Source organism: Scomber japonicus, chromosome 24 (genome assembly GCF_027409825.1).
Source record: "Scomber japonicus isolate fScoJap1 chromosome 24, fScoJap1.pri, whole genome shotgun sequence".
NCBI classification, from domain to species: domain Eukaryota; kingdom Metazoa; phylum Chordata; class Actinopteri; order Scombriformes; family Scombridae; genus Scomber; species Scomber japonicus.
In genome coordinates this window covers 4,209,709-4,281,797 of record NC_070601.1, presented here as the reverse complement: position 1 = coordinate 4,281,797, position 72,089 = coordinate 4,209,709, and the positions used below count along the sequence as shown (strand labels likewise).

At 41.1% G+C, this 72,089-nt stretch overlaps 1 protein-coding gene and 1 pseudogene across 1 annotated transcript; both read right to left on the bottom strand.

Annotated features, from left to right (window-relative positions):
- Positions 1 to 27,940: 27,940 nt before the first annotated feature.
- LOC128354435 (major facilitator superfamily domain-containing protein 6-A-like) lies at positions 27,941 to 45,626 on the bottom strand. Its single transcript, XM_053314675.1, has 7 exons — positions 45,397 to 45,626; positions 42,462 to 44,040; positions 36,897 to 36,994; positions 33,529 to 33,690; positions 32,837 to 32,935; positions 31,670 to 31,941; positions 27,941 to 28,183 (listed from the first exon to the last, which is right to left on the bottom strand). The coding sequence occupies exons 2-7, from the start codon at positions 44,036 to 44,038 to the stop codon at positions 28,025 to 28,027; spliced, it is 2,367 nt and encodes a 788-aa protein (XP_053170650.1). The 5' UTR covers positions 44,039 to 44,040; positions 45,397 to 45,626; the 3' UTR covers positions 27,941 to 28,024.
- Positions 44,331 to 51,349, bottom strand: LOC128353999 (insulin-like growth factor-binding protein complex acid labile subunit; annotated as a pseudogene).
- Positions 51,350 to 72,089: the final 20,740 nt, after the last annotated feature.

Sequence of the window (72,089 nt, the reverse complement as noted above, 5' to 3'; positions counted from 1 at the left end):
GAACAAGATCCAATCAGGTTTTTAGTCTTTAGTTCATTTGATTTAAAAAAAAAAAAAAGTTTCCAGAAGCAAAAAAACTCTTTCAATTTATTCCTTTAACCTTCCTGTCGTCCTCCTGGGTCAAATTGACCCTGTCTGTTTTGACTGTTCCTCCCTTCCTCCCTTCCTTCCTTCCTTCCTTCCTTCCTCCTTTCCATCCTCCTTTCCTTCCTTTCATTCCTTCTTCCTCCTTTTGTCCTCCTTTCCTTCCTTCTTCCTCCCTTCCTTCCTTCATTCCTCCCTCCCTTCCTCCTTTCTTCCTCCTTTCCTTCCTTTCCTTCCTTCTTCCTTCATTCCTCCCTCCCTTCCTTCTTTCTTCCTCCTTTCCTTCCTTCCTTCTTCCTCCCTTCCTTCTTCTCTCCTTCCTCCTTTCCTTCCCTCCTTCCTTCTTCCTCCTTTCCTTCCTTCTTCCTCCTTTCCTTCCTTCCTTCTGTCTGTACTGCTTCCATCCATCCTTCCCTCCTTCTTTCCTCCTTCCCTTCCCTTCCTTCTTTCCTTCCGTCCTTCCTTCCTTCTTCCTCCTCATCCTTCCCTCCTTCTTCCTTCCTTCCTTCCTTGACTCGAGGACAACAAGAGAGTTAAATAAAAACCACAGAGGAAGAAAAAGAGAAAAAAATAGTTACAAGCTTTTCACACGACAGTAGCAATCTGCTTTCATGTCGTCCTGTCAATCATTCCCAAAGAGTAGGCGTCACTTTTCTCTCTTTTTTTTCTCTCTCTCTCTTTTTTTTTTGAGTCCTCCCCTCCCACTGAAACCTCCAAACAGTGGATGTATCTCATTTGGCAAGGAGCCTCTTCATATTTCACTTTTTTCACGAGACGCCTGTTCGTTTAATTTCTGCAGCAGCTTCTCTCTCTCTCTCTCTTATTTTCCCTGCAACTTTTTTTCCCCTTTTCCTTTCCTTTCTCTCTCTCTCTCCCCCCTCCTCCCCTCCTCCCCCCTCACCCCCCCCCCTCCTGGAGTAGAAACACATTTCAATGACACGCCCACGCTTGAGCCTGTCAGCCCCTCGCCCTGTCAGAGCGCCCACGCTGCTGCTCTGCTCCCCTCTGTCTCCTCCCCACCAACCCACATCCTCAACACTTTGCAGCTCCCTCTCTCTTTTTTCTCTCTCTTCTTTTTGGGAGGAAAGAAAAAAATAAAAATAAAATAGAGAAAGAGAGAGAGAGAGAGAGAGAGAGAGAGAGAGAGAGAGAGAGATAGAGAGAGAGGGGAGGAAACAACAGAGCAGCATGATTCAGTCTCCAGGCGGTGGTAGTGCTTGTCATGGAGTGTCCCTTTTCATTTGGAGGGAATATGGGTTACAGGATGACTGTGGTGCCAAAAGCAGGAGTTAAAATTTAAGAAAAGAGAAAAAAAGAAAAAAAAGAAAGAATAAAACTCTCTCTCTCTTTTTTTGTTGTGAGTTTTGTTGTTGCCTCCACCCAGCAGCATTGTGTTGCCGGGTTGTTTTAGGTGGCAGACACACATTAGACGGGCGTGACAAAAAAAAAAAAAAAAATGTTGTGAAATAATAAGCAGCTGAGCAGGTTTTTCTTTTTCTTTCTTTTCTTTCCTTTTCTTCTTTCCCATAAAAGCAAGAACAACATATTTGCTGAAATTACGACAGAGCAGAGCAGCAACAGCAGCAGCGAGGAGTTTTGTGAGTGTGTGAGTGAATATGCAAGGGGCTGAACTGAAGCCTGTGTGTGTGTGTGTGTGTGTGTGTGTTTGTGTGTGTGTGTGTGTGTGTGTGTGTGTGTGTGTGTGTGTGTGTGTGTGTTTGCACAGCCTCCCTGGTTAGCAGCAGAGTCTTACTTTGTGTCTGTTGAGAAAGTGTGGGATGGTATGAGCGGCTTATGTCTGACTGAACACGTGTGTGCCTGCGTGGGAGGGGAGTGTGTATAGGGGCGATGTGTGTGTGTGTGTGTGTGTGTGTGTGTGTGTGTGTGTGTGTGTGTGTGTGTGTGTGTGTCTTTGAGCACACATTACACTGGTGTGGGCGTTTTGGGCAAGGATGTGTGTGGGCGTAGTGTGCGTAGGCGGAGGTTATGTGACATACAGATAGAGACTGCAGTGTTCCCGCAGTGTGTTTATGTGTGTGAAACTTTACTGCAGAGTGTGTGTGTGTGTGTGTGTGTGTGTGTGTGTGTGTGTGGACGGACTGACTGAACAGAAACAGCTATAGGGGCCCTGCTGCTGCTGCTGCCTGCAAAGCTGCCAGCGTGGAAATCTGCTGCTGCCTCGCACTCACATCTACTGTACCACTACTTTAAAGTTACACACCTCCATGTGAAAGAAACAAAGAAAGAAAGGAAGAAAGAAAGAAAGAAAGAAAGAAAGAAAGAAAGGAGCAGAAACAGATTCTTACACACATTAATGCTATAAGTGACAGCGCCTCCTAGTGGCTGCTGCTATCAAGTAGCGCTGTTAAAGAGAGACTAGCATTATTTTTAGGATGCTAAAAAGTACGAGGATGTCCCATTAGTCATTTTATGCCAATTTCTATTCAAATTTAGTGCACATTTTGGTAATTTGCAGGTTTCATACCCCAGGATTTCCCACTCGTAGGTTTGTCACAATAACTTCTCTTGTTGGTCGATATATCGTCGGAGAAATAATCACGATAAACGATATTATTGTCATTCTAAGACCATTTTATGCCGTATATTCTTCATAATTAAGGTTTCCATTCAAATTTAGCACACATTTTCATAATTTGCAGGTAATTCATTCTCCAGGATTTCCCATTAGTAGGTCTGTCACTATAACTACTGTTATTGGATGATATATCGTCCAAGAAATAATTGCGATAAACAATATTATTGTTATTTTAAGACAATTTTAAGCCGTATATTCCTCATAAGCAAGGTTTCCACTCATATTTCGCACATATAATTTACGGTAATTTATGTCCCATGATGTCCCACTACTAGGTTTGTCATGATAGCTACTTTTATCGGACGATATATTCTCTGCAAAATAATCACGATAAATGATATTATTGCCATTGTAAGACCTTTTTATGCCGTATATTCCTCATAATCAAAGTTTAGAGGCACATTTTGGTAATTTGCAGGTACTTTATGTCCCACTACGAAGCCTGTCATGATAACTACTTTTATTACATGATATATCGTCCAAGAAAAAATCGCGATAAATTATATTATTGTCATTTTAAGACCATTTTATGCCGTATATTCCTCATAAGCAAGGTTTCCATTCATATTTTGCACATATTTTGGTAATTTATGTCCCAGGATGTTCCACTACGAAGCCTGTCACTATAACTACTTTTGGACGATATATTGCTGCTAGAAATAATCGCGATAAAGGATATTATTGTCATTTTAAGACCATTTTTTGCCACATAATCAACGTTTCTACTCAAATTTAGAGCACATTTTCATAATTTGCAGGTAATTTATGTCCAAGGATGTTCCATTATTAGGTCTATCATGATAACTTCTCTTGTTGGATGATATATCGTCCTAGAAACAATCGCGATAAATGATATTATTGTCATTTTAAGACCTTTTTATGCCACATATTCCTCATAAGCAAGGTTTCCACTTATATTTAGAGAACATTTTGGTAATTTTTATGTAATTTATACCTCAGGATGTCCCACTACTAAGCCTGTCATGATAACTACTCTTGTTGGATGATATATTGTCCAATAAATAATCATGATAAATGATATTATTGTCATTTTAAGACCATTTCACGCCACATAATCCTCATAATCAAGGTTTCTATTCAAATTTAGAACGCATTTTGGTAATTTATGTTCCATTAGTAGGTCTGTCATGATAACTACTTTTATTGGACGATATATTCTCTGCAAAATAATCGCGATAAACAACATTATTGTCATTTTAAGACCATTTTATGCCACAATTACAGTTAACATAATAATATTGGTTCATATAACTCACTTTCCTATTTTTGCACGCAGAGCTGGAAAACATGATTCCATATTTATATGGACTTGGTGGCATTTTATACAATTTCGGTATCGGTATCGGTATCACTTTAAAAGGAACTTGGTTTTTTTAAATGGTATCGTAACTTTTACCTGATAGTGGGAGTGAAGAGTTTTAGGAGAATTTAGGAGCCAACAAATAAAGGGATTTTACACATTAATACATTTTCTAATTCAAAGCAGCAAAACTCACCTGTCATGTCATGTGTGTATTGGTGTAAGACACTACATCCAGTTTTGCAGCAGCATTGCTTTGTTGGCTTTTCTGACCCATAATGCATTGCTTCGACGGCAGCAATGCACGACTGAAAATAAAAAGAGGAAGCATGAGTCAACGACGCATCCGACTTTTACACTTCCTATTTCCGACCACGAGTCAGCATTAAATCCTTGAAAAAAACCTCAAACGTCCTTGATTCTTAACCACGTTACCATGACGACAAAGGTCCCCCTATATGAATGAACCCGATGACTTGTCACAATCATCCATTTTTCCCACGTAATCATAGTTTCCGTTCATGTTTAACGTACATTTTGGTCATTTAAAAATTAATTTGACATGAAGGATGATTAGAAAACACCTTTAAAGAAAGAGTTACGTTAACATCTCAGAAACCACCAAACCTTCTATAAACTGTCCTAAGAACAGGAGGAAGGAAGGAAGGAAGGGAGGAAAGAAGGAAGGGAGGGAGGAGAGGAGGAAGGGAAGAAGGGATGAAGGGAGGAAGGAAGGAAGGAAAAGAGTAAGGAGGGAGGGAGGAAGGAAGGAAGGAAGGAAGGAAGGAAGGGAGGAGGGAGGGAGGAAATGAGGAATGAAGGAAGGAAATGAGTAAGGAGGGAGAGAGGAAGGGAGGAAGGAAGGAAGGAAGGAAAGGAGTAAGTAGGGAAGGAGGAAAAGATGAAGGAAGGGTGGAAAGGAGGAAGGTAGGAACGAAGGAAGGTAGGAAGGAAGGAATTAAGGAAGGAAAGGAGTAAGGAGGGATGGAGGTAGGAAAAGAGGAAGGAAGGAAGGAAGGAGGGAGAGAGGAAGGAAGGAAAGGAGGAAGGAGGAAGGGAGGAAAGAAGGAAGGAAGGAAGGAAAAGAGTAAGGAGAGAGGTAGGAAAGGAGGAAGGAAGGAAAGGAGTAAGGAGGGAGGTAGGAAAGGAGTAAGGAGGAAGGAAGGGAGGAAGGAAGGAAGTAAGGAAGGAAAGGAGTAAGGAGGGAGAGAGGAAGGGAGGAAGGAGGGAAGGAAGGAAGGAAGGGAGGAAAGGAGTAAGGAGGGAGCGAGGGAGCGAGGGAGCGAGGGAGGGAGGAAGGTAGGAAGGAAGGAAGGAAGGAAGGAAGGAAAGGAGTAAAGAGGGAGGAAGGGAGGAAGGAAGGAGGGAGGGAGGAAATGAGGAAGGAAGGAAGGAAGGAAGGAAAGGAGTATGGAGGGAGGGAGGGAAATGAGGAAAGACGTATGGAAGGAGGGGAAGAATGAAGGCAAAAATTAAAGAAAGAGGGAGGAAGGAAGGAAGGAAGGAAGGAAGGAAGGAAAAGAGTAAGGAGGGAGGGAGGTAGGAAGGAACGAAGGAACGAAGGGAGGAAAGGAAGCAAGGAAGGATGGAAGGAAATGATTATTGCTGTGACTGGAAAACATGAATGGGAATTTGACATTTCTGTTTGTTTCACGTCTCAATCAGAGCTTCACAGATCTGAGGCTATTTTTAAACTTTTTATATTCAGAGGAAGTTAAACTCAGACATTCAGTTCACGTCATGACTTACTCACTAAAACTGTTCTTAGAGCAATTTGTCACATTTGGCTTTTTATTGATTCATCAGGTTTTCTCTCTGGGTCAGGTTTGATTTTTCATTTTCAGTGTTTTTTGGAGGATTTGACTGAAGATTTCATGACAGGTGATCTTTCCTCCCTTCCTTCCTTCCTCCCTCCTGTCCTTCCTTTCCTTCCTTCCTTCCTCTTTCCTTCCTTCCGCCCTCCTTTCCTTCCTTCTTTCCTTCTTCATCCTTCCTACCCCCTTTCCTTCCTTCTTCCTTCCTTCGTCCCTCCCTCCTTTCCTTCCTTCTTCCTTCCTTCCCTCTTTCCTTCCTCCCTCCTTTCCTTCCTTTCTTCCTTCCTTCCTTCTTTCCTCCCTGTCTTCTTTGCTTTAATCCCCTTCCTTCCTCCCTCCTTTTATTCCTCCCTTCCTCTCTCCTTTCCTTCCTCCTTCCTTCCTCCCTCCTTTCATTTCTTCCTCCCTCCCTCCCTCCTTTCATTCCTCCTCCCTCCCTCCCTTCCTTCCTACCTCCTTTCCTTCCTTCCTCCCTCCTTTCCTTCCTTCCTCCCCCCTTTCCTCCCCCTTCCGTCCTTCCTTCCATCCTTCCTTATTCTCCTTCCTTCCTCTCTCCCTCCCTCCCTCCTTTCCTCCCTTCCTCCCTTCCTTCCTTGACTAGAGTTAACAGCATCCTAATTTAAATGAATCTAGTAAAAGTCGTGTTTAAGGCAAGAATGTGTTTTTTCTTCTTTTTTCTCACACATATCTGACACATGCTGACAATGAATCATCCTCCTCTAAAGTGGGCTCAGTTTGTGGCCTCGTGGTTTAAAAAGACCGTATCTGACACTTGAAGGTTAAACTGCTACAAAAACTCAATCTGTCCAACAAACAGAGTCGATTCTTTACAAGTGTGTGAATCATTCCCGCTTGAGTAAGTAAGTAAGTATGAGGTCAAGGCCTGAACACACATTCGCTAACGTTATCAGAAAAGCAAATAAATGCACAATAAATTTAATAAATATTTCTATGGTTTTTATTGTCTCCATGTGGTTTAGTTTAAATTTAAAAGGTTAAAATGTGAAATTAAACGTATGAATAACTTGCATACATCCTTTTTTTTTTTTTTTTTTTTTTTGGACCCAGCATCAAATTTCTGCTTTTAATCCATTTAGAGAGAATATATTAGAGGATTATGGTAAAAATGTCTAAGTGGTGTAACCATAAAAACTTTAAACTTGCTTAACCTTCATGTCGTCCTCCCGGGTCAAATTGACCCCGTCTGTTTTAACTGTTCCTTCTTTCCTCCCTTCCTTCCTTCCTTCCTTCTGTCCTTCCTCCCTTCTTTCCTCCCTCCCTCCCTCCCTCCCTCCTTTCCTCCCTCCCTTCCTTCTTTCCTTCTTCCTCCCTCCCTTTTTTCCTTCCTTCCTCCCTCCCTCCCTCCCTCTCTCTTTCCTTCCTTCCTCCCTTCTTTCCCGCCTTCCTTCCCGCTTTCCTCCCTCCCTCGTTTCCTTCCTCCCTCCTTTCCTTCTTTCTTCCTCCCTTCCCTTCTTCCTTCCTTCCTTCCTCCCTCCCTCCCTTCCTTCCTTCCGTAACTCGAGGATGACAGGAAGGTTAAAAACAGTAAATAGTCAATAAAACACCATATCAACTAGTTTGGCATGATCTTACATTATAACTTTTATATTAAATAAAGCTAATGGAATACTATTGTTCTAAATATTACATTTAATCTGGAGAATCATCATTTTCATTGTTTTGTGGTTACACCATTTGACATTTTCAGGAGCATTCAGTCTTACTTTTGGCTTTAAAAAATGGTGCAAATGTCATTTCAAATGATATAAAACCAACAAAAATATAGAAATGTACATTAGAACCCTCCTGTGTGTATAAATAATAAATAAATAGAAAACACAGTGAAACATTTAAATTTGTCATCATGTAATCTGATTTTTAAAAAAGTATAACTGAAAGGTTAAATAGCTCGTCTGTAGTTTAACACTCAGAGTCACAAAGAGAAAAAAAAAATGCAAAATGTGAGAAGTATTGTGCATCACATCAGCTTTTGCAAATGTGACACTGACACACACACACACATACACCCACACACACACACACACACACACACACAGATTAAGAAAAAAAGTGTGATAAGACATTTATGATGCAAAAAAAAAACTGAGGTCGAGTTTTATCTGGGGAAGATCTAAAAAAGACTCGAATGAAACCGCTGAATTTTTAATATTTGTTGCACAAAAGAAGCTGAAGAAGAGAATTGAATCACATGACTTTCTGATTTAAAAGGTTTAGTTTAGCTTTGCTTTAAAACTACAAAGATCACCTCCAGTGTGCGTGTGCTTGGTTTGCAGCATAATGAAAGTAGTGGGTTAAAAAAAAAAAACAGGTCAGGCGTCATTAATGTGTTGGAGTTTTTTTTTAAACCAGTCTTAAAAATTGCCACGCATTGCACCTTTAAAGCTTCAGTGGCGGTCCGTGTATCTCCCTGCTGACAGGCCGTGGGCTGACGTGGAGGGGATTTGCCCATTTTGGCCACGTACGGGCCTCAGCGACCCTCGCCGCCCACGGCAACCTCACCCTGAGAGTGCTGCTGACGTCTGACACGTCTGCTATCTCCAGGTGGAGGCTGATCCTCCCTCCGCCACAACCACACACTGCAGTCAGAGAGAAACCAGCCGGGGGCCTCTCTCCGATGTGGTGTGTGTGTGTGTGCGCGCGTGTGTGTGTGTGTGACAAAGTGACGCCTCAGCTTTGAGCTTATCTCATACGTGTGATTAATCTGTTAAGTGTATTAATTTGGTGGCTGCTGCAAAAGAAAAGGTCACGACTGCCTCTCAGATCGGCTTCGAACTTCGACGAGATGGAAAGGAAAGGAAAAGGAGAAGAAGATGAAGAAGAAGAAGTTAAAAAAAAGTGGTGGAAATGATGAAACAATGCGAGCTACAAGGGTGTGAGCAAAGTTGAGGCAAGCTTTGAAGTGAAGCCACACATTTTGCATGATTATTGCTGTTAAGTTTTTGATCTCGAGCCAGCAGGCACGAAAAACAACAGCAGCTTGGGATTAGTCTCCCCCCCACTCACACGCCTACCTTGCCAGCATAAGTCCCTGACTCAATTAGAAAAAAAACCTCTGCAACTTAGGGCTCCTCACACACAAGTACCCACATCGCCCTGCCCACGTCCCTGCAGCACATCACAACCCAGCATCACTTTAATCGCCGAGCACAATGAAATGCGCAGGGATTTGTCTTGGTGGCATTAATGCAGAGAGACGAGCTGACAAACTAATGTACACACTGATAAGACGGAGCTGAGACAAACAAGGGGCCGAAACACACACACTCACACGCACGGAGGAAATAATAATGATAATAATAATAAAAGGAAAAAGTATCTGCCTTTAATTAAATATCAGATATCGTCCACTGAGGTTACCGCCTGCACAACGACTGACGGGGAAACCTGCGACTGCTGATTGCTTTTTGTAGGATTAGCTGCTCAACAGTGTTGTTTGATAACTGATACTTCATTTAAAAGAAGCTGTTTAACCTAAGAAATGTCTGTAAAGAGTCGAGTTTGAGTGTCACAACTGATGAAAAGCTCCCAGTTGAAGGTTTTAACCCTTTCAAAGGTTTTATTTCTCTTTTAAGGCATGAAAAATATGTTAAAACTTCATTTTTTCCACCTATGCCATCAAAATTCATGCATATGTATCAGAAATCAGCTTTTAAATAGATGTCCACTAGGCATGAAAGGGTTAAACACAACATTCACAGCCAAAGTTTTTTAATTTTATCTTTATATGCTCACTTTCCTCTCATAGAAACTACATTATGTTCATTTTTGGAGCAAAATCCAGCTTACAGCAAATAAAATATGGTTAATTTAAGGTAGGTTCAGTTAATATAAGGCACATCTTACTATATTTTTCTTCTTGGATTCAAACCAACGACGAGCTTATCTACTAACAAGTGTGTGACTGATTATTTCTACGACCCCCCGAAAATGTCTAGAGGGGGGAAGTGGTGAGTAACAAGAGAATAAACTGAGGTAAAAACGCAAAAGCAACAACTCAAACACAATAAACGACAAGAAAAACAACACAAAACAACTCTACTAATCTCTACTTTATCCTTGAGTGCTTTGAAAGTTGCTTATATGATTGATTTGATTTCAATTTATTAATGTGTCATGCTTAATATGATGCCAAAAGGACACAAAAAACAACAGACCAGATATCAGATAGAGGTAATACTAAACAAATAAAACCATCCTGATGTTTTTTCCGAGCTTTAGAGACAAACGTAGCCGACTTATAAACATTATTTAAGTCAAATTTAACCAATCTTTCCATTCTGTCTTTATCACAGCACCAAGAACATTTCATTTTCAACTTCTCCAACCAGTCATCCTCTTTCTTTTTTAAGGTTTAAGGTTTAAAAGAAGACTTCCTGTTCTCATCTGCGCTATAAGAAGCTTTAACTTCTTTCTTAAGTTGACGCTGCAACGTCGGATTCAGACCTGTGACTGTAACTGTGGTATAGTTGGGGATCAAACCAATATTTTCTGGCACATTTTGGAAAAATATATAAAGGAAGAAATTGAGAAAATCTTACGTATGATTTAAGTATTCTTATTGGGCAAAACACCTGAACACCTGAGTGCTATCGAATGTACCACCTACAGCTAAAAGCACCTATATCTACCTATTATTCTATACCTTTGATTAAGATTTTCCTTCTCTATGTGATAGCCCATAATTTGGGCTTTAACAAGATATCATTGAACCATTTTGCCTCTAACTGTGGTTAAACAACATGATAACTTCCTCAAAAATAGCATATATTTCACTAATGAGGAGGAGGACAGTACCTGGCGGGCAGAAAAAGGAAACCAACGCCCAAAAAGAAACGGTTCGTAACACCTCCGCTGTTGTTCCAAAAAACTATTAAAAACAGGTCAGTGAGTCACCCTGGATTAACATGCTCCTCCATTATAAAGAGTTTGGTGATGTTAGTTTGATTAGAAACGGCTGTAAAGACTAATAACATCGATGGTTTTCAGTGTCCAGAGAGTAGTTCTTTGTAAAAGCAGAAAAGCTGGAGTTTCTTCATTAACGTCATTACGAAGCGAAAGTTAGTGATGGTGTTTGGGTTTTTTTGCACACAAACTGTCAGATTGACTGTTTTGGAAAGTTAAGATATAAAAGTTGTTGAGTGTCGGCGTCGGAAAAGGTGTGGGGGAGAAAGAGACAGAGGTTTCACATGCCGCCTCACGATTGAGCGGCGAACATTTGGTTTGAAGGCAGACTGACGGACTAAAACTAAATCACTCTGGTTGAGGTTTGGCAACGATTGTGGTTTTATTGGTTAGCAAGTTAGGAGCTTTTTCAGTATCTAAACCAAGAGCATCATCTTTCCCAAACACTACATCACTCATAATACTGCAGTACTTTTACTGTAATACTGCATACTACATCACTCATAATACTGCAGTACTTTTACTGTAATACTGCATACTACATCACTCATAATACTGCAGTACTTTTACTGTAATACTGCATACTACATCACTCATAATACTGCAGTACTTTTACTGTAATACTGCATACTACATCACTCATAATACTGCAGTACTTTTACTGTAATACTACATACTACATCACCCATAATACTATTATATCTGACCGATCCAGTATTAGTTTAATGTATAAATAAATAAAGTGGGAATAAAACCCTCTGACTGCTTTTTGTCCTGCTGAACCAAACAAAGACCTGAACCCTGTAGGTGTGAAAGCGATCCTTCTTCTCTTCCTTCCTGCTAAAACCTCACTCAGATCTCTGCTGTCACTCGACATCAACACCAACCTCGAGGTCAATCCTATCTCTCTGGAAATTACTTTAAACGTACGACTAAACTGCGACAATAAACACATTAAGCAGGAAGTTTAACGCTGTTGAATTACAGCATCAACCTCATGTTTTATCTGCTTCTCTTCTTTGTTTTATTATCTCATTTAACCTTGTGCATTAACTCTAAGTAATGCTCCCTCTCTTTGTGTGTGAGAAGCTAAAGAAATTAAACCTTTATTGAGCTGTAGATGTAAATGTCTTCTTTGTTATTGCATAGTGACTGCGACCATGAAAGAGTAACATTTATTCAAATAGTAATAAAGTGCAAAAGGCAGCTACTGCAATGAAATGCTGTTTACACATTCAAATAGATGCATTTTAGTGAAATAAAAACATCCGTACGGTTTAATAATTGCATTTTTTTGCTATTTAAAAGGCTAAATATCACAATATGATGAAAGAAGTTGAACATTTCCAACCATTACTGATGCAAAACCCTTTAACAGCCTCATAAAACATGAATCACCTGCTTTTATATGATAGAAAGCTCCAGACTGGCTACTAAAGGGACTTTGACTTGTGATTATTTGCTCAGCTGTTGTTTCCAACAAAAAGTGAACATTTGAACATCTAACCATTATAAAAAGTCCTGAATTTGAATTTTGGACATATATAAAGTTAAAATAAAGTGGAAAAACAGGATTCTTCTTTTCTTTTTCCGCTCTTTCATCTTGATAACCCATTGGTTTGGAAACCCCTTCGGCAGGAAACAGATCACCACCAAAACAATGGCTTTAAAGTTCACCCGAGTGTCAAGCCCGAAGCTCTTTCAGATGTAAAAGTGCAGCTCTCCTGCCGAGCCGGGCCCCTGCAGGCTTGCGGGGGCCGGAGGAGGGCCAGGCGGGGCCGGGACTGGTCCGGGCCTGCTGGGCTGCTGGGCTACCGGCCGCCCACGGAGAGCCTGGCTGAGTGGGCGTCATCTATGGAGCGATTGATCCCAGCCAGGACAAAAAGTCCCCCTGTTGTCCTGCTGGAGCTGCAAGCAGAAGAGCTCAGAGTCTCTGCAGCAGCGTTTTACTACAAATACCAAATACTACCTCTGATACTTTAGTGTTAGTAGTGTTACATGTTGCATAATGTTAGAGGTATCACTTTATTGTAATGTAAAGCTGATATATAAATGCTTTTATGTGCTGTTTTAATGCAAAAAGCACGCAATAAAAACCTGTTTTATCTGCTCAAAAACTAAAATCTATTGAACCCATTCAGATTGTGCTATGGTCGCTATAGATACAGGTTGTTCTATGGTTGCTACAGATACAGGTTGTTCTATGGTCACTATAGATACAGATTGTGCTATGGTCGCTATAGATACAGGTTGTTCTATGGTTGCTATAGATACAGGTTGTTCTATGGTTGCTACAGATACAGGTTGTTCTATGGTCGCTATAGATACAGGTTGTTCTATGGTTGCTATAGATACAGGTTGTTCTATGGTTGCTACAGATACAGGTTGTTCTATGGTCACTATAGATACAGATTGTGCTATGGTCGCTATAGATACAGGTTGTTCTATGGTTGCTATAGATACAGGTTGTTCTATGGTTGCTACAGATACAGGTTGTTCTATGGTTGCTATAGATACAGGTTGTTCTATGGTTGCTATAGATACAGGTTGTTCTATGGTTTTTTAGGCTAAATGAGAGAAATAAATCCATGTTTTATGTTGTAATGGCCTCAAAGAGACAGAAAAAGCACTTTCAAAGCTTCTCAGATTAACCACAACTATTCGACACTAACCGAAACACTCGATGTGATGATGACTATAACAAATATGCAGGAAATAAGAAGTAGAAAAATGCTTATTATTCGATTTCCTGAAGTATTTTTAGATCAGAAACGCGGCTGATGAGTGAAATCAGCCTGGAAATCAATATGTCGTGTTTAACACCTTCAATTCGGAGCCTCTGAATCAGCATTTGGACACTAAAACTTGACTTTACGGACATTTCTTTTCAATTTTAGCTTAAAAAATCTGCTGTATCAACAACATTATATACCTAGAGACTGAATACGCCTGCTTAGCTCGGTTTTTTTCATGCATTTATCCTCATAAATCGTTTATCTAACAATTGATAATAATCATTAAGGTCAAAGGTCAGATGGAACAATATACTCTTGTGGAACGATTAGCGACGACAGATACATACGTACATGCTGTTGTTTTTGCAGTTTCCATTAATTAGTGTGAGGCGTGTGCGTGAGAGACAACTGTGGAAAATATGAAGCAAAAAAGAGAAGAAAAAAAAGATTAAAAAGTTTTGTGTGTAGTATGAGTTTGGTATCGTGCCAGTGTTTTCTCCTTTGAAGTCCAGGCAGCCGTGTTCAGGAGGGGGGGGGGGGGGGGGGGTTGGGAGGGGGGTGGCTGCTGTGGGTTTGGTGTGGAGGTGTTCGCCTGGAGAAGGGGAAAGGTCACAGCTACAGAGGTGCACAGCTTTTACACTCTGTAATTCGCTTCACAGCTGAGCCGAGTCGTGGCTGAGCTGTTTGTCAGCTGCAGGAACCAAAAAGAAGAAAAGTACCTGTAGGTTGGTTGGTTTTTGTGTTGTGTTGGCGTGTGTGTGTGTGTGTGTGTGTGTGTGTGTGTGTGTGTGTGTAGATTTTTTATGCATTGAGGGATTTTTTGGAAACTTTTTAATTTGAAACTAAAAGAAAAGCACATTTATGGCAAAGATGCATGCAGTTTAAAGCCTCTGAAGATGCTAAAATCACTGCAATTGGTGTTAAAACATGATAAAATATAAGACATAAAGATGCAATATGACATTAAATGAGTATTTGGTGTGTGTGTAGCTTTTTATGCATTTTAGGATTTTTGGAAATTTTTGGGTTTGAAACCAAAAGAAAAGCATATTTATGGCAAAGATGCATGACTGTAAAGAAGAAAAAAATGAAAAATAATGAATTTAAAGTCCCTGAAAACGCCAAACTGGTGTAAAAACATGATAAAAAACTGCAATTAAATGAGTATTTCTTTTGTTCTTGCGTGTGTGTGTACGTTTTTTATGCATTTAGGGAGTTTTGGGAGCAAATATTGAATTTAAAGCCCCAGAAGACGCCAAAATCACAGCAACTGGTGACACAATATGAAACAATAAATGAGTATGAGCAGAGAAACATAGTAAATTTCACTCTATGCATGTTTTGAGCTGCAAATAGAAGGTTTTTTTTTAGGCTCCTCCATGAAACCAGCTGCTACAAAATGAATTAGTTTTCCCACAAACCACTGGGAGGTCCTGCAGAAAGAGCTAAATCTGTAAATCTGGGCTGGTTTCATGGCCGCAGTCAGCTGGGACGCCTGGAAAGCACTTTTTCCTTCAGTTTCCTCTCCAAACCAGAGTGAATAAAAACGCCAAAATGCTTCACGATTGACTGATAAAGAGGAAATATGTCAAATGTGATGATTTGACTATAAAAGGCAGAAGTTACAACTGGATTACATGAATATATGATTTTTTTATAGTTTTTTTGAAAGGGGTTCTTTCATTTATACCTGAACCAATTCTAAAACCGTCTTTTATCCAGTTTCTGATGTTTAAACTGGAAATAAATCATAACTACATACATTTATTGATTTATATCTACTAGGAAACTTAAAAATAGCCTAAATCATGCTTCTTTTTATAGCCTCAACATCTAAATTAAGTGGTTTGAGAAGGTGAATTCATTCTTAACCCTCCTGTTGTCCTCGAGTCAAGGAAGGAAAGGTAGGAAGAAGGAAGGAAGGGAGCGAGGAAGGAAAGGAGGGAGGGAGGGAAGGAGGGAGGGAGGAAGAAGGAAGGAAAGGAGCGAGGAAAGGAGCGAGGAAGGAAAGGAGGGAAGAAGGAAAGGAGAGAGGGAGGAAAAGAGCAAGGAAGGAAAGGAGGGAGGGAAGGAAGAAAGGAAAGAAGGAAGGAAGGAAGGATGGATGGAAGGATGGAAAGGAGGAAGGAAAGGAGCGAGGAAGGAAAGAAGGAAGGAAGGGAGGAGGGAAGGAAGGAAGAAGGAAGGAAAGGAGGGAGGAAAGGAGGGAGGAAGGAAAGGAGGGAGGGAAGGAAGGAAAGACGGAAGGAAGGAATAAGGAAGGAAGGAAAGGAGGGATTATCTTTTAAATCTTTGCTTATTAAAAGACTCCAATTGGAAGCTTTTAGTATCACGTTTCATCTACAGCAGGTTATCAGACACTTCTCCATTAGTGTACCTGTAGTCTCTCACAGACGACACGAGCACAGTCCTCTCCTCTCCGTCTCACAGCAGCATCTGTCGAAAGGCCGCCGACGTCGACACACGAGGGAAAAAAGGGAGAATTTGCTCTAATTAGTCCGGTTAGTGACACTTCACTCTCTCATCTCCTGCTAATTATCATCATAATCCGTCATTAAGCACATCATAGACCTCCACTGCTGCTGCTTGCTTATACTGAGCCTGCCCTCATTGATTTTTTTAATGATTAATAATGCATGTGTGCTCTACATCATTATTAAATACACGGACATGATACAAGCACTGAATACAAACATGAATATAAATATTATAAAGGATGTTTTTACTTAATTAACCCTCCTGTTGTCCTCGAGTCAAGGAAGGAAGGGAGGAAGAAAGAAGGAAAGGAGGGAGGAAGGAAGAAAGAAGGGAGGGAGGAAAGAAGAAGGAACGAAAGGAGGGAGGAAGGAAGAAGGAAAGGAAAGAGGAAGGAAGGAAAGCAGGGAGGAAGAAGGAAGGAAAGGATGGAGGGAGGAAGAAGGAAGGGAGGGAGGAAGAAGGAAGGAAGGAAAGGAGGGAGGAAGGAAGGAAAGAAGGAAGGGAGGAAGGAAGGAAAGGATGGAGGAAGGAAGGGAGGGAGGAAGAAGGAAGGAAGGGAGGGAGGAAAGGAGGGGGGAAGGGAGGAAGAAGGGAGGAAAGGAGGAAGGAAGGGAGGGAGGAAGGAATGAAGGAAAGGGGAAGGAAAGATGGACAAAAGGAACGAGGGGGAAGGAAAGTAGGGAGGGAGGAAGGAAGAAGGAAGGGAGAGAGGAAGAAGGAAGGAAGGGGGGATGAAGAAGGAAGGAAAGGAGGGAGGAAGGAAGGAAGGGAGGGAGGAAGAAGGAAGGAAAGGAGGGAGGAAGAAGGAAGGAAAGGAGGGAGGAAGGAAGAAGGAAGGGAGGAAGGAAGGAAGAAGGGAGGAAAGGAGGGAGGAAGGAAGAAGGGAGGAAAGGAAAGAAGGAACAGTCAAAACAGACGGGGTCAATTTGACCCTGGAGGACAGCAGGAAGGTTAACTGGCTATAAATCATCTTTCCTCTAATTATCTTCTGATCAGTTCACAGTAATCAATATAAACTGAGAAATGCCTCTGAATACTAAAACCTCCATCCTGCTGAGACTGCTCTGCTTTCCTTAAATAAAAAAAAACAAAAAAAATCCCACTTGGCTGACGAGACGGTGAACGGCTCTGGCAAAAATTTGGAGGCATTGTGGCCGGTGGATGAAAATGTTAATTTCCTCTCTTGATAATGATGCATGTCATTTCCCAAAATGTGATTACACAAACAGAATGGTTGTGTAACACGCTCATAATGTGCTTAAGATGTTTTAAAATACATTACCATGCCATGCACACTGTGAAATGTTCAAAAAAAAAAAAAAAAAAAAAAGGCACCCGAGGAAACCTTTTGGGTTCCCTCTGATGATGAAACGGCAGGGGAACCCGAGCGGATCCCTGAGGAATCCCAGGATTAAGGGTTTTTAAAACAATGCTAATTTGAGGCATTTGAGACAATTCAGAGCCGGGATTTACTTCCTGGCAAAAAAAAGGAGGATTATTAGAAATGTTTGGATATTAGAGGAGAATCATTGTTTGGTCTGTTTTTAAAGCTGCAGCAGTGGAGCCGCTCTGAAGAGTCACGGAGGTATTTTAAGAAGCAGAAGCTCTCTTTGGATGTGACTGGCAGATTTTCCTCCTGCTGTATTCTGACTGTGAGCATCCCAACATATGCTTGTTAAACATGAGGCCTGTGGGCCAGAACCGGCCCGCCAAGGAGTCCAATATAGCCCATTTTCCTTCCTTACTCACTTACTTCCTTCCTTCCTTGTTTTCTCCCTCCCTTTTCTTTCCTCTTCTTTCCTTACTTCTGTCCTTCTTTCCTTCTGTCCTTGTTTCCTTCTGTCCTTCCTTCCTTCCTTCCTTCCATTTGTCCTCCCTCCCTTTTCTTTCCTCTTCTTTCCTTACTTCCGTTCTTCTTTCCTTCTGTCCTTCCTTCCTCCATCCTTCCTTCCTGTCTTCTTTTCTTCATTCCTTTTGTCCATCTGTCCATCTTTCCTCCCTTCTTTCCATCTGTCCTTCTTTCCTTCCTTCCATCCATTTGTCCTCCCTCCCTCCCTTTCTTCCTTCTTTCCTTCCTTCCTTCCTTCTGTCCATCCTTCCTTCCTTCCTCCCTCCCTCCCCTTCATTCCTTCTTTCTTCCTTCCTCCCTGCCCTTCCTTCCTTCTTCCTCCCTTCCTTCCTTGACTCGAGGACAACAGGAGGGTTAAAGTAAGTTTAACATGGCAATAAAGGGGGAACCCGAGCGGATCCCTGAGGAATCCCAGGATTAAGGGTTTTTAAAACAATGCTAATTTGAAGCATTTGAGACAATTCAGAGCCGGGATTTACTTCCTGGCAAAAAAAAGGAGGATTATTAGAAATGTTTGGTTATTAGAGGAGAATCATTGTTTGGTCTGTTTTTAAAGCTGCAGCAGTGGAGCCGCTCTGAAGAGTCACGGAGGTATTTTAAGAAGCAGAAGCTCTCTTTGGATGTGACTGGCAGATTTTCCTCCTGCTGTATTCTGACTGTGAGCATCCCAACATATGCCTGTTAGTGTAATTACCAGATCATTTAAACTCAGGACACCATCAAAGCCTCAAAATCCAATTTTCGTGTTGAGTGGTCTCAAAAAGAACACACATTTTTTTCCATTTATCTCTTTTCTTTTTAAGTTTGGTTGTGAGACAGCAAATGTTTTTCTTGCTACAGCTGCTGGTAGGATTATCTGTCTGGTTCTTGTTTGCATATTTTTAAAAAAAGTGTAATTTAAGTATTTAACCCTCCTGTTGTGTTCGAGTCAAGGAAGGAAGGGAGGAAGGGAGTAAAGGAAAGAAGGCAGGGAGGGAGGAAGGAAGGAAGGAGAGAGAAAGGAAGGAACGACAGAAGGAAAAAAGGGGGATGGAGGACGGAAGGAAGGAAGGAAGGGAGGAAAGGAAATAAGGAAGGTAGGAAGGAAGGATGGAGGAAAGAAGTAAGTAAGGAAGGAAGGTAGGAGGGAGGGAGGGAGGAAAGAAGGCAGAAGGGAGGGAGGAAGGCAGGAAAGGAGGACATAGGAAGGAAGGAACGACGGAGGAAAGAAGTAAGGAAGGAAAGAAGGTAGGAGGGAGGAAAGAAGGAGAGAAGAAGAAAGAGAGGAAGGTAGGGGGAGGAAGGACAGAAGGAAGGAAGAAAGGGAGATGGAGGAAGGGAAGAGAGAAGAAGGAAAGAAAGAGAGAAGGAGAGAGGAAGCACAGATGGAAGGAAGGAAGGAAGGAAGGAAGGAAGGAAGGAAGGAAGGAAGGAAGGAAGGAAGGAAGGAACAGTCAAAACAGACGGGTCAATTTGACCCGGGAGGACGACAGGAAGGTTAATAATAAGTCCAGAAGCAAAATAAACACCTCTACACAGCTGCTTGTACTGCTAATTATAAAAAGACACACCTGCACTTAAGCTGCACCTCTTTCAGTGTGAGGATAATTTTAGAAAAGGTGTTTTACGTGTTTATAGCAACATTTATTATTATTATTATTTCAGGGCTTATAAAAAATGACAGGATCAATTAAGTAAATGACCATTTCTATCAAATCTGATCTTAAAGAGACAAAAAAGGTTGATTTTCGTGTGTTTTGAGCGACAGAAAGGTCAGAAAATTGATTACTGTATGAATCTCTGAATCAATATGATCATTTTAGGCTTTAGGGCAAGGAGGTCAAACATGAGGCCCGTGGGCCAGAACCGGCCCGCCAAGTGGTCCAATATGGCCCACTTTCCTTCCTGTCTTCTTTTCTTCGTTCCATTCGTCCATCTGTCCTTCCTCCCTTCCTTCCTTCCATCCATCTGTCCTCCCTTCCTTCCTCCCTTTCTTCCTTCCTTCCTTCTTTCCTTCCATCCATCTGTCCTCCCTCCCTCCCTTCCTTCCTCCCTTCCTTCCTCCCTTCCTTCCTTCCTATGTGGCCCTTGAATGAAAATGAGTTTGACCCCCTGCCTTAGATGGTTTATTATACTAAAGATATCATATATATAACATGCATATTATTATATATTATTTACAGGTTATTATGTAATAGTTTTACCGGTTTGGCCTACTTGAGATCAAATGTGACTGTATGTGACTCCTGGACTAAAATGAGTTTGACCCTGACTGACAAACACCTTCAAATAGTCCAACTAAAATCTCTAAAATACAACTTACCCTCCATTTAGTCCAGAGGAACAATGTGGCCACGAATATGAAGAACTGTGTGAATCTCAGCCAAACTTCTCCCTGCATTGAAGAAAAAAAGAAAAAAGCTTTAATAAACATCAATTAATCAAATAAAGGTTATGGATAGAAAATGAGGTCACAGTGTTTGATACGACATCAGTGTGCAGTACGTGTCCAGGTGACATCGCTGCATCCTCACTGTCCTGTGTAAACAGAGGCGAGGCTGTATGAACGCAGCGAGCGGCGTGATGCCAGACCGACCATGACAGCTGTCTGCTCTTATATATCTTTAGTCTGCAGCACTCGCTTCACACTGCGGCGCTCGGCTCTGCTCTGCTCTGCTCACAGACACTGTTAACACCACTGTAAAGGCGCCTTCAGATGGAGATCATTACCAGCTCAGGAGCATATTTAAAGCTTCATAATGGACAATGTATTAAAAAAAAAAGCTGCGTCCTCATCAGTGAAGAGAAAAAATAAAGAATTATGTGTTAAAAAAACAGCAAGAAACATGTGGGAGGAAGCTGAGAAAGCTTGACGTGATGTCTATAGATATGTCTGGTGTCCATGGCTACAAATAATCTATTATTCATTTATGTGATTTGTGATTAATCTACAAATAATACAAAAAAAGAAAGACAAGTGTCTCTAGTAAGAAACCACAAGATGAAGCTGGTGTCTTCAAATCATAGTCATAAATAGACAATAGTTTAAAGTAAAGTACACAAAGTATTATGAGTCATATAGTTAAAGTATTACAGTAAAAGTACTGCAGTATTATGAGTCATTAAAGTATTACAGTAAAAGTACTGCAATATAATGACTGATGTAGTATGCAGTATTACAGTAAAAGTACTGCAGTATTATGACTGATGTAGTATGCAGTATTACAGTAAAAGTACTGCAATATAATGACTGGTGTAGTATGCAGTATTACAGTACAGTAATACAGTTAGCTAGTTTATACTACTTTATATACAGTTAGCTAGTTTAGTACAGTGGTTCCCAACCTAGGGGTGGGGCCCCTCCAAAGGGTCAGCAAACAGCCTAAATGTGAGGGCTGCTGAGATGATTAATGGGAGAGGAAAGAAGAAAAAACAAAGTTCTGATACACAAATGTGTTTTCAATCACTATTTGGTGGAGCTGTTAACCACTCATAGACATCTGAAATGTGAGCTGACTACACACTGCTTTACTGGTTTCATCTTTAACAATGTGTTGTATCTTAAAGGCTTGTTATATTATCCATTGTGCCAAATCTTCATCTGAAAAGTAACTAAAGCTGTTAAATAAATATAGTGGAGTAGAAAGTACAACATTTCCATCCCTGTTTACAGGAAGCACCAAATGGGAAATGTGTAACAGACATTTTTTTGTCTACTAACAATCAGCATATTTTAAAATAGGCAACAATTTCTCAATCCAAAAAAAAAAAAGAGAACAAGCAGCATGCAGCCGTGTGCTTCTTCATCTGCAGCATCCTGCCAATAACACGCTCGCTGTGGTCTTTAGTCTGACTCAGACTTGACTCAGGTGGTCCTGATAGCGGAGCTGCAGGGGGTCTAACCAGGGTCGTCTGGGGGTTTTCTGAAACAGCGTCAGCACCGGGCTCATCTTTAACCTGTGACCCACTCTCTTGTATGCTCAGTTACACTTCACAGTTTAGTCATTTAGCGTGGTGGTCTCCAGCAGTTCGCCTTGCAGGGCTGCGAGTCTGCAGGTTTCTGTAACAAGCAAACACTGAAGCAGCCAGTTTCACTTCGCCTGAAAAACACAGAGAACCCCCGACAGTCAAAACAAAACATGTTGGACCATGTGTGCTCATCTCTGTTGTAGTAAAACAGGTTTGCAGCAACATTACTGCATGCGATTGGTATTGTTTCTGGGAATTTTGTGGTTTTAGAAGACCTGTAGAGGAGTTTATGATCTACAAATATGCACAAATTATACAAGGTGGGTTCTTTTTAAGGCAGATTCTGATTCACTATGAACAAATAAATAAAAGTTAAAGAGAGACTTTGTATTTCTCCTGCAAAATTGTATATTTAGCAGAGTGAGAAGGACTTAGAAACTATCACAGTGGGATCAAGGCACCTTTAATGTCCTCGAGATTAAAGAAAAAGAAAGACATTCTTATGTTAGACAAAAATGTGCTTATTTTTATGACCTTCTCTCTCATTTTACCCTTTTTTCTTGTGAAATAATGAATGTTAAGGCTTCTGAAAATCCTTCTAATTAAACAATATAAGACGATAAAAGGTCACTCTACTGTTCAAACTCTGGCGTTTCTTTAGTTAAGAACTTGCAGGAAAAACTTACATAGCACAGTTAAATAAAATCAGAACTTTTTACATATATGTTTTTGGTGGATAGTCAAAAGTTTCTACTTTGTTTTTAAAAAAAAGCCTGGTGCCTATTATCACAGGCTGAGTATAAGGCAGAGCGTCTGAAACTGAGAATACTCGACTGTGAAACCAAGAAAACCAAAGTTATTTGTTCTAATTTACAAAAGAAGGCATCGCTAACTCTTCCACTTGCAGTAGATGTTTCAAGGTTTTTGGTATGCAGTAAGCCAAGTTTTGACTATTTTGCTTTTGTCTGTGTTTGACCAGTATCTGATTGAATTATGGAGAAAAAACAGAAACACTGCAGTTGTTCTGACAGCTGCTTGATTTCTCTGGATCCTGATATGTGGAGTCTTTAAGCATAATCATGTCAGCTTGCTACAACGTCAGCCAACCCAACTATCATGACAACAATTAAGTAGTATAAGAGTGCAATTTCGGGAACTAACATCCCAGATTCAAAATCCAGAACTGGACTTCTGAAAAAGTTTCCAGAAATCTTCCTTTGACATGAAAGAAGTTGATGATTGTAGAGTCCACCTGGTTGCACTGTGATGCCAGACGTCTTTAAGCAGAAAGACACATTGTTTGAGCATAGAAATGGATGTTTTTGAGCTTCATTTCATATAATTAAGCATTTTTAACACTGTTTCCTAGAAATTATGCTCATAAACTACTAAATTGTAACAGCAAATACATCTTGTTGGAAATATAAAGCTGCTAAGTCACATTTTCTCTTAATATAATTCAGAAAATGTTGTTAATTGTCGTTAATGTATAAGAGACATATTCAGAGACGGTGTAGTTCTTGTGTTGAGACGCAGGCAACACCTGGTTAGGTTGGGGAAAGATTACAATCTGCCAACCCAATTATTAGGACAATAACTAAGAAGTATAAGAGTGCAATTTCGGGAACTAACATCCCAGATTCAAAAACAAGGACTGTCTTTTTGAAAAAGTTTCCAGAAATCTTCCTTTGACATGAAAGAAGTTGATGGTTGTAGAGTCCACCTGGTCGCACTGTGATGCCAGAGGTGCTGCTGAGGTCATGCGGATATCTCGGTTCATCCTCAGAAAAGTGAGACGGGAGGACGAGAGGAGCCGTCATCACCTTGACTCAACAGATCCTGCCAAGTCTCATCCTCGGGGCGTCTGGCTCACCTCTCCATCACAGCACAGGGAAGGAAAATAAGCTAAAAATAGCCTCAGGTTGTATCTGGGCAGCGGTTGGCTGGGAGATTGGTATAAGCATACTACTGATGCGTTTAATTGCTGATGGTAATTTAGCACAATTAATAAAATGGACTGTGGATGAGGATTTATTATGTTTTGATGATATGATCATGCCATTTACGAGACGATTTGAATCCTGTAAAGGCTCGGGTACACGTAGAGGTTGTGGATAAAAGCATTTTTACTGTGCTGCTGATTTGTTTGGGTGCGTTTAAAATGAAATAAATCACAAGAGGAGCAAGTGTTTGAAGAGATGTTGGATGGTGGAAAATGACCTTAATGTTCTCTCCTCTAAAACATTGTCATTTGTATCATTTAGTAAGATATTTTTCAGGCAAATATCAATGCAAATTTGTGCTTTCAATGATTTTGTAGTATCAGCATTAGTCAGTTTAGTTCAGATTTGCTCAAACGCTGACAAGCACACCTTCAATTTCAACCAAACATTCAAACTAAAGTCCCCCACTTCAAAAGTAATTCACACAAACAAGAGAAATCAGTCTTTTTGATGACTCAAGGAGAATTTCTGGATATTACTTCCTTTTTGTTTCAAGATTACAAACAAGCTAATAAATCCACTTAAATGCAGACTCATCTCTACATAAAAGAAGCTGTATGTTCTTGAATCCTGCAAAAATGCTCAGGTGAATGGAGAGGTTGTGAATAAAAGCAATTTCCGTGCCGCTGATTAGTTTGGATGCATTCAAAGGAAACAAAACCACAAGAGAAAAAGAAGCAATTTAAGAGATAAAAAACCCCAAGATGCTGGTAAATGACCTCAATAATGTTCTTTCTTTCAAGGTGTTGAAGGTTTGTTATTTTGCTTCTGAATATTAACTTCAAGCAACAAAAACAGGACTTAAGTTGAAGACACGTGTTACCTGACAGAAAGGTCACAGCTGATTTGTCTACTATCAACTGACTGTCCACAAGCAAGACACCGAGCTGATTAACATGTACGCCACGCGCTCTCCCAGCAATCGGACGCGTCTGCAGGTCATCACCGCTGTAATTCCCTACAATTGTCAAATACGTTTATCAGAGAACAAACGCACCCCCCCCCCCCCCCCCCCCCTTTTAAAAATTGAGATGCATGGCGTTAGCTCGACGGCCCGTGGTCATGACACCTCATCAGAAAACAACAAGTATTATAAAAATTCATTATTAAGCAAGACAGAACAATAACAGTAGCAACAACAGCAGCGGCATCAGCAGAGGGGTTTGTGAAATTTCAGACAGGCTGAATGTGCCAAGACGGGTTTGATTTTTATTTTTTAAATATTTTTTAGCAGTTTTTTTTTTTACGACAGCACATAGTCTAGTTTTTGAGGAAGCCTATTACTGTCCTCCCACACACACCCATCAGTAGCAGGCGCACCACGACCTCAATAACCCTCCAAACACACTCACACACTCACACACACAGACACACGCACACACACTAGTTCAGTCCATTTAAAATGCCATTATTTCAACCGGAACGCTACTGCCATCAAGTGGTTGGTTTTAGGTACTACAAAGTTCATTTTTGAGCTTCTTGTGGTGGAATAATTGTCCTTCTATTTTAGTAAAAGAGGTAAAACATATAAAACACTCAATTAGAAGTTAGAAAGTACTGCATTGAAATTCTCACTGATGTTTATGTTGATCCTGTTTGTTTTAATTTCTCTTAAATTGCTCTTAAATTGAGAATTACCAGCAATTTATACATGTGTACTTAAATTATCAGAAGTAAATGTAGTAAATTGGTTGTGAGATGATTAAAAGAAGAAAAACAAACCAACACAAACTTATTCAACTACTTTTTGGGGGACTTCTGTGGATTCTGTGATAACATCACAGGGGTATTTCCCCTTTTTAGACTTCAATGCTCAGAAAATCTGCAATCTTGCAACACATCTGGGCTGTTGAAGAATACCGTGCAATGACGACCAAAAGCTTCAAACGGACCAAGTTTTTCTTTCATCTCTTGAGTCTGTTTACAGCATTTTAAATCCATTTATGTTCAGGTTTTTTGCTCTTAAGTTAGTTTTATACATGAAATTAACGTCGACTTAAAGATTACCTGAAACGACAATCAATCAGTTATTAGATAATATTTAAAAAATGGGAAGGTAATCATTAGTTTAAGGCAAAGTGAAACAAACTGACACATAGGCAGTAAATACACAACACGCTTTTAATAGTATTTTTACCAATATGATCAATATTACACTGATACTGTGTTAAAGAGCAGATATTGGCCTTCATCACTGAGTTTCCTCCTTTTTACCTCAGAGACAGAAAATACAGGCTAAACATAACCTGATCACTTCTTTACACTTTTACTTAATTAAAACCTCCAAACAGAAGAATTTCATCTCCGTCGACAACCAAAATGAAATTCAGCTTCAGAGGCTACAAAAAACACTGAAAACTGGGAGTTATTTGGCATGAAAATGGAAAAGAAAAGGCGGTAAAATACAGTGTTCGGCAGCTTCTATACAAAAATAGTTTTTTGTATGCAGTGTTGAAAGTGTCAGATCATCCTGTAGGAGTGTATATAAAGGGATCCTCGCTTTGACGTTTAATGATAAGAAGATATTACAGTAATGATGATGAGGAGGCACTTCTTCTTCTTCTTCACAAATCCTTCACTAAATTATACAAAATATGCAGCAAACAATCGTCCGTCTCAGCAAGAAGTTTTTATCTCCAGCCGAGTCTTCAAAGAGCTTTTTTTTTTTCCTTCTATATTATTATCTTGGAAGAAGTGAGAAAATCTGAAGAGAAAAAAAAGCTTTGAAAACTACTCAAATTTTCAAAGTTGTGTCTTTTTTCTTTTTTTTTTTTTGCACATCTCTGCTCTTCTGAAGTACTACAGTGGTTTCACATAAACAAAAGTGCTACAGAGCTGAGAGGAAATGATGATGGTGAATTTGGCAAAGACAAGGTAACTCATTATGTCAGTCTGCAGGGAAGGGGGAGGTAAGCTAGGACCCTGGGGACACCAAGGTCATACCTGCATTTTTTTTGCAAATTTAACCCTCCTGTTGTCCTTGACTCAAGGAAGGAAGGGAGGAAGGAAGGGAGGGAGGAAGGAGGATGGAAAGGAGGAAGAAGGATGGAAAGAAGGGGGGAAGGAAGGAAGGAAGGAAGGAAAGGAGGAAGGAATGGAGAAAGAAGAAAGGAAAGGAGGAAGGGAGGAAGAAGGGAAGGAAGGAAGGTAAGAGGGAGGGAGGAAAGAAGGAAGGAGGGAAGGAGCGAAGAACATAAGGAAAGAAGGACAGAAGGAAGGAAGGACAGAAGGAAGGAAGGACAGAAGGAAGGAAGGAGGGAGGGAGGGAGGGAGGGAGGGAGGGAGGAAAGAAGGAAGCAAGGAAGGAAGGAAGGAAGGAAGGAAGGCAGGAACAGTCAAAACAGACGGGTCAATTTCTGACTTTCTGACTGACAGCTGCTTACAACTCAACTGCTCCTTACTGGTTTTAATCATTAATGATATTATAAAGCACTGGCAGCATTATATTTATGTTATATAAGCTTATTGTATGTTCCTTTATGTAAAAGTCTTACATCTGAAAAGTAGAAAGTAGTTTCTATTTCATCACGTGTTGGAATGTAAATTTTAACATGTACAATTCAGACACGACCGAGCTGAAGAGTATCATGTGGTTGAAAGCTGACCTGACCTTCATCCTACAGTGTAAAAAAAAACATTTTAAATCAACATAAAACAAACTGTAGTGGAATAATTTAACTTTTTTTTTTTTACTACGCTGCATTACAGTATTTAAACAAAAGTGTCACATAATCTCATTTGCTGACAAATTTTTCAAAATAAAAGCGTTCGATCTGTTCCGTTGCATCTTTGAACACTTCAAAGTAAATTAAATCACCATCTTCATCAGATTTCATCACTTTTTCCCCCGTTAAGTTTATAAATAAGCGAATAAGTGACACATTTTTCAAAATAAAAGCGTTCGATCTGTCCCGTTGCATCTTTGAACACTTTAAAGTAAATTAAATCACCATCTTCATCAGATTTCATCACTTTCCCCCGTTAAGTTTATAAATAAGCGAATAAGAGAGGCACGTTCTTTTACTTTGAAGGGTTTTTCTTTCCTTCACGCTCCACCGGTAAAGGGTACATTAGTTAATATAGTGCATAATGCTTCAAAACATACTCCTTACCTCCGAAATAGTTGCAAAAACATATCCATAGAAACAGGTATGAGTCTTTAAAAAAAACACATTTTGTCTCATTTCTAGAGAGTTTCCGTCATTAATGAAACTATAAAGACCAGTTAAGATGGATATTAGTCACACACTGATTTTAAAGCTCTACATTAAAATCAGCCTGTGCTTTCTGCTGTGAAGGTGGGGTTTTCTTTGGGTCCTCCTGCCGGGTGCGTTTGGTTTTCTGTGGGTGCGGGGCGGGTGGGGTCAACGTCGGGGTTTCCGTGCGATGTCTCCACCGCTTCGTAATCAGCAGACGTTCCCTCACTGGATATCTAAACAACAACGGGAAGGATGAGGAGGAGAGAACAAACAGTGATATCATCTAATATTTTAGAGGAAATATGTAAAGGCGGCGAGAAACAGGAAGAGGAACAGGAAGAGGAACAGGAAGCTAGCTGAGGAAAAGTGTTTCTACCGAACGAACCAGACATTTATATTAAAGCAGGAGGGTCAAACATTTGATCTGATGTGGGACGGACCGTTAAAAAGAAGGAAGGAAGGAAGAAAGGAAAGAAGGAAAGAAGGAGGAGAAGGACGATGAGAAAGTAAGGAAAGATGCAAGGAAGGGTAGAAGGAAGGATGTAAGGGAGGAAGGACAGAAAGAGGAGAAGAAAGATGAGGCAGTAAGGAAAGTTGGAAGGAAGATTAGGAGGAAGGAAGGAAGGAAGGAGGAGAAGGAGAAAGAAGATAAGGCAGAAAGGACAGAAGGAAGGAAGGAAGGAGGAGAAGGAAGATAAGGCAGTAAGGAAATATGGAAGGAAGAAGGAAGGAAGAATGAAAGGGAGGAAGGAAGGAGTAAGAAAAGATGGAAGAAAGGAAAGAAGGAAGGATGAAAGGGAGAAAAGACAGATGAAAGGAAGGAAGAGAAGACGGGAAAGAAAGGAAGGAAGGAAGGAGGAGAAGGAAAATAAGACAGGAAGGAAAGATGGAAGAAAGAGAAGAAGGAAGAATGAAAGGGAGAAAGGACAGATAGATGGAAGGAAGGAAGGAAGGAAGGAAGGAAGGAAGGAAGATAAGACTGTAAGGAAAGATGGAAGAAAGGAAAAGAAGACAGGAAGGAAAGTGGGCCGGATTCGACCCCTCGGCAGACCCTTTTCTGGCCCACGGACCTCATGTTTGACCTCCCTGCCTCATAGTGTCCACTCAGAGACTAACTGGTTGCACAAAGATAAATTCTGACTATTAAGTTTCATCTTTAAAAAATAAAAAGAGTCAAACTTTACATTCTGGGTCGGCTGCAGATGTTTGGACCGAACGCTGCGTTTAAATTCTGCTCCAAAGTTGGCGGGAAAAGTCGTGGTTGAGATTTTCAAATTAAAAGCCACTGTGTATCCATCAAACATCTTTAAATTATTAATGATATAATTGCTGACTGTCATTAAAAACAACAAAAACTTAAAAAATAAAAAGTATAAAATTAGTTCCGAAATAGATAAAAATTTGTCTGTTTTTATTTTTGTGCAACCCGACTTTAAAAAAAAAACCCCGAACACACACACACACACACACACACACACACACACACACACACACACACACACACACACACACACACACACACACACACACACACACACACACACACACACACACACACACTGTTTGCTGCTGATGTCATTATATATTAATTATATCAATTAGTTAATTAGTTTGTCACAAAACACACCTGAATCCTGCAGTTTAAAGTAAAGTAACAGCCAGAAAATATAAATACAGTAAATTAAAGTCTGTTTTTTAATCATTATTTTAACGTTCATCATGTTTTCATATTGTGTTAAAAGGCTACTGATGATTCAACATGTCTGTGTTACATAATAAAATGTTTTTAATACTTATACCAATTACAAATGTTAATGTTATGTTATTGATATATTCCACACTTTATTTATAAATTAGGTTTAAAGTTAAATCATCAGTAGAATGAATAAAACAAATTAAGTCTAACTTTAAATGCATTTGTAACGTTGAAACATAGAAGATGAAGATTTCACTCACTTACTCTCCTCCTTTCTTTCTTTCTTTCTCTCCTCCTCATCTTCCTCTCTTTCTTCTTCTTCCCTTTCTCACTTTCTTTCTTTCCTCATCTTCCTCCTCGTTCTTTCTTCCTCTGTCTTTCTTTTTCTTCTTCATTCTCCCTCCTTGTTCTTTCTCTCCTTATCATCCTCCCTTTTTCTTTCCTAATCTTTCTCCTCCTTGTTTTTCCTTCCTCTTGTCCTCTCTTTTCCTTCTTCTTTTGTTCTGTCATTTCTTTCTTTCTTTCTTTCTTTCCTCTTCTTCCTCCTTGTTCTTCCTTTCTCTCTCTTCAGACCTTCAGACGGCTGAAGCTTCATATTTAGCTTCAGACCAACTTTTAAACCCATGTTTCCCCAGAAGGAGGACTGTGTTTAGTCCTCCTTTACTTCCACTGTAACTTTATTTTGAAAGGATCTAATGGTCAGTATGAACAGGAAGAATCACTACAGACAGATAAACCTGCTTTAACTGTTTATGTTTTCTGTCTTTTAAAATCCAGACACCAGACCAACGTTAGCGGGCGTTGGCGGGCGTCAGGATGTGGCGTCTCTATACGCGTTCACACAGTGTCTACGGGGCGAGGCCAAGGATGACATCATCGGCAAGTAACGCAGGCATGCCACCTCGTTAAGAGAGACGTCATCACACAACGGGCGTAGGAGGAGAAATACGCATGCATGCGCACACACACACACACACACACACACACACACACACACACACACACACACACACACACACACACACACACACACACACACACACACACACACACACACACACACACACACACACACACACACACAGGTATAGATGAGTCACTGTTATCACCGCATGCATCAACACACACAAAAGGAAACTCTGGACAGACACGTTGCCGCCCCCCCCCCCGCCGCCACACACCTACCTACACACACACACACACACACACACACACACACTCACACATATATACACACACACACACACACACAAATACACACTCTCAGACACACACAAGGTAGCTTTCCATTGACCTTTGCACACATTAATCTCTCACCTCTTTTCTCTGTCTGTGTCTGTGTCTGTGTCTGTGTGTGTGTGTGTGTGTGTGTGTGTGTGTGTGTGTGTGTGTGGGCAGACGGGGAGAGGAGGAGGAAGTGTCAGAAAAGTTCATGTTAATAAAGCGTGAAGAACATTTCCTACACGGTCATTAAACGATCAGACGTGACAGCTGGAAAACATCAGTCACTATTATTAATATTATTAATATTAATTATTAGGATTAAATATTAATACTAGTGAAAGCTGCAGCAGGTTTTCTAGTTACAACACGCATAAAAAAAATAAAAACCCAAAATCAAACATGTTAAGTGATTAAAGGAACAATCTGAGGACTTTTAACATGTTAAATGTGTTTAAAGTGAAGATTTAATGGACATCTGGAACATCTGCTGCTGGTTCTGTAATGATTCATCAATAACAGGATTTGACTCTTCCTTCCTTCCTTCCTTCCTTCCTTCCTTCCTTCCTTCCTTCCTCCCTCCTTCCTTCCATCCTTCCTTCCTTCTTTCCTCCCTCCCTCCTTCCTTCCTTCCTTCCTTTCTTTCCTCCCTCCTTCCTCCCTCCCTCCTTCCTTCCTTCCTTTCTTTCTTCCCTCCCTCCTTTCTCCCTCCCTCCTTCCTTCCTTTCCTTCATTCTTCCTCCCTTCCTAGACCCGAGGACAACAGGAGGGTTAAACATGTTTTGAGTCATGATTTATTTACCTGCAGCGGTTGATTCTCCGCCGGCGGCCCTCCGCTCTTCGCCATGATCATCATCTCTCTGATCTGGACGATGGCGAAGGCGATGGTGACCCAGGGGGCGCCGGAGAGCACCCAGGCGGGCCGGGTCACGTCCTCCTGCTCCTCCTGGTGCTTGGTCTTCTTGATGGGTAACACGGCGGATCCTTGAGGAGTCTGGCTCTGGACCAGGTCGATGGTGGCGATGGGGACGGGGCTAGACGGGACGGGGATGTTCTCCGCCAACATTTTATCCTCTGAGAGAAGAAGAGAGGTGAAAAGGAACGGTTAGAAACAAAGAAAGGGATCAGATTCAGGGTCAGAAGAAGTATTTATATACTATATAAATACTTACTATAGTAAAAAATAGAAATATAGTAAAAAAAAAAAAAAAAAAAGAACATTATTTATTTATTTCATTTTATTTTTTTATTTAAATGTTGTATTATTATTATTATTTTATTTTTATTATCTTATTCATTATTTTATTATTATATTTTATTTAATTATTACGTTATTTTATTATTATATTTTATTTACTTATTATTTTATTTTATTTTTATATTTTATTTAATTATTATGTTATTTTATTTTTAATGATTTAATTATGTATTATTTATCTTATTCAGATATCGTGACACATTTATCTGTTTGTCTGACTCACTCTTGTTGAAAAAAAAAGAGATTTTTAATCTCAAGAAGAAAATAAAGCTTAATTATAATAACAATACAATTAAATATGACCTAAAACACTTCCTATTATATATAAATTAATCAAAAAGGGAACTTCAACATCATGCTGAAATTGTTGACAGTCATATCCACTATTGGACTGAATATGATTTATTTATTTATTTGGCTGAAAATCTGTTGATAAGATATTAAACATCTACTGCAGATAAACTAATTATGCGGATAAACCTGTTTTTCACACTTTTCACAGACATTAAACATATTGGTAAGTGTGGACAAAACCTTTATAAATTTGACAGTTCAGTATTAATTAATCTCCTTTTTTTAACTATTGTGGCTCCTGTTTAATTTCCTCCTTCCTGTTCACAGGCTCAACGGCATTGTTTAAAGAATTTTATCAGCTCTTTGGTATCAAAAGCAAAAAGGAAACAGAGTGTTTGGACGCAGGAAGTTTCCCACCTTTCCCCTCGGTCTCGCCGCTCAGACACTGGATGAAGGAGAAGATGAGGAGGATGACGAGGGAGGCCATGCCGATGCCTCTGAACGTCTCTGCAGCACCTGAGAAGCAAAGGAAGCAGAAAAACTATGAATATGACACATAAATGAAGATACTGAGGGAACTCCTGCAGTTAGAGTTCACTTGAAGTTGCAGGTTTTGTCCACTAGAGGGCAGAAAAACATTAACCCTCCTGTTGTCCTCAGGTCAAGGAAGGACTGAGGAAGGAAGGAAGGAAGGAAGGAAGGAATGAAGGAAGGAAGGAAGGAAGGAAGGAAAGAAGGAAGGAATGATGAAGTAAAGGAGTAAGGAGGGAGGGAGGAAAAGAGGAAGGAAGTAAGGAGAGAAGGAAAGGAGGAAAGGAGGAAGGAAGTGAGGAAAGAAGGAAGGGAGGAAGGAAAGGTGGAAGGAAGGAAGGAAGGAAGGAAGGAGGGAGAGAAGGAGGGAGGAAAAGAGGAAGGAAATAAGGAGAGAAGGAAGGGAGGAAGGAAAGGAGGAAAGATGGAAAGGAGGAAGGAAGGAAAGAAGGAAGGGAGGAAGGAAGGAAAGAAGGAAGGGAGGGAGGAAGGAAAGGACAGAGGGCAGAAAAACCTTAAAACAGGCTGAAAGATGCAAACAAGCTGACAGGAAGTAGAATTATTGAGCGCAGTCGTACCGAAGTAGCTGACGAACACTCCTCCAACCATGGCTCCACAGCCGCGGCCCAAGCCGAGGTGCAGGCCCTGCAGGATGCCCTGAGCAGACGTCCTCAGGGCCGGAGGGACGGCAGCGCTCAGGAAGGAGATGCAGGCTGCCCAAACTGAGGCGTGGGTCACACCTGGAGGACGCAGAGAGACAGACACGGGTCAGGATGGAAGAAACCGCTTAATAAATATAATAAAACAGAGTTAAGCTTTTGACTGTTCCTTCTTTCCTTCCTCTCTCTTTCCTCCCTTCCGTCTGTCCTTCCTCCCTCCCTCCCTCCTTCCCTCTTTCCTCCCTACCTCCTACCTTCCTTTCCTTCCTCTCTTCCTTCTTTCCTTCCTCCCTTCCTTCCTTCCCTCCTTTCCTGCCCCTTCCTCTCTTCTATCCTTCCTTCCTTTCCCCCTTTCCTTCCGTCTGTCCTCCCTCCCTCCCTCCCTCCTTCTCACTTTATTTCCTTCTTCTCTCTTTCCTCCTTTCCTTCTTCCCTCTTTCCCCCCTACCTCCTAACTTCCTTACCTCCCTCCCTTCCTCCTTTCTTTCCTTGTTTCCTTCCTCCCTTCCTTCTTTCCTTTCCTCCCTCCTTCTCATTTTATTTCCCTCCTCTCTCTATCCTCACTCCCTCCTTCCCTCTTTCCTCTGTCCTTCCTTCCTTTCTCCTTCCCTCCTTTCCTTCCTTCCTCCCTTCCTCTTTTCCTTTCTCCCTCCCTCCTTCCTTCCGTCTTTTCTCCTTTCCTTCCCTCCTTTCCTTAGGTTAATTAGCTGGAGCAGTCAGAGAAGTTCATGTATTTTAATCGGCGCTGCATTGAAACTCTTAAAATGCAGCATTTAAGCTACTTTACGACAATTATAACAGTAAAAGAAGCTGTAGAAGATAAATCTGCTGCTTTAATATTCTCAAAATGATGTAAAAATGTTCAAATGTTTTATATTTAACCTACAAACACACACACAGACACTGCTTCATTTATATAAAAATCTCTAACGAGCAAACTAACTATTTTCATTGATGAGATTAGAAAACTTTAGATTTCTGTGAATTATTAAAGTTTTGATTATTTGATGTTTCTACAGCAGCCACAGGTGTGTTGGTATCACCGTACTAACGAGAAACTGCAGTAAAAGAGAAAAGTCGAGATATTTATAACTACGAGCTTCTGGGGGTTTCATTCGGGGTTGAAACTGAGATCCTCGCTACGGTTTTTGTTCTCTTTTCTTCTTCTCATTTTTCTCCGCTATAAATGTTCATGCTGCAGAGACCGTGAGAACAAAAGTGTAAATTTAACCCCCGACTCAGGCACAAAGAAAAGACACGCATCATTTTAACCCTCCTGTCGTCCTCCCGGGTCAAATTGACCCCATCTCTTTTGACTGTTCCTTCTTTCCTCCCTTCCTTCTTCCCTCTTCCTTCCATCCTTCCTTCCTTCTTCCCCTCCACCCTTCTTTCTTTGCTCCCACTTCCTTCCATCCTTCCTTCCTTCCTCCCTCCCTCCTCACTCCTTTTTTTCCTTCCTCTCTTCCTTCTTTCCTTACCTCCCTCCTTTCCTCCCTCCCTCCTTTCCTTACCTCCCTCCCTTCTTTCCTTCCTCCTTCCACTTTTCCATTCTTTCCCCCCTACCTCCTACCTTCCTTCCTCCCTCTCTTCTTTCTTTCCATACCCCCCCCTTCCTCCCTCCCTCCTTCCTTTCCTTCCTTCCTTTCTTTCCTCATTCCTCCCTCCCCTTCCTTCCTTCCTTCCTCCCTAAATGTTGAAATATTCTCATCAGATGTTTAAAAACCTCAAATACTGACATCAGGAATGAGTATTTATTGATCTGTAGAGTTAATTTAAGGTGGAAAATGAGTTTTAGAGGAATATTAATTCATTATTTCTGCTTGGACAGTAACAGTCAAAGGTTATGAAAATGTTCTTTAGGTAGAGTAATCCATAATGTTTGAGCTTAATTAACCTTCCTGATGTCCTCCTGGGTCAATTTCAACTAGTTTGACTGTTTATAAAGCATAAAATATAATATACATCATCACCTAATTCTGTGTTAGACCTTTTTTAACCAACTTGCTTCCAAATTATGGCGAATAGGCCTCATTTAAATTGAATTATACCTATTTTTTGGGGTTAAAAAAGGCAGAAATTATGGATTATTTTAGGTAAATGTCAGATCAGAGGAAAATATGATGATGGATTATAACAGACTGGTATATGTCACAAAGTTAAGTCAGGACATGGCTGCACAAAGTCACACCTGTTGTTTTTCTGGGTCAAAATGGTTATACTGATATATATATTGTTAAATGGGTCAAATTTGAGCTGCACTTCCTATTTTCTCGTGTGCATAATTGTGTGTATTAAAAACTCAGCGTTAGGTGATATGAGAGCTTGTGAAGGAGTCTGCAAACCATTTAGAGCTTTAAAAACATGTGAAATAAACTAAAAATCTACTGTAAAAGACACTAAAGTGGAGCTAAAACTAAACTAAACATATTCAACTCTTCCTTGTTTTGGTTAATAATCTAGCAGCTAATTTTTGAAACAGCTTCCTGGTTCGTTTTTTGGCGCCCTTGGATGTGGACGTGTGAGTCAGATTCCTCTCCTTCTACAAACTCATCAACGTCTGAGGTCTGAACGCTGCAGCTCGAGCCGCCGCCTAACAACCAGCACATCCTGCTTCACTGCTGTCAGCAAGTCAGGAAGAAAAAAAAAGAAAAAAGAAAAAAAAGAGGCCATCTGATAAGCTGCCTGTTAGACAAACATCACCAGGGCTGCCTCGGCGTCCCCTGGGTCCTAGCTTACCTCCTCTTTCTTCCCTGGAGAATCATTTAACCCTCCTGTTGTCCTCAAGGGAGAAGGAAGGAAAGGAGGGAGGAAGGAAGGAAAGGAAGGAAGGAAGGAAGGAAGGAAGGAAGGAAAAAAGGAGGGAGGAAGGAAGGAAAAAAGGAGGGAGGAAGGAAGGAAGGAAGGAAGGATGGGAGGGAGGAAGGAAGGAAGGAAGGAAGGAAGGAAGGAAGGAAAGGAGGGAGGGAGGGAGGAAAGGAAGGAGGAAGGAGGGAAGGGAGGGAGGAAAACAGGAGGGAGGAAGGAAGGAGGAAAGCAGGGAGGAAAGGAAAGAAGGGAGGAAGGATGGAGGCGAGGAAAGGAAAGAAGGGAGGAAAGAAGGAAAGAAGGGCAGAGGAAAGAAGGAATGGAGGAAGGTAGGGAGAGGAAAGAAAGAAAGAAGGAGAGAGGAAAGAAGGAAAGAAAGACAGAGGAAAGAAGGAAGTCCTAGCTTACCTCCTCCTTCCCTGCAGACTGACAGAATGAGTGGAGGAAGGAGGGAAGGAAGGAAGGAAAGAAGGGAGAGTTACCTTGAAGGACCTCCATGGGCAGCACGGTCCAGGCGTTGGTCAGGTAGGAGATGTAGAGGTAACGAGCCGTGTTGCAGGCCAGGCCGATGTACAACACTCTGAGGGGGAAAGATAGAGGATGATTAGTCAATTAATTAAAGTCCATTAATTGATTATGTTTCAGTCATTTTTCAAGCAATAATCAAATTTTTCTAATTTTCTCCTGAACCAAAGGATTAACTAACTTGATTTTAGTTTCACAATGACCTGAAGTCTGCCAGAACTTTTATTTATTTGACCTTTTGTTGACTAAAAAATGTCCTAAATTTTATGTTATTTTAATCACCAAAATGTTAGCGATGATATATAATAGAGAGAAAAAAGCACAACTCTTCAACTCTCAATCCGGCCCACTTTCCTTCCTGTGTTCTTTTCCTTCCTTCCATCTGTCCTTCCTCCCTTCCTTCCATCTGTCCTTCCTCCCTTCCTTCCTTCTGTCCTTCCTCCCTTTCTTCCTTCTGTCCTTCCTTCCTTCCTTCCATCTGTCATTCCTCCCTTTCTTCCTTCTATCCTTCCTTCCTTCCTACCTTTCTTCCCTCCTTCCTTTTGCCTGTCTTTCCTTCCTTCCCTTCTTATTTCCTTCCTTCCTTCCATCCCTCCATCTTTTTAATGATCCGGCCCACATGAGATCAAATTGGTCTGTATGTGGCCCTTGAATGAAAATGAGTTTGACACCTCTGTGTTAGAGCATCTAACTATTAGCTATTGCTCCTGCTTTGCTCCAACCTTCACAAACAGCAGATAAACCCACCTGAACACAACAACACGCCCTCGGTAAACTGATTTGTTTTCCCCGGGACAGGATTATTCCTCTGTTTGTTCACACAGAGACGGTTTGCTGAGCACACACATGCATAAAATAAAAAAAACACTCAGTTCCACATGACAAGCCGAGGATCTGTCACTGAAAATCATTTAACCTTCCTGAAGGAAAGGAGGGAGGAAGGAAAGGAGGGAGGGAGGAGGGAAGGAAGGAAGGAAAAAAAGGAGGGAGGAAGGGAGGGAGGAAGAAGGAAGGAAAGGAGGGAGGAAGGAAGGATTAAAGTGGGAAGAAGGTAAGGAAGGGAGGAAAGGAGGGAGGAAGGATGGAAGTGGGAAGAAGGAAGGAAAAAGGAAGGAAAGGAGGAATGACGGAAGTGGGAAGAAAAGGAGGGAGGAAGGAAGGATTAAAGTGGGAAGAAGGAAGGAAGAAGGAAGGAAAGAAAGGAGGGCAGAAGGAAGGAGGGAAAGAAGGAGGGAGGAAGGAAGGAAGGAAGGAAGGGAGGAAGAAGGAAAGGAAAAGAAGGAGGGAGGAAAGGAGGGAAGGAAAGAAAGGAGCGAGGAAGGAAGGGAGGAAAGGAAAGAAGGGAGGACGGATGGAGGCGAGGAAAGGAAAGAAGGGAGGAAAGAAGGAAAGAATGACAGAGGAAAGAAGGAATGGCGGAAGGTAGGGGGAGGAAAGAAAGAAAGAAGGAGGAAGGAAAGAAGGAAAGAAGGAAGGAAGGAAAGAAAGAACAGTCAAAACAGACAGGGAGGACGACAGGAAGGTTAAAATCCACAACAGCTTTTATTTTTACCAATATGAGCCTTTTAGTTAATTTTCTTTGGGGGGGGGCTACTCTAAATGCTCCCAGATGTTTGGGGGGATTCAAACCAACAGTCAGTCACAACATGAAAGCAGCTGTTCGCTTACATGAAGAAATAACAGGTGATGTGATGTTTGCATTTCCTACTAATGATGATAAGAGCTACTAGAGAGCAGGTTTTATTATCTTTAATATATTAATGCCATCATTAGTTTAATTTAAAGGCACACTCCACCAAATTGACTAGTGAACTTGCTCAATAATGTGTTTTTAGGCAGTTATTATGATTAGTTGCCAACTATTAAATGAATCACCAACTTTATGAGTAATTCTTTAAGGGGGAAAAAAAGTCAATATTTTCTGATTCCAGCTCCTCAAGTGTGAATATTTTCAGGTTTCTTGAATCCTCTGTGACAGTAAACTGAATTTCTTTGCATTGTGGATATAATATAAGACATTTGAGGGCTTTTTGGGAAACTGTGACAAACATTTTGTGACATTTTATTGATTAATTGATTGTGAAAAAAATGTGTTAATTGTGAGCACTTTGAGCTGCATGAAATAAAGTTATTATTATGAATGAATGTGAATAACTGTCTTTAAATTAAGCAAAAAGGAGCTTAATTTAAATTTTTTGGGGTTTTTAATATTCTCTAATGGACATAAATATAACAAAACCTACCAGATGTATCTTATATTTCTCACTGATGTGTATTTCTAAGCAGGTTGATGGATTAAGACACATATAAATAATAATAAAAGTCCTTTACCGCGTCCTGCTGTGACACTGGAAAGTATTTCATATCTTCAAACCTCAGATTGGAAAACAAAACTAAAACTTAACTTTCATTTTACTACTACTTGAGTTCTGCCTCAAAGTTTCCAGTAAAGGAAGAAGTGTGTTTGCAGCCGCCGAGTATCTCACATCCTCATACGCTTGTGGTGTGAAAAACATGATGAGAAAACGTGTGTGTGTGTGTGTGTGTGTGTGTGTGTGTGTGTGTGTGTGTGTGTGTGTGTGTGTTGAAGCTGATGACTAATGCAGTGACATGCAGAGTTGAGTATTTCTGTCTGACTGTACGAGCTGCAGACACTGAACATTAAATAACTGTAAGTTTTTAATAGTTTCTGACTGGCTGCTTTATTACATGTTTAACTTTTATCTAATTGTGTGAAATATGGTAGCTTTAAAAAAAAAATCATGTTAATTAGAAAATATATTGAAAATGTCCTTTAAAATGTTCTGTATTGCTTGTGTAAGAGAAAAAAGTCTTTAATATTTCATTCAGACATGTTAACAAGACCAAAACTAAACAAATTAAATCATCTTTTAATCTACAATCTATTAAGAATAAATGGAAAAATAATCAGTTTTAATTCTGAAAATCAACCTTTTCACATATTTGTACTTTGGGACGGTTGGTCAAACAAAACCAGCACATACACGACATAAGAGACACTTCACCAATTTTTAACATTTAGTTAGAACTGCAACATTTATTTGATTACTTTAAATTTGATTAGCTGATTAGCTGACTATTTTGATAATCGATTGATCATTGTATTAAACAAAAGTGCCCAAAATTTGATGTTATATATACAGTATATATTGACAATGTCCTTTAAAATGTTCTGGAAAGGTGGGAGGAAGGAAGGGAAGGAAGGGAGGAAAGGAAAGAAGGAAGGACGAAGGAATGACAGAAAGGAGGGAGGAAGGAAGGAAGGGAGGAAAAGAAAGAAGGAAAGGAGGGCGGAAGGAAGGAGGCAAGGAGGGAAGAAAGAGATTAGGGAGGAAGGAAGGGAGGAAAGGAAAGAAGGAAGGAGAAAGGAAAGAGGAAAGAAGGAAGGTCATGGGGAGGAAAGGCAGAGACAAGGAAGGAGGCAGGAAAGAACGAAGGAAGGAGAGAAGGAAAGAAGGAAGGAAGGAGAGAAGGAAAGAAGGAGGGAAGTAGGAAGGGAGGAAGAAGGAAGGGAGGAAGGAAGGAAGGGAGGGAGGAAAGGAGGGAGGAAGAAGGAAGGAAATGAGGGAGAAAAGGAGGGAGGAAGAAGGAAGGGAGGAAGGAAGGGAGGGAGGAAGAAGGAAGGGAGGAAGGAAGGAAGGAAGAAGGAAGAAGGGAGGAAGGAAAGTGTAAACAAAAATGCCCAAAATTTGAAGTTTCCAGGATTTTAAGCATGAAAATTTGCATATTTGTACTTTTTAAAAAAACATTTAATGACATCACCGTGAGCTCTTCAATACTACAGTCGACTCATTTCACTGTTTTATGGACCAAATTATTAACCAAGAAAATTAATCAGTCAGTAAAATAGTTTAAAACTTCAAATCAGACTCTTAAGCTCCAGCTCTAATATGACTGATAATTCATAAAGTTGCTTCCTGTGTAGTTTAACGAGAGCTTCCCGACCGTCGCAGGTGTGTTTAGTCTCCTACTTCAACTTCTCCTCCTGTTGACTCAGGAGTTGTTTTAGAGTCAACAGAGGAGACGTTGTGTGTTTTATGTGCAGCAGCTCTGATGCAGTTACACAGCGAGCAGCAGCCTGAAATCTAACACCGCGCTCTCAAATGTCCCCGCTGCCTGCGAGGTCCGGTCCGACTACCCCCCCCCCCCCCAAAAAAAAGGGAGCCGCATCAGCATCAATGACATCATTGTTCAGACATCAACCTGACGCTCTTCCTACACACAGACGTCCTTATTTACTGACATGAACACACACTGTACTGGAGGGAGATGAAGGATACTGTAGGTCAAGTTTAAGCTTGGAAATAGCTTCTGTGCTCAGGTTTCAGAGGTTTCAGAGCTGCAACTAATGTTATTTTCACTATTGATTAGTTGTTTGGTCGATAAAATGAACACAGAGGCAAACTAAAATATCTCAACCGACAGTCCACTCCCCAAAGATATTCAGTTTACTATCATAAAAAGACTAAATACATCATATATTTGGGTTTTGAATAGGGCAAGGCAATATATTGATACCCTTTCGATATTGTGATATGAGACTCCCGGACACCTCCCTGGTGAGGTGTTCAGGGCCTGTCCCACTGGTAGGAGACCCCGAGGAAGACCCAGGACACGCTGGAGAAACTATGCCTCGGGATCCCCCGGGAAGAGCTGGACGAAGTGGCTGGGGAGAGGGAAATCTGGGCTTCCCTGCTTAGGCTGCTGCCCCCGCGACCCGACCCCGGATAAGCGGAAGAAGACAGTGACGGAGACTAGATATCGTCTTAGATTTTGAATATCGTAATATCGTGATTTGTCATCAGAGTTCCTGGTTTTAAAGGCGGCATTACAGTAAAATATATAATTACCAGACTGTTCTAGCTGTTCTGTTGTGTACCTTTTACCCATTTTGTCATTAGATCCACATTAGGCATGGGATGATAACCGTGTTCAAGGTATACCGCGATATGAAAAAGTCACGATAACCGAAAACTGCCAAATTTTCTGTCATACCGTCCCTAAGGTATGAGCTGTTTTTTGTCTAGTCAAAGACAGAAGGTAGAAAGGTCAGAAATCCCTCAGGTGGTGCAGCTGCAGACTGCACACTGTCATTACAGATTCAGATTAAATGAACACGTCTGTCTTTATTTTTCTTCCTTTTTAGGAACATTTTAGAGCTGTAATCGCAATACCGCCATACCGTGAAACCGTGATATTTTTGCTTATGGTTATCATACCGCCAGAATCTCATACCGGTCCACATTACTGAAGCATGAAAAGCATCAACAGCCATCTCTACAATATTGTTGCAATATCGATATCGAGGTATTAGGTCTAAAATATCATGATAGTTGATTTAGTCCACATCGCCCGGCTCTAGTTTTGAACTCTGAATTAAGACAGATGCCACTTTGGGCTCTGGGAACATGTGACGGTTGAATTTACGACTATTTATCCTAAATAAAACTTTATAATATTTTGATAACAATAAAGTCAACATCCTCTGAGTCCATTCTTACCTGACGTGTCCCACCAGCTCGATGAACTTGTGGCTGGTGAAGTAGGCAGCGAGCTCGGAGACGTGACTCAGGACGGAGCAGATCCCAAACAGCGTGTACGTCCCCTTCAGGTCCTCCAGGTGCCAGTACAGGAAGCTGAAGACGAAGCCGTAGCCAAAGCCCATGAACCAGGCAACGAACAGGACGGAGCTGTAGCGCACGGTGCACAACAGCCTCAGAAGGTCGCTGTAGTGGAACTCCTGAGCGCCGTTGGGAGGCTGATCCGAAGAGCCCGACTCAGGTAATGCCCGAGGACCCCCCGACTCCTCCAATGACCCTTCTACGAGCTCCTGCCGGTATTCGCCACTTTTATCGAAGTAGAACTGAGTGGCGACGATGAATGCCACACCCATGAGCACGCCGAAGACGATGAAGGCGATCTTGTAGTTGTGGAGGCGGTAGTCGGGCAGGATGCAGCCGACGCCGTCCAGTACGACGGTTATGTGCGTGTGATCGATCCAGATGCCCACCAGCAGCATGGCGAGACCCCAACCGAGAGAGCCCCACATCCTCTGGAGGCCGTAGCGGTCCCGAGCTTTGCCGAGGTACTGCAGGGTGACGGTGTCCACGATGGTGACGGCGGGGGCGCTGAAGAACTCGCCAACGATGATGACAAGCAGAATGAGCAGGAAGTTGGTCTCCACTTGGTCCTGGTTGTAGATGATCTGGTACAGCTTTGGTTTGGTCGGAGCTGGGGAGGGGGTGGTGGTTTTGGTGGTTGTTTTGGCGGTGGTGGTGGTGTTTGGCTTGAGCCGGGTCGTGTTGGCCGGCTTGACGCGGGCTGATGTCACCTTAGGGGGAGGCGATGTCACCTTTGAGGGAGGTGACGTCACATTGAAAGGGGGTGATGTCACATTGGCGTCCGCGCTCCGCCTGTGCCTGGGGAGCGCGATGACGTAAGAGTCCAGGAGTTCGAAGAGGTCTTGGACTCTGCGTCGGTTCCTGGCGTGGTGGGTGGAGTTGCTCGGTGGTGCGGCCGTGACGTTACCGTGCGTCACGTGGGGCGCAAGCGTCGTCAGGGGAATAGGATTCTTCTCCTCGCACGTCATCTCCGCAGGTTTGACGAAACCAATGCCGCAGTTGAACACCAGCCAGCAGAACACGGAGAACAGCAGCACCGCCTTCCCCTTCTGGAAGCGGTCAGCCACCACACCCCAGAAGGGGGCGCTGCAGAACTCGATGAAGTAGCGGATGCCGACGAGAAGCCCGCTGCGGCTAGCCGACATGCCGAGCTGCTTGTAGTAGACCGGCAGCAGAGGGTGCAGCGAGCCGTAGGCAGCGTAGAAGAAGAAGTAGAATACTTTGGAGATGAGGAGGTGGCTGTTAATGCGGAGGCACATCCTCTCGCAGCAGTCGAGGGAGTCGGGCGACGCTTGCTCGGGTGGGGCGTTGGGGTCGGGGGCAGGGGCGGGCGGAGCAGACGCACCCGCCTGCTGCTGCTCCAGGGTCAAGGTGTTGAACGGCTCGGCCAACACATACTTCCTCTTCTGCTCCTCCTCGTCGTCTGACAGGATGGCAACCTTGTCGTCCGTTACCATATCTGGAAGATAAGGAAATGAGGAAATGAGGCGCAGATGTTCAGTAACCAAATGATGCTCAAGTTAATCCTCAGCTTTCAGGTTTGTTCACCTAAATAAACATAACACTAGAGTATGTGTAGTCTTTAGAGAGAAAACCTTTAGAGCTGATTCTCTTCTTAAAAGCACAACAGTGTTGCAGAAAACAGTCCTGAAGCCATGTATCTCTGACAGGCCGATCAAACAGACAGATATAAATAGACCCAACCTTAGACGAGAGAGCTTAAAATACTGCAGCTGTTCAGTTTGAGCTTCAGGTGATTCTAACTGAGAGTGTGATGCTAAAGAGATTATTACATCCTAAAACACAACAGGCACATAAAACATTAACTCTCACATCTTTTTATTTGATTCCTTGTTGGCAAATCATTAATTTGAGTCATATTACTAAAAATAGCTCCACTGTGAGGTAGATTCATCTGCTGCTGACCCTTTGGAGGGGCCCCACCCCTAGGTTGGGAACCACTGGACAAAACTAGCCCTAACCCTAACTGTATATAAAGTAGTATAAACTAGCTAACTGTATATAAAGTAGTATAAACTAGCTAACTGTATATAAAGTAGTGTAAACTAGCTAACTGTATATAAAGTAGTGTAAACTAGCTAACTGTATATAAAGTAGTATAAACTAGCTACTGGCTGCATACTACATCACTCATAATACTGCAGTACTTTTACTGTAATACTGCATATTACATCACTATAATACTGCAGTACTTTTACTGTAATACTGCATACTACATCACTATAATACTGCAGTACTTTTACTGTACTACTGCAGTACTTTTACTGTAATACTGCATACTACATCACTATAATACTGCAGTACAGTAGGACTTCTCATGCAGGTATTTTACTAGTGTTAGAGTATTTTTACAGTGCAGTATTGGTGCTTTTAATGAAGTAAAAGGATCTGAGTACACTAAGTACTATCACAGCTGACTCATATAATATATGCTGTTGTGTCCAACCCTTAAACAAGGACCACAGAAGGGCCGCTGACCCCACTTTGAAACCCTGTCTGTCTGTCACTGACGCGCTCATGCGGAAGTATGTGTTATTGTGAATAGAAACAGTTTATTTTACACCTCAAACAAACCTAATTTAATATATTTAACGAGGTTTTAATGGCAGGAAATGTCTCAGCTGTTGCACAATAATGAACAAGCCGGTTTAAGTGGCAGAAAACGAACATTTATTACAGCAGCTGCTTGTAGCGTTGATTTAACTCTTTAAACAGGCTTTAAAATAAATATAAAATATAAAAAAGACTACATATAAGAGACAAGTGTCAGGAGTAAGAGGGTTGAGTGTCTTACCTGCTCAGGTCACCGCTCCCATTAAACTATGACTGCGCAGTTTGTGATGAATTTCTCTCTCTGCTCGGACATTTCTCACATTAATAAAACATCCATAAACAAATTCTCCTTTTTAATGAGAGATAAAAAGCTTTAAATTCGTTAATCCGTTCATGTTTTAATGTTTAATGTTTCGGTCCGGGCTCTTTCTCTTTGTGTAGTGGAGAACAACAGCAGCTCGTCTAACCGGAGCTCCCACCTGTCCTGCTGCTGAAACGGCTGAAGCACGTGCGTCAAGTTAGACAGAGTGGAGGCAGCGACTTCCGGTTCATGCTTTCAAAATAAATGAAAGCACGGGCCGAATACGTTCATACATTGTATTATAATGTTGTATTGTTTTATTTTATATTTTATTCCATCACAATATGATATTATAATGTTATTTTATATTATACTGTATTATTTTACATTGTATTATGTTATGTTGTGTTCTTTTACATTACAAAATATTATAATTTCATATTGTATTATATTGTACTGTATTGTATTAAATTATATTGTATTATCTTATGTTGTGTTCTTTTAAATTGTATTATATCACGATATGATATTATAATGTTATTTTGAATTATAACGATTCATTTTACATTGTTTTATAATGTTATATTGTATTCTTTTATAATGTATGATGTTTTATTGTATTATGTTATGTTACTGTATGTTCGTTTACATTAAGATATATTTTAATGCTATATTGTAATATATTGTATTATATTATATTGTATTATATTATGTTGTGTTCTTTTAAATTGTATTATATCACATGATATGATATTATAATGTTATTTTCTAATGTATTGTATTGTATTATATTATTATATTGCATCCTTTTATAATGCACATTGTATCATCATGTTATATTGTATTATTTTATTTTCTATTGTATTATATTGTATGATCAAAAATGTCATTTATTTATCATAGAACTTTATACCTGGATCCCAGCAGGTGGCGCTGTGGTCACCAACGTTGCTGCCTGTGTGAATGGGAAGGTGTTAATGGTGTGTGTGTGTGTTGGGGTTCAGCACAGTTACATTTATATATATTTATGAGTTTATTGTGCTTTAACTTTGGTTGATGTCGGCTGTTCCTCCTCATTAAATCCTGTGAGCTTGACGCAGCAGAGTGGCTCCACCTCAACATCTCCATTGTCTCAATTAAAGGGGAAACTCCCTTTAATCACACTGAAACCGGGACTGTGATATTATATATTACAGCCTATCTAATAATAGGGAGTTGGAACACATATATAAACGCACTGTACTGGTTTATTTATTAATCATAATTATGGATCTACATCACATTACTTTAATATTAGAAGATATTTAAAGATGTGAACTCAACATTTGGTGTATTTTATTCTCTTAAACTCTTGATTTGTCCCTTTAAGTTCCCTCATTTAAAAATAAACAACTTTTTTTCAAGAATTTCATCATTTTAGTCATTTTTCAAGCAAAAAATATCACGAGCAGCTTCTTAAATGTGAGCTTTTGCTGCTTTTCTTTGACATATATGACAGTAAAGTGAATATTTTATGTTTTGGACTGGTTCATTAAACAAAAGCGGACATTTGCATACAATTCCTGGAGTTGTTTGACATTATAATTGGTGTTTTTTCCACAATTTTTTGACAATTCATAAACAAAAATTGATTGAGAAACTAATCAGCAGGTTAAACTGATAATGAAAATAATAGTTTCAGCTCTCCAGTGAAGTCATCATTACATCAAATAGGAACATTCTCATTGTCCGAGTCATATAAATGTTATTTTCTTCCTAAATTCAGCACATTTTGGGACATATTTAGTATTTTATAAGCTTAAGCCTTCCTCCCTCTTTCTTCTTTGTTCTTCCCCTCCTTCCCTCTTTCCTCATTTCCTTCCTTCCTTCCTTCTCTTCCTTCCTCCTTTCCTCCCTCTATCCTTACTCCATTCCTTCCTTCCTTCCCTTCCTTCCTCCTTTCCTCCCTCTCTCCTTACTCCATTCCTTCCTTCTTTCCTTCCTCCCTCCTTACTCCTTTTCTTCCTTCCTTCCTTCCTTCCTTCCTCGTTCCCTCCCTCCCTCCTTCCTTACTTCCTTCCTCTTTTCCTACCTCCTTACTCCTTTCCTTCTCTTCCTTCCCTCCCTCTCTCCTTACTCCATTCCTTCCTTCCCTCCTTCCTCTTTTCCGTCCTCCCTCCATTCCTTTTCTTCCTTCTTTCCTGCTTACTCCTTTCCTTCCTTCCTTCCTCCCTTCCTCCTGTCCTTCCTTGACCTAATTTTGTTTTAAAAAAGTGTCTTTTTGTGTATTTTATCCACAGCATTGATGTCATTTAGTGTCAGAAACAGATCAACCAACTTAAAGACTGTAAGGGAACAGCTGCAAACAATAAGAATATACATAATTATTTTAAAACAACCTTGGAGCTCGCTGTGTTACATCTGCACCTTTCAGTGTTGATTATGAACAGACACCAGCAGCTGATCATGATTTAATTTATGTGTGCAGCCTCATGAGTTCCTGGAAAGTGTCATAACTCTAAATTACCAGCAGACAAACAGTCAAACCCCGCCCGTCTGGTGCTTTGAGAAAATTAAATCAAATGCCATTAAATAGCTTTTTCCACTGCAGTACACATTTCCACCAGCAGAGGGCGCCGTTGATCACCAGCTGGTTGGGTTTTATCATGTGTTAAAATGTGAGAAATGTGGGCAAACTTTGTCTTAAATGAGAAAATTATGACACAATTAAATGTCACAACATCCCATTTAATGTTTTCCAGAAGTAGGAGTCACATCAGAGGAATATTAAACAGCACACGGCTTTCTTTTCATCATCATCATAAAAAAAAGGAAAAAAAAGGAAGGTAGGAAGGAAGGAAGGAAGGAAGGAAGGAAGAAGGAAGGAAGGAAGAAGGAAGGAAGGAAGAAGGAAGGAAAGGAGGAAGGAAGGAATGATGGAAGGGAGGAAGAAGGAAGGAAGGAAGGAAGGAAGGAAGGACAATGAAAGGAGGGAGGAAGGATGGAAGGATGGAAGGAAAGAAGGATGAAAGGAAGGAAGGAAGGAAGGAAGGATGGAAGGGAGGGAGGAAGAAAGAAGGAAAGGAGGAAGGAAGGAAGGATGAAAGGAAGGAAGGAAGGGAGGAAGGAAGGAAGGAAGGAAGGAAGGAAGGAATGGAGGAAGAACAATGAAAGGAGGAAAGAAGGATGGAAGGGAGGAAGAAATAAGAAAAGGAAGGAGGAAGGAAGGAAGGAAAGAAGGAAATCAGGGAGGAAGGAAAGGAAGGAAAGATGGAGGAAGGAAGGAAGGAAGGACAGACAGAAGGTCTTAACAGTGATGATATTTCATTACAGTGAACAGTAGAGTGTGTGTAGTGGAGCAGATGTTTCCTGATTAACAGACTGCAGATGGAAATCCGACAAAATGAACATAATCCAAAAAAATCTCTTTCCAGGCATCCAGATTTTCACGTTGGGATTTAAGCATCGGAGGAAAAGGCCTTTAGAGTCAGAATGCTGTTTTTAAATAACATCAACCGTCCTGTCGTCCCTTCCTAACCCTTCCTTCCTTCCTCCCTCCCTCTTTCTTTAAATTTCCTTCGTTCTTCCCCTCCTTCCCTCTTTCTTTGATCCCTCCTCTTTCCATACTTCTTTCCTTCTTCCCTCCCTTCCTCCTCGACTTCCTTCCTTTCTCTTTTCCTCCCACCTTCCTTCCTTCCTTCCTTCCTCCTGTCCTTCCTTCTTTCCTTCCTTCCTCCTCGACTTCCTTCCTTCCTCTCTTCCTCCCACCTTCCTTCCTTCCTTCCTTCCTCCTGTCCTTCCTTCTTTCCTTCCTTCCTTCCTCCTGTCCTTCCTTCCTTCTTTCCTTCCTTCCTTTCTCTTTTCCTCCCTCCTTCCTTCCGTCCTCATTCCTTCCTTCCTTCTTTCCTCCCTCCCTTCCTTCCTCTACTTCCTTTCTTCCTCTTTTCCTCCCTCCCTCCCTTCCTTCCTTCCTTCCTTCCTCTACTTCCTTCATTCCTTCCTTCCTCATACCTTCCTTACTTCCTCCTTTCCTTCCTCCTGTCCTTCCTTCCTTCCTTCCTTGACCAGAGAACAACAGAAGGGTTGAAAAAGACAAAATTCAGAGAGAAACAAGAAGTAAAAAGTTGATCTCTCAATAGTCCGACTCATCTGAAAGTTCCCCCTGCTGCGTCCAGTGCTTCCCCTTCTTCTGCTTCTTCCTCTTCCTCTCGCCCATCAGCATGGCGGCCAGCACGGTGATCACCACGGTGCCGGTGATGATGAGCACGGTGACCGTCTCGGCGATGCACAGCCCCGTGTCCACCTCCGTCAGCCGGTAGCCTCGTAGCACCGGCGGCTCTTTACACGTCAGATTGTAATAGTCGTCCAGGTGGAGCCTCTGGATGCTCCGCAGCTTCCGGAAAACCCTCTGGAGATCGCAGTCGCAGTTCCACGGGTTCTCCTCCAGCAGGATGTGGGTGCTGTAGGTGCTGATGCCGAGGAACGCTTTGAAGTAGATGCTGGACATTTGGTTTCCTGCCAGGTTGAGTAACGTCATGCTGATGAGAGGTTTGAACACGGCGTCTTCCACCTCGCTGATCTGGTTCCCGGCCAGGTTGAGGACCTCCAGGGAGCGCAGCATGGAGAAGATGCCGCTCCTCAGAGACGTCAGCTGATTGTCCTCCAGGTGGAGCTGCCTCAGGGAGCTCATGGAGGAGAAGGACCTCACCTGGATGGTATAGAGGAATTGTTTTAGCTTTTGTGTTGTCCTACCTTCCTTCCTTCCTTCCTTCTCTCCTTCCTTCCTTCCTTCTTTCCTTGCTGTCTTCCTTCTCTCCTTCTCTCTTCCTTTCCTTCCTCTCTCTTTCCTCCTTTCCTTCCTCCATCCCCATCCTCCTTTCTTCCTTCCCTCCTACCTTCCTCTTTTCCGCCCTCCCTCCCTCCCTCCCTTTCTTTCTTTCTTTCTTTCTTTCTTTTCTTTCTTCACTCTGTCCTTCTTTCCTTCCTTCCCTCCTCCCTTCCTCTTTTCCTTTCTCCCTCCCTCCTTCCTTCATTGTTTCCTCCGTCCTTCCTTCATTGTTTCCTCCCTCTCTCCATTCCTTCCTTCCTTCCTTCCTTCCTCCCTCCTTTCCTTCCTTCTTTCTTCCTTCCTTCATCCCTCCCTTCCTTCCTTGACTTGAGGACAACAGGAGGGACAGACAGACAGAAGGAAGGGAGGGAGGGAGGAAGGAAGGAAGAGAGGGAGGAAGGAAGGAAGAAAGGAAGGACAGAAGGAAGAAAGGAAGGAAGGAATGAAGAAATGAAAAAGGAAGGTAGGGAAGAAAGGTAGGAAAGACAGACAGTGAAGGACGGACAGACAGACGGAAGGAAGGAACGACAGGAAGGTTAAAGGCCCCAGGTGGAGCTGCATCAGGGAGCTCATGGAGGAGAACTACCTCACCTGTATGGTATGGATGCCGTTGCTGCTCAGGTTCAACCTCTGCAGGCCGTCCAGGTGCAGGAAGCTGCGGCTGTCCAGGCTGGTGAGGCGGTTATGAGCCAGCTGCAGCTCCCTCAGCAAGGCCAGACCTGCGGAGAACCCCTCGCTCAGGCTGGAGATCCGGTTCCAGCTCAGATCCAGCTTCTGCAGGAACTCCAGCTGAGAGAAGCCGCCGTCCTCCACCGAGCCGATGTCGTTGTTCTGCAGCAGGAGGAAACGCAGCTTCCGGTTCTTGCTGAAGGAGCGCTCCGGGATGACGGAGATGTGGTTGTCGGACAGGTCGAGGAGCTCGGTGGCGGCTGGGATTTTGCCGGGCAGCTGGGTGAAGTTGGCCTCGGAGCAGATGGTGAACTTCAGATCTCCCTGACAGTTACAGCGCAGGTCACAGGTGTGTGTGCTGTGAGACCTGCAGGACGCCTCGGTCACCACCAGCAGGAGGAACAGCAACTCCTTCATGGCTGCACACACAGGAAACTTCTCTTTATTCACCAGCAGTTCAGATTTAACCCTCCTGTTGTCCTCCCGGGTCAAATTGACCCCATCTCTCTTTTGACTGTTCCTTCCTTCCTTCCTTCCTTCCTTCCTTCCTTCTTTCCTTAATTTTTCCTTCATTCTTCCCCTCCTCCTGCCATACTTCTTTCCTCATTTCCTTCCTTCCTTCCTTCCTCTACTTCCTTCCTTCCTCTTTACCTCCCTCCTTTCATTCCTTCCTTCCTTCCTTCCTTCCTTCCTTACTCCTTTCCTTCCTTCCTCCTGTCCTTCCTTCCTCCTTTCCTTCCTTACTTCCTTATTTCTTCCCTCCCTCCTTTCCTTCCTTACTTCCTTATTTCTTCCCTCCCTCCTTTCCTTCCTTCCTTCTGTCCTTCCTTCTTCCTTTCCTGCCTTCCTCATTCCTTCCTTCCTTCTTTCCTTCTTTCTTTCCTCCCTCCCTTCCACCCTTCCTCTACTTCCTTCATTCCTTCCTTCCTTCCTCTTTTCCTCTTTTCCTCCCTCCTTACTCCTTTCCTTCCTTCCTCCTTTCCTTCTTTCCTTCCTCATTCCTTCCTTCCTCCTGTCCTTCCTTCTTTCATTCCTTCCTTCCTTCCTTGACCTGAGGACAACAGGAGGGTTAAACTCAGAACAGCTGGATTCAAAACTTCTAAATATCTTTAAATCTCTTCCCACAATCACCTAAAAGTAGCTTTTCGACTTCTGAAGCTAATAAAAAAGCAACATCCTGATATCTGAATGATTAAAACCTGTTTGTGATGCATAAATAATCTTTACAGCTCAGTCAAAGAGTGATTGATTGATTGATTTCTTAACTGAGCTGTTACTCAATTAATCTGCAGATTAAGTGAGACTGAAAATAAGTGTTAATTGCAGCCAGATGACCGTAGATGTTTGAAATGAAACCTCTTTGGAAACTTTAGAAGAGTCTAAACACGTTGGACGTTTCAAAGCTGTTAATACTTTATGAGTTTGTTCTTTTTTCTCACAGCACAGAGATGTGATGCAGTTTTATCTCTTCCTACAGCCGAGAGTTAAAGGGAAAATGTGTGAAATATAACAGCTGCAGACTATTAGACTATCTATCTATCTATCTATCTATCTATCTATCTTCCTTCCTCTCTCCCTCCCTCCTTCTCTCTCTTTCCTCCCTTCCTTCTTTCGTCCTCCTTTCCTTCCTTCCTTCCTCCCTTTCTCCCTCCCTCCTACCTTCCTTCCATCCTTCCTTCTTTCGTCCTCCTTTCCTTCCTTCCTCCCTTCCTTTCTCCCTCCCTCCTACCTTCCTTCCATCCTTCCTTCTTTCGTCCTTCTTTCCTTTCCTCCCTTCCTACCTCCCTTCCTTCTTTCCTTTCCTCCCCCCTACCTTCCTTCCTTCCTCGATTCCTTCTTTCTCTCTTTCTTTCCTTCCACCCTTCCTTCCTCCTCTCCTTTCATCCCTTCCTCCTTTGCATCTTTCCTTCCTTCTTTCCTCTGTCCTTCCTTCTTTCCTCCCCTCCTTACTTCCTTCCTCCCTTCCATCCATCCTTCCTTCCTTCTTTCCTTTCCTCCCTGGCTTCTTTTGGCTACTGGTAAAAGGTTTAATGCATTTGAAACCTTTTTGCAGTCCTGTGAAGGTAAAAAATATTCCTCTATTATCTCTAAAGATGAGCTTCAGGTGTGTAGAAAGCTAAAAGACTCATTTTCAAATCCACAAATGATATAAAAGCTAGAAAAAGTTCAATCTAGAGCAGAAAAATCCACTTTTTAGGCAGAATCAAGAAAATAAAAGCACATTTAAAGTCTTTATTTAATCTAAAATATCACAAAACCTTCATTAAACCTGATAAAAACCTATTTTTACTGCTTGTGAATCCATTAACACACCAAAGATGATCAAACACAGAACAGAAAAAGGATTAAAGAGCTGATATTCCTCTGTACGAATTACTTTAAATGTATTATAAAGATAAAAAGGTGAGAGCTTTTTATTGTTCTTACCTCTCGTTGGTTTCTCCGACACGCAGCCAGCAGCAGCAGGTGGAAACTGGACATGATGGAGGCGAGAGGGAGGGGAGATGGAAACAGAGAGAAGAGAGAAGAGAAGAGAGGAAGAGAGAGGGAGGGGAGATGGAAACAGAGAGAAGAGAGAAGAGAAGAGAGGAAGAGAGAGGGAGGGGAGATGGAAACAGAGAGAAGAGAGAGAAGAGAGGAAGAGAGAGGGAGGGGAGGGCAAGCTTGTCAATTATTCACAGGGCTGCGATGGTGTTGAGAGGAGGGGGAGCGGAAAGGGGAGGGGGGAGGAGGGGGGAGAGGAGGGAGGGGGGGGGTTTAAGAGATTGAAGCTAAACTGGGCCACAAAGCCGAGAATGAGACAGTCTGGACAGATTTGATTGATTGCAGGCGAGAGAGGAGAGAGTTTATCTCCAGGTTGTTTTTTTATTTGTAATGAAAAGAATAAAATGTGTCGACAGCTCTGTGTTCACATCTCAACTTTATTTTTAAACGCTTTTTTAATAAGTGTTAAAATGTCGTCTTCTTGTATTTACTGCAACTAAATGTTAAATATGAAAGTGTTTTGACTGTTCCTTCCTTCCTTCCTTCCTTTATTCCATCTTTCCCTCCTGTCTTCTTTTCCTTCCTTCCTTCTTTCCTCCTTTCCTTCCTTCCCTACCTCCCTCCTTGCTTCCTTCCTTTCCTTCCTTCCTTTCCTTCCTTCCTTCCCTCCTTTCCTTCCTTCCTTCCCTCCCTCACTCCCTCCCTCCCATCCTCCCTCCTTCCTTCCTTCCTTCCTTCCCTACCTCCCTCCTTGCTTCCTTCCTTCCCTCCTTCCCTCCCTCCCTCCCTCCCTCCTTCCTTCCTTCCCTACCTCCTTCCTTCCTTCCTTCCCTCCGTCCCTCCTTCCTTACTTCCTTCCTTCCTTCCCTACCTCCCTCCTTGCTTCCTTCCTTCCTTCCGCCCCTCCTTCCTTCCTTCCTTCACTACCTCCCTCCTTCCTTCCTTCCTTCCTTCCTTCCTTCCTTCCTTCCTTCCTTCCTTCCTTCCTTCCACCTCGTTAAGTATTGAGTTAGTTGATGACAGTGTGACACATTAACTGTTAAATATGTGACTTGTTAGTTAATATTTGATGATGTCAGTGATGATGTCAGTGATGATGTCAGTGATGATGTCATTACACCATGTTCAGACCTCAGACTAAGCAGATAGATGAAAGAAAAACTCAAATTAATATAAAGACATAATTAATCTGCTCTGTTTCACACTGCATTTAAAAAGAAAGAACAAACGCCTGAAATGATGAAAAGAAAAAAGAAAAAAGAAAAATAATAGAGCAGGAATAATGTCAGTGTTTTATCTGAGCCTGGATTTAAACGGTATTAGTGTAATCTTCAGATACGCCTCGTCCTACACATCAGATACATCACACTCACACACACACACCAAATACATCACACACACACACACACACCAGATACATCACACACACACACACACACACACACACACACACACACAGATTATTTTTACACACCTTTTTCTTTATTTCTCGTCCTTAATCCAACATCACAACACAAAAGGAGAGACGCTGACCTTTGACCTCTTTACATTTTAGCTGCTTGGTCTCATTTTAACATCGAGGAACTGAAGCTTAAACCTTCCTGCTGCTTATTTCTTCCTCCAACCACCTTTCTTCCTACCTTCCTCCCTCCTTTCCTTTCTTCCTTCCTCCCTCCATTCCTTTCCTCCCGTCCTTCCTCCCTCCTTTCCTTCCTTCTTTCCTTGTCTCCTTCCTTCTTTCCTGCCTCCCTCCTACCTTCCTTCTTTCCTTCCCTTCCTTCTTTCCTCCCTCCCTCCTACCTTCCTTCTTTCCTTCCCTTCCTTCCTCCCTCCCTCCTTTCCTCCCTTCCTTCCTCCAACTCCCCTCCATCCTTTCTTCTTTCCTCCCTCCTTCCTACCTTCCTTCCTCCCTGCTTTCCTTTCTTCCTTCTTTCCTTTCCTCCCTCCATCCCTCCCTCCCTCCATCCTTTCCTTCCCTTCCTTCCTTCTTCCTCCCTTCCCTCCTTTCCTTGATTCTAGTATATGTGGTATATATGTGGTTATGATGAGTGTGTGGTGGTGTGTAGCAGACAGTCTGGTGATGATACAGCAGCAGCAGTGTTTCCTCTCACACATATTCAGTGTCTGCAGCTGATCTGGTTTCACTTGACCTCAATAATCCTGCAGCACAATAACAGCAGCTAGGACCTCTTACCTTATTCACTTACCTCCCTGCTGCTGATAGGAGGAGGTTTGCAGTACTACATGTTGAAGTAGTAAAACAGAAAGGAGAGAAACACACATTAAATACTAAATCACTTATAATCTACAGTACAGTACACATATTTTATATATTCAGTATTTATAGTTACTGCATCCATCATTCCTAATAAAATACATGAAAATACAACTTCTCACATCCACTGTTCATCTGTATAATACTATTTCTCTACTACTAATACTATTAATACTACTAATACTACTACTATTACTACTACTGAAAAGACTCCTCTACCTCGAATACTACTCAAACTTTTACTACTCTACTACTGCAGCTACTACCCTCTATACATCCACTACAATACATATACAGTATATAATACAACCACCTATTATAGTATGATATAGTAGTATAGTTGTCTATCTTGTATTTATACTACCACTACTAATACTACTACTACGACTACTACTACTAGTACTACTACTACTACTACTACTACTAACCCTAATACAACTACTACTACTAATACTAATAATAATACTCCTACTACTGGTAGTAGTAGTACCAGAAGTAGGAGTATTATTATTAGTATTAGTAGTAGTAGTTGTATTAGGGTTAGTAGTAGTAGTAGTAGTAGTATTAGTAGTAGTACTATCACTACTAATACTACCACTACTAATACTACTACTACTAATACTACTACTACTAATACTACTTTTACTTCTCATACAGCTTGTAGTACTTGTACTTCTTGATAAATGTGATAATATATGTGATAAATAAAGAATTAACATTACTGATAATCTACCACCATATACACAGTATCAGTACACATATCAAACATCACACAGATACTATATATATGTGTACTTTCACCCTGCCGTGTGTAGTATGAGAGAGCAGCAGGATTAGACAGTAAGACAGAAACACTCAGAGAGAAGCTGATGAAAGCTGCTCTGCTCTCCATGAAGACTCTCATGTTTAATCCCTGCAGACGAGGAGGATTATACCTCCATGTTCTGCTGCTGCTGACAGGGAGCCTTACAGCTCCTACTATCTGTAGTTAGATCACTTTCAATGGGTCATTCAATACTAATGACGTCTTATTTCAATATATTTACAGTGATCTTTCTATTTGTGCTGCTGTTATATTGTAAATGTCCCCACTGTGTGACTAATAAAGGAGCATTTTATCTTATCATTTTTATTATTTTTTAACATATACATATTTTTGAGTGATCGATTGAGTTTTAAATGACAATAAATTATAATAAAAAACAGATTAAAGCAGATTAATGACTCAAAAGCTTCAGGTTGAAGTTTATAAAGTTCTCACATTTATGAAAAAACTAAACAAATAAAGAGAAATATACATATTTTTGGCTTTATTTCTTTAAATCACACTTTTTTCATTATTGTCTCACCTGTCTGCACACTGAGAGCACGCGAGGAAGCCGTGACGTCATCAGTTTGACCGTTGACCTGTGTTCATGCTGTAGTTCGTACCTGTGGCCAGCAGGGGGCGAAACAGACCTGTAAATATAACAGAGAGGCTGTATTCCTGCAGTGTGTAGTAGTAGTGACAGCAGTAGTAGCTTCAGATGTTACAGTAGTAGAAGATGATTTAGTATATTTACTTTACTTTTGAGGTACTAATACTTCTTCTCAACATAATAACTGAATTAATTATTGTACTTTTTACTCCTTTAACTACAATCACTACCAATCAGACTAATATCTAATACGTGCATTACATTTAAACATTTCCTGTAGGCTTCTTATACCACAACCATTTCTACTACTGGTACTACTAGTACTTCATATCTATCTCCTCCTTGTACTTGTACTACCACCAATCAGAGAGATACTACTTCCTTTTCTTGTAATACTACTACTACTAATTCTACTGCTACTACTAATTCTACTGATGCTACTACTACTACTAATACTTCTACTACTACTACTACTACTATTACTTCTAGTACTACTACTACTATTACTTCTAGTACTACTACTACTAGTAGGCCTAATACTACTACTACTACTACTTCTAGTACTACTACAAATTATAGTACTACTACTGCTAGCTTACTACTAATACTTCTAGTACTACTACTAATACTACTAATATTACTGGTACTACTACAGGTATTGATTATCTATCGCCTCTTGTACTTACACCAATACCAGTACTACTACTACTACATCATATCTATCTCCTCCTTGTACTTGCACTACTACTACCACCAGTCAGAGAGGTACTACTTCCTGTTCTACTACTAGCTACTACTACTACATCATATATGGCCTCCTGTACTTCTACCATAAGCAGCAGTAGCAGCAGCAGTAGCAGCAGTGATGTCAATCCTCCTCCCAAATTGTCACTCACACCTCTTTCCAATAAAGTCAATTCAGATTTATTTAAAAAGCTCTTTGACTCTAAACAGATCTGACACGTGCTGCAGTACAGTCAGTAGGTGTGTAAAACTTTTACTGTACGTGTGAACGTGTATGTGTGTGTGTGTGTGTGTGTGTGTGTGAATGTGTGTGTGTGTGTGTGTGTCAGGTGGAGGTGTTAATGAATGCGACAGTGGCGGTGCAGCACTGGCGGCTCGTTCGCGCCCCGCCTCAGATCCAACATGGCAGCTCTGACTCGGTCGCAGGAAGCGTCTCGCGCTGGGTCACGAGGTCGGAACAACAAGGAGCGAGACAGCTGGAACAGATTGTGCCTGCCGCTGTCACACGTCTTCAATCACGTCCTCAGATCTGACTGACAGGCTGGTGTTAGCGCTAACGAGTTTTACATGTGACATTTAATTACTGCTGCTGTGAACGACCAGGCTGAGAGGGAGTGACGCACTTTCATCACTCCACTAAAAAAAGGGTCTTTAAACGCATCACTCACATGTTAGCTGAAGTCATGATATAAACTTTAATACAACTAGTTTTTTCAATTTTAAAGTATAATTTATAAGTATATTTATATATTATGTGTCTGTTATCTGTGCACCTGTTGCTGTTGTGCTTATATTGACATTTACAAATACATATTAAATGTGTTCTTAAATGTGTTAATACATACGCAGCATTTTTATGAATTTGGCTTCAAACATATCCCTATAAATATTAATCAATATGTTCATTTATGACTTTGTAAACTGGAAACACTTTTATTTGAATGTACATGCATAAATATATTGATCTTTATTAATCTGTAACTTTTTAAATATAATTTTATCTGAAAATACACATTCCTTCTTTCCTCCTTACTCCTTTCCTTCCGTCCTCCCTCCCTCCTTTCCTTCCTTCTTTCTTTCCTCCTTACTCCTTTCCTTCCTTCCTCCCTCCCTCCCTCCCTCCTTACTTCCTTCCTCCCTCCCTCCTTTCCTTCCTTCCTCTCTTCCTTCTTTCCTTCCTCCCTCCCTCCTTACTCCTTTCCTTCTTTCCTTCTTTCCTCCCTTCATTTATCATTCCTTCACAGCTCTTGTCTCTAATGGTTCCAGCTCCGTAGTTACAGAGCATTTACCTGAGCCTGTAGCAGCAGGGTTAGGGTTGTTAGGGTTAGGTGTGTAAACAGAGCCAGCAAACATGAATGAAGTGTTCAGGTTAGTAGATTATTATCACACAGAACTCACCCTAACCCTTCCAGAGAGAGATACGGCAGGAACGTCCTCCCAGCATCTTCAACCACCACGTTAATAAGGCTTCATGACACACTGTCATCCCCATAGCAACACGGTATCTAACACTACTACAACTACTACTACAACTAACACAAGTACTAGTAGTAGTACTACTACAACTAATACAAGTACTACTACTACTACTACTACTAATACTAATACAAGTACTACTACTACTACTACTACTAATACTAATACAAGTACTACTACTACTACTACTTCTACTACTAATACTAATACAAGTACTACTAATACTACTACTACTAATACTAATACAAGTACTACTACTACTACTTCTACTACTAATACTAATACAAGTACTACTACTACTACTTCTACTACTAATACTAATACAAGTACTACTAATACTACTATTACTAATACTAATACAAGTACTACTACTACTACTACTTCTACTACTAATACTAATACAAGTACTACTACTAATACTAATACAAGTACTACTACTACTACTTCTACTAATACTAATACAAGTACTACTACTACTACTACTACTAATACTAATACAAGTACTACTACTACTACTTCTACTACTAATACTAATACAAGTACTACTACTACTACTACTACTACTACTAATACTAATACAAGTACTACTACTACTACTACTACTTCTACTACTAATACTAATACAAGTACTACTAATACTACTACAACTAATACTAATACAAGTACTACTACTACTACTTCTACTACTAATACTAATACAAGTACTACTAATACTACTACAACTAATACTAATACAAGTACTACTACTACTACTACTTCTACTACTAATACTAATACAAGTACTACTACTACTACTACTACTACTTCTACTACTAATACTAATACTACTACAACTAATACAAGTACTAGTACTACTACTACTACAAGTACTAGTACTACTACTACTACTAATACAAGTACTACTACCACTACTACTACTACTAATACAAGTACTAGTACTACTACAAGTACTACTACTACTACTAATACAAGTACTAGTACTACTACAAGTACTAATACTACTACTACTAGGCTACTTCTACTACTACTACTAATACAAGTACTACTACTACTACTACTACTACTTCTACTACTAAGTCTTTTACATTTTTAAATGAATAATAAAATCTTAATTAGTCTTAAAATACAAACTGAAGCTCTGACAGAATGAATGAAACTTTAAATCTCATTAAAATCAGTTCACCATAAAGTATTTAGACTCCACTAAATAAAACTACATTATTTTATTTTTCTTTCTTTACTGACAGTATGAGTCTCCAAACATCCTTATAGTGATTTCACACATGTATAAAGCACAACAGGAAACTAAACATCTAAACATTAATTAAAATAATGAACTGATAGGAGAGCTAGTGCCTGACTGGTGAGGTGTCTGCAGTGAATGAGATCACACTCACGTCCATCCTGTCATTACATTAAACTCTCTGATATCGACTCCTCGCTGCGAGTGTGAAGCCATTCCTCTGAATAAACATCACCGCCGCTGTCACTGTCACCAGAGTCTCCGTCACCCTAAGTGTCAGCACTGTCACCTCAGGGTGTCATCGTCTCCATCATCACCATCATCATCATCATCTTCATCATCATCATTTTATCTTATTTTTTTATCAATGTTGAGCAGTTTACAAGTTGAAGTCGTTCTGCTGTGTGTGTGTGTGTGTGTGTGTGTGTGTGTCTGTGTGAGTGTGTGTGTTTGTGAGTGTGTGTGTGTGTGTGTCTGTGTGAGTGTGTGTGTTTGTGAGTGTGTGTGTGTGTGTGTGAGTGTGCGTGTGAGTGTGTGTGTGCGCGCGTGAGTGTGTGTGTGTGAGAGTGTGTGCGCGTGAGTGTGTGTGTGTGTGTGTGAGTGTGTCTGTGTGTGTCTGTGTGAGTGTGTGTGTTTGTGAGTGTGCGTGTGAGTGTGTGTGAGTGTGTGTTTGTGAGTGTGTGTGTGTAGAGAGAGAGAGAGAGAAGTGCCAGGGGGCTGTAAAGGGTCAAAGGTCACTGAGTGTCTGATTCATACACAAATATTTACATTAGTGAGACGAGAGGAAATAACTCAGAGGAGGAGAGAGAGGTAGTAACACTTACTGCAAGAGTACTACGACTAATACTACTAGTACTACTACTACTTCTACATAGTACTACTAGTACTACTACTACTACTACTACTACAGATAGTACTACTACTACTGCTACTACTGCTACTACTGCTAATACTACTACTTATTCTGAAACTACTACTACTATAACTAATACTACTACAACAATTACTACTACTTATACTACTACTACAAGTACTATGACTAATACTACTAATACTACTAATACTACTACTAGTACTACTACTAATTCTACTACTTCTAAAACTACTACTACTACTACTACTAAAGATACTACTACTGCTACTACTACTACAGATAGTACTACTACTACTACTAGTACACTGTGATCTCTCACACTGATCTGAAACATGATGTTTGTACGACCAAAATATTTCAGGTGTGACCTCTGACCTCTGCTGTGTGTGTGTGTGTGAGAGAGAGTGTGTGTATGTGTGTGTTTGTGTGTTTCCAGACTAATCCACAGTCGATAAAGAAAACACCTCCGGGGAAACACACGCACTTCTCTCTCCCTCTACACACACACGCACACACACACGCACGCACGCACACGCACGCACACACACACACACGCACACACACACGCACGCACACACACACGCACGCACACACACACACACACACACACACACACACACACACACACAGAGTCTCCAGTGGTCTCTGCTTGTCAGTGTGGATCCATCAGATCAACAGGAGGGAGGCCGTGACCTCCACAAACCAACACACTCCTCCACTCTCTTTTCAAATTTCATCCCTTCATTTCCTCTCCTCCTTCCTCCATTTTAATCCCGCATCTTTCTCTTCTTCTCCTCCACCTTTTCTTCCTCTCTTCTCTTCTTCTCCTCCACCTTTTCTTCTCTCTTCCTGCTACTATACTCCTCTTTTCATTCATCCTCCCTCCTTCCTTTTCTTCCCCTCTCTATCGTTTCCTCTCCTCCTTCCTCTGTTGTAATCCCGCCATCTTTCTCTTCTCCTCCTCCACCTTGTCTTCCCCTCTTCTCTTCTCTTCCTGCTACTATACTCCTCTCCTCCTTCCTTCCTTTTCTTCCCCCTCTCTATCGTTTCCTCTCCTTTTTTCCCTCCATCCAATCCCTTCCTCATCCTTTTAATTTTTAATCTTCTTTTCTTTTTTCTTTTTGTTTCTTCTGTCGCTCTTCTCTCCTCTTTTGCTGCAATCATCTGTTCATCATCACTTTTTCTTCCTCTGTTCTGCCTTCTCTCATCTCTTCCTTATGTCTCCCTCGTTCGTTTTTTGCCCCTTCCTCATCCTCCACTCTCCCTCCTTCCTTTTTTCCCCCTAGCATGTCTGTCCTTCTTCATGCCTCCTAGTCCTCCTCTTCCTCCTCCTCCTCATCTTCCCCCTTCCTCCTCCTCCTTCTTCTCCTCTTCTTCCTCCTCCTTCTCTTTCTCCTCCTCCTTCTCCTATTCTTCCTCTTCCTATTCCTCCTCCTCCTCCACCTCCTCCTCTTCCCCCTTCCTCCTCTTCCTCCTCCTCCATCTCCTCTTCCACCTTCCTCCTCCTCCTCGTCTACTTGAATCCTCCTCTGGTTGTCTTATCAGTATCGAGGTCCTCCTCCTCCTCCTCCACTCTTCCTCCTTCCTTTTTTTTACCCTAGCATGTCTGTCCTTCTTCATGCCTCCTCCTCCTCTTCCTCCTCCTCCTCCTCCTCTCCTTGAACCCTCCTCTGGTTGTCTTATCAGTATCTAGGTCAAGGTTGTGTTTCTACTGTCTAGTCTGGACGAGCAATGCACTGACACACACACACACACACACACACACACACACACACACACACACACACACACACACACACACACACACACACACACACACACTCTCTCTCTCTCTCGTAGTATTTTTGGCAGCTCAGTGTGTAATCGCCCCTTGAGATGTCAGAGCTTTTAGGTCAGGGCTGATCTGTGAGCTTCAGCAGCTTCCTGGAAGAAAAAAGCAGCAGGAAGCCGAAAATACTCTGAATTATTGAACATCATCATGTCAAAGTCGGCACAACAAACAACCAGAGATTTAAATTAAACTGTCAAATAAGAAGAAAGGATGAAATAATTATACTTCATCGGCATTTTCACCTGTTGGTCTCACTGCAGCTGGAACAGCTGGAAACACTCTGGACCAGCTGGAGGAGGAGAAGCTTCTCTGATTATCTACTGACTATTATACTACTAATAATACTAATAATACTAATAATACTACTAATACTACTAATAATACTAATAATACTAATAATACTAATAATACTACTAATAATACTAATACTACTAACACTACTAATAATACTACTAATATTACTACTAATACTATTAATACTACTAATACTACTAATATTACTAATAATACTACTAATACTACTAATACTACTAATAATACTACTAATATTACTAATAATACTACTAATATTACTAATAATACTACTAATACTATTAATAATACTACTAATACTACTAATACTACTAATACTACTAATAATACTACTAATAATACTAATAATACTACTAATAATACTAATACTACTAATACTACTAATATTACTAATAATACTACTAATATTACTAATAATACTACTAATACTACTAATACTATTAATACTACTACTAATACTACTACTAATACTACTACTAATACTATTAATACTACTATTAATACTACTAATACTATTACTAATAATACTACTAATAATACTACTAATAATACTAATAATACTACTAATACTACTAATAATACTAATACTACTAATAATAATACTAATACTACTAATACTACTAATAATACTAATAATAATACTAATATTACTAATAATACTACTAATACTATTAATACTACTAATAATACTACTAATACTACTAATACTACTAATAATACTACTAATAATACTAATAATACTACTAATAATACTAATACTACTAATACTACTAATAATACTACTAATATTACTAATAATACTACTAATACTACTAATACTATTAATACTACTACTAATACTACTACTAATACTACTACTAATACTATTAATACTACTATTAATACTACTAATACTAATACTACTAATACTACTAATACTACTAATAATACTACTAATAATACTAATAATACTACTAATAATACTAATACTACTAATATTACTAATAATACTACTAATATTACTAATAATACTACTAATACTACTAATACTATTAATACTACTACTAATACTACTACTAATACTATTAATACTACTATTAATACTACTAATACTATTACTAATAATACTACTAATAATACTGTTACTACTACTACTACTAATATCACGTACTACTACTACTACTAATACTACTATTACTACTACTACTACATGTACTACTACTAATACTACTACTACTACATGTACTACTACTACTACTACTGCTACTACTACTAATAATAATAATACTACATGTACTACTATTACTACTACTACTACTACTACATGTACTACTACATGTACTACTACTACTACTTCATGTAGGCTACTAATACTACTACTACTAATAATAATAATACTAATACTACTAATACTACTACTACTAATACTACTAACAATACTATGTACTACTACTGCTACTACTAATACTAAAACAAAATGTAATCTTGGATAAGTGAAAATGTTTTAAAAGTATTAATCTCACTTTGCACGGCTCACAGCAAACATGTGTCTACTGAAACCTTTTTTTGAGGATGATTATTGATTATTGATGACGTCTTCGAGGTTTAAATAAAGGTTAACGTGGCTTGGTTAACCTCTGCGTGGTCGGTAAGTGCTCCCTCGGCTGATGTAACGACAGTTGTTGGAGTCACATGAGGCCGAGTGTGAATGGTTGTTAAATCTCCAGGGAGGGGATGAAAGGACAGCGCTGTAGGTGGAGGGTAAGTGGTGTCGAACCCCCCCCCCCCCCCCCCCCCAACCAACCTCTCCTCTCCTCTGTGTGCCCTCCTTCATTCTCTATCCTCTCTATGTTCATCGTTCTCCTTCATTTCCTTCAATTCAGACATTTTCTTCTAAACACATTAAATAGGTCATAAATGTATTTCTAAAAAAGGTGTAAAAAGCATTTCAACCATTTAGATTTGAATTGTGGAGCTAGGCTTCACAAACTGTGTTTCAAGATTTCTGTGTTCAGGATTTAATGATTAGCATAAACCCGCCCCTGCTGCTGTAGAGGTATAAATACATTCAGCACACACTACTACTACTACAGTCTACAGTTAGCTGAGTTAGCCGCCGAGCTAGCAGCCGAATTAGCCGCCGAGCTAGCAGCCAAGTTAGCCGCCGAGTCAGCCACTGAGTTAGCAGCCGAGTTAGCCGCAGAAAGCTCTCAGACATAGAGTCAGCGGACTCGGCGGCCACGCCTACAGCGTTTGGTTGGAGTTGGTTTTACACAACTTTGAAGCCTAATTTCATATATTTGGCGATTTTTTTAATCATTCAAATTTGGCAGGGTGGTTAACAACACACTTCTCTGTGGTATGTCAAACTCAGAACACATATTTATTCCTACTTTACACAGACTTTAAAGAGTGTCCCTTATCATTTAGGTGGAGATAAACTGCTGAGTTTTGACCCTCCTGTGCTAACTCAAAAACAGAAGTACCTTCAGTATATAATGTGAACATAAAAGGGTATAAATGCTTGACGCTGGGGTGGCATCCTTTTAGGAGACAGCTGTAACTTTCAGTGCTGGTCCACTCCATTTTCATACCAGTTTAAGCACAATTAGAGCCGTTTCTACTGCAGGAACTGTTGCAGGATGATTTCGGGACCTCCAGAGGTAGGAGGAGGAAAGAAGGAAGTTTGTTGATGCTGGTTGTAAAACTGTCGCCATGACAACCACAACACACAACAGGCTGAAGGGACCTTCTGCTGTGATTTTATTTGACAGGGAGACGTTTCTCTGTTTTTCCTCGCCGTGACGCTCCACTGAGCTCCTTCTCCCACACGGTTTGACCTTTAACCCCACACACACACACACACACACACACACACACACACACACACACTACCCACCGGTCATGTGTGTGTGTTGTTTTTGCGGCCGCCATTACCTCGTCCTCCTCCTCCTCCTCCGTGTCAATATGCCAAAACAGGTTGGATCAGAGCGTTTGTTTTGTCGACCCCAGCAGATGAGGCGGGTGGAGAGGTCGTCAAATATTGATGCCAGAAGCTGAAACACACACACACACACACACACACACACACACACACACACACACACACACACACACACACACTCCACCCCTTCTGAGGAAAACTAAAAAACCCAACTTTATCTGTTTAATTTAATTAACCAGAGACGTAAATGTAAAAAATAAATGTCAGCTTTATGTATAGTGATTGAAAACTAGTATTTGAACTCTTTATTAATCTTATCTGAGTCTTTATAGCAGCTCACATGCATCAGGAGTGTTTATATGAAGTTAAATGAAGTGTGATATTATGGCAGCGTCAGTGTGAGTGTCAGCGAATCGTCAGTCAAACGTCGACTTCGAAGCCCGCCGGGCCCAAAACACTGACACTCAGTAAAAGGTCAGGACATTCAAGTACAGCGTCCTGCAGGTACACACACACACACACACACACACACACACACACACACACACACACGCACACACACACACACATACACACACACAGCCAGTCCTCTGGAGATATGGTGACCTTTTAGCTTTGACCGCCTAAAGGAAAGAAGGAAGGCAGGAAAGGAGGGAGGGAGGGAGGAAGAAGGAAGGAAAGGAGGGAGGAAGGAAGGAAGGAAGGAAAGGAAGGAGGGAGGGGGGAAGGAAAAGAAAGAAGGAATGAGGGAAGGAAGGAAGGAAAGGTAAGAAGGAAGGAAGGAAGGAGGGAAGGGAAGGATGGAGGAAGGAAGGAAGAAAGGGAGGAAAGAAGGAAGGAAGGAAGGAAGAAAGGACAAGTCTTTTTTATTTATTTAACCCTCCTGTTGTCCTTCCCTTTTTCCTTCCTTCCTTTTGTCTTCCCTTCCCTCCCTCCTTACCCTGTTTTACCTTCCTAATCCCTTTTCCTTTGTTCCTTCCCTCCGTCCTTCCTTCCTTTCCTAATCCCTTTTCCTTCCTTCCCTCCTTCCTTCCTTTTGTCTTCCCTTCCCTCCTTCCTTTCCTTCCTTCCTTTTCCTTTCCTAATCCCTTTTCCTTCCTTCCTTCCTTTTGTCTTCCCTTCCCTCCTCCCTTACCTTCCTAATCCATTTTCTTTCTTTCCTTCCTTCCTTCCTTCCTTTTGTCTTCCCTTCCCTCCTCCCTTACCTTCCTAATCCATTTTCTTTCTTTCCTTCCTTCCTTCCTTTCCTAATCCCTCTTCCTTCCTTCCCTCCCTAATCCCTTTTCCTTCCTTCCTTCCTTCCCTCCGTCCTTCCTTCCTTTCCTAATCCCTTTTCCTTCCTTCCTTTCTTCCCTTCGTCCTTCCTTCCTTTCCTAATCCCTTTTCCTTCCTTCCTTCCTCCCTTCCCTTCTTCCTTCCTTTTGTCTTCCCTTCCTTCCTTTCCTAATCCCTTTTCCTTCCTTCCTTCCTTCCCTTCCCTCCTCCCTTCCCTTCCTAATCCATTTTCTTTCTTTCCTTCCTTCTTTCCTTTCCTAATCCCTCTTCCTTCCTTCCTTCCTTCCCTCCCTAATCTCCTTTCCTTCCATCCTTCCTTTTCCCCAACTGTGATAAAATAATCCACTTTGCATTTAGTGCATGGAGAATAATTCATTTTTTTGGTGTTTTTTCATTTAAAAAAAAAAGGAATTTAAAGGGTTAAAATACAGAAAATTAATGAATATTTCATGTTTATTATTATCAGGACTGATGTTGATTAAAAAAATAATGAATTGAAAATGGAAAATAATATTAATTTATAACATTTTTATGGCAATCTTTTGATTTTTTGCCCATAAGGAACTCTTAATAACACTTTTTTTAACCCTTTACATATTGTTCATATTCTGACTCATAATTAATCTCTACACTAATTAACACTCATTAATCCCCCGTCAGTCATTAATTAATGTTTTATTAGCCTTTAGCATTTCTAGATATCCTACTTTTTATGACCAAATATCAGAAATGTAACCCTTACATTCTGTTCAGGGTCATATTTGACCCATTATTCACATTTGTGAGCTGTAAAAACATTTCATACACATTAAGATAGATTTTTCTTAATCTGACTCACAGTTTACAAAAATGGAAATAAAATGCATCTTTTTATTACATTTTTGTGCAGCTGATAAACACAGTATATTTGCAAATATAAAAAGTGTATCAGCTGCACAAAAATTAAATAAAAAGATGCATTTTATTTAAATTGTTGTACTATTGTGAGTCAGATTAAGAAAAATCCATCTTAAATAAATGTGTATAAAATGTTTTTACAGCTCAAAAAATGTGAATAATGGGTCAAATTTGACCCTGAACAGAATGTAAGGGTTACATTTCTTATATTTGGAAATGCTATCATGACTACTGGTTTGATTTTAAGGTGGTTTAGTTTAATTTTAGGTTAATTTGTCCTGCTTTGAACAGAGAAGGTCATTTAGGTTTATTTATTCATCATACTGGCTGAAATAGAAGCTTTAATGCAACAAATAAAATCATCAATATTCAGATTCAAAAAGGTAAAAATGAGGCGAATCTGCCTTTAACCTTTGTGTCGTCCTCCCGGGTCAATTTGACCCTGTCTGTTTTGACTGTTCCTTCTTTCCTCCCTTCCTTCCTTCTTTCTTTCCTTCCTCCATCCCCCTTTCTTCCTTCCTTCCTTCCTTCCATCTGTCCTTCCTCTCTCCTTCTCTCTTTCCTCCCTTTCTTCTTTCCTCTTTTCCTTTCTCCCTCCCTCCCACCTTCCTTCCTTCTTTCCTTCCGCCTTACTTTCCTGTCTTCCCTCCTTCCTTCCCACTTTCCTTCCTTCCTTCCTCCCTACTTTCCTTTCTTCCCCACTTCCTTCCCTCTTTCCTTCCTCCTTTCCTTCTTTTTTCCTTCCTCTCTCCTTCCTTCCTTCCATCCATCCATCCATCCATCCTTCCTTCCTTCCTTGACTCGAGGACAACAGGAGGGTTAATTAAATTACAGCTGTGTGTGTGTGTGTGTGTGTGTGTGTGTGTGTGTGAGCAGCCTGCAGGGAGTCAGAGCTCAGATCTGGGTTACAGCGATGGGAGGTGGAGGTGTGTGTGTGTGTGTGTGTGTGTGTGTGTGTGTATGTGTGTGTGTGTGTGTCTCTCCCCTAAAAGCCTCCCTGCCTGTTAACACCGGCCATTAGCTCTCTGTTTAAACCTTTATGACAGCTTACACTGCGCTCTGCTCGGCCGTCTGGACGTTTCTGTGTCACTCACACACACACACATTCAGATATTTCACAGCGGCGGCGGAGATGAAACGATAAATTAAAGGAAAATCGAGTTTTTTTTTTTTTTTTTTTGTTGCCCTCCTCCCCTCAGGGCTCGGTCATGCTTAGGTCACAGTTACACCCATCAGATAAAAAACCCTCTGATCCTTTAACCAGCTTATTTATTCATGTTTTATTGTGTGTAAAGTATCTGTTATTGTAAAGTCTCACAGTTCATTATTCATCGTCGCCTCTCGCTGAGCCTTTTTCTCCCTTTTTTTTTTTTCCTTTTGGGTGAAGAGTGTGTTTTACCTCCGTTTACAGGAAGCAGAGCAGAGGAAGTGCAGAGAGGAGTATCTGTTTGTTGGGTTGGAGGTAATACGCATTGACAGGCCGATGGGTGCAGAGAGAGAGAGGGAGAGAGAAAGAGAGAGAGAGACAGAGAGAGAGAGAGTGAGGGAGAGAGAGAGAGAGACAGAGAGAGAGGGAGAGGGAGAGAGAGATAGACAGAGAGAGAGAGAGAGAGGGAGAGAGACAGAGAGAGAGAGAGAGAGAGAGAGAGAGAGAGAGAGAGAGAGAGGGGGAGAGATAGACAGAGAGAGAGAGAGAGAGAGAGGGAGAGAGACAGAGAGAGAGAGAGAGAGAGAGAGAGGGAGAGGGAGAGAGAGCGAGAGAGAGAGACAGAGAGAGAGAGAGAGAGAGAGAGAGAGGGAGAGGGAGAGAGAGAGACAGAGAGAGGGAGAGAGAGATATTGGTGTTTCCTGCAGCAGCTCTGAATATAGACGAATAAAAAGCAAAAACAATGAATAGAAACAACAGACTTAGATGGAAAAATCAATCCCAGCCAACGATCGATCGGAGCTTCCCGCTGCTCCGCTAGCAAAGTGGAAAAATCACATTTACACAGAACAGTAAAAAAAAACATCACCTGCTCAATTTTTAGCAGCTTTAAAAAAAAACAGTTGTTGTTTTTAAAGTGTGATCCTGTAAAGCAGGTCAGCAGCTGTGCTCAGAAACAGAAACAGAGTCCATATTCTCCATCAGGGATAAAAAAAAAGAAAAAGAAAAAAGAGGCCTGAGTGGTTATAGATGGTCAGTAAATATTTCATATGTGTTTCTAACGGCAGCAGAGAGAACCACACAGAGTCCTGATCCAGGTGTTAAATATCCAGCAGAAATCACAGCAACTGTAAATATGTAAATATTATATATATATAGTCATTTTAAAACATGTTTGGCTCTTAAAAAATGAAACAAAGGGAATAAAGAAGAAAGGTTTTTGGTGTTTTAGGGATAAAAGCTGTAAAAGCTGCAGAGGTCTGAGAGGATTTAAACACCTGAAGCTGTGATCTGCATCGTCTCCTGGCTATAACTAGTTTCATTTTCCTAAAAAATACATTAATAAGATCATTTTAGTGACAAAGTTGTAAGGCTAACATAAAATAGTGTAAAGAGACAAAGTTCTTCTTCTATCCAGTAAATTATCTCAATGACCAACATATGAACACAATCGTCTCTCTCAGCTGAGGTCTGAGCTTTCCCAACGGGCCTCGCTGGTGGTGGCGGAGGAAGACGAGGAGGAGGAGGAGGAGGAAGAGGAAGAAAGGGAGGGAGAAGGAAAAGAGGAAGGAATGAAGGAAGGAAGGAGGGAGGAAAGAGGGAAGGAAGTAAAAATTATCTCAATGACCAAAATATGAACACAATCGTCTCTCTCAGCTGAGGTCTGAGCTTTCCCAACGGGCCTCGCTGGCGGTGGCGGAGGAGGAAGACGCAGAAAGGGAGGGAGAAGGAAAAGAGGAAGGGAGGAAGGAAGGAAGGAAGAAGGAAGGAAAGGAGGAAGTAAGGGAGGAAGAAGGAAGGAAAGGAGGGAGGAAGAAGGAAGGAAAGGAGGAAGGAAGGGAAGAAGAAGGAAGGAAAGGAGGGAGGAGGGAGGAAGAAGGAAGGAAAGGAGGAAGGAAGGTAGGAGGGAGGGACGGAGGACAGAAGGAAGGAGGGAAGGAAAGAAGGAGGGAGGGAGGAAGGAAGGACAGATGGAAGGAATGAAGGAGGGAGAAAGGGAGGAAGGAAATGAGGGAGGAATGGAGGAAAGAAGGAAGGGAGGAAGAAGGAAGGAAAGGAGGAAGGGATGGAGGAAAGAAGGAAGGGAGGAAAGAGGGAAGGTAGTAAGAATTATCTCAATGACCAAAATATGAACACAATCGTCTCTCTCAGCTGAAGTCTGAGCTTTCCCAACGGACCTCGCTGGCGGTGGCGGTGGCGGAGGAGGGGGAGGAGGAGGAGGGGGAGGGGGAGGAGGAGGAGGAGGAGGAGGAGGAGGA

Excerpts from the sequence above, each read along its gene's own strand:
- LOC128354435 (XM_053314675.1), bottom strand. The coding sequence starts at position 44,038 with ATGGTAACGGACGACAAGGTTGCCATCCTGTCAGACGACGAGGAGGAG. Across the intron at positions 33,691-36,896 it reads GCCCATGGAGGTCCTTCAAG|GTGTGACCCACGCCTCAGTT; the intron begins GTAACTCTCCCT and ends TGCGTCCTCCAG. Across the intron at positions 32,936-33,528 it reads AGTGTTCGTCAGCTACTTCG|GTGCTGCAGAGACGTTCAGA; the intron begins GTACGACTGCGC and ends TTTGCTTCTCAG.